Source organism: Ciconia boyciana, chromosome 10 (assembly GCF_034638445.1).
Source record: "Ciconia boyciana chromosome 10, ASM3463844v1, whole genome shotgun sequence".
Lineage (NCBI taxonomy): Eukaryota > Metazoa > Chordata > Aves > Ciconiiformes > Ciconiidae > Ciconia > Ciconia boyciana.
The window spans coordinates 11,612,664-11,674,922 of NC_132943.1; the positions used below are offsets into that span (position 1 = coordinate 11,612,664).

The following is a 62,259-nucleotide window of genomic DNA, read 5'->3' on the forward strand; positions in this document are numbered from 1 at the left end:
GGTCTCACACGAGCTGCCTTAGGAGCCCGCTTTCGGGAGCTGTAACCTCTGCGTTGCGAGATCCCGCTTTGAGTAGGCAGATAAGGATATAGAGGGGAAATTAGCTGTTAATAGGAGCAGGGTTGGAGATAAGCATGGGGAAAGAAACCACAGAGCTCTGCAAGCCCAGCTGGTGGTTTTGGGTAAGGTCGGGTTTGGCAAACACAGGCTCAGCGGGTGGAAGAGTTGGTTTATAAATTTGGCTTCGAGGACTGACTTTCACATGAACCTGCCGTGGTTAGGAGATGGCCCTGCTCGGGACCTGAGTTGGGGTTACCTTTTCCATCCAAGGAGCGACACGTGGGATGCAAAAGCCCCGGCCCGAAGCGACAGAGCTGGGAGTTGGCACCTCAGGTGAGAGTGGCCTGTGCGGGGTGAGAAGGCATGTTTTGGTGTCCTGGGCAGACTGAGCTGCCTGAGTGGGTAGACACAGTTGTTGGTTCAAAAGTGGTTCCTACCATCTTTGCCAGCGGATGCCCCTTCCCCTCCTCTCTTGCTACCTACCTTTCTGCCTTCCATCGGTGTTAATGCTTTGGCATGTGAGTCTTTCCACCAGGTGTTGGTAACACCGCGGTGCCAAGTCTGTGCCTGCAAATGTGTTGTAACAGTTGATTTTGTGTGTTACCCGCTCTGTGGCACTGCTGTGCAGGCAAGTGGCCTGTTTCCTTCATCACTTTTGTTCCGAATGTCCTGGCTCAATGGCTGCTCCCCTTCATCCTTCCTTCATGCTACTTCAATCCCTTCCAAGTTGTTTAGTCTGCCTGAGCCTGCTGCTCAGAACATTGGGGTGGCTCCTACCGATACGGTGGCCATCCACAGTACACAGCCTCCCCTCCCGCTGGAAGAATGTGCCACAAAACCTTCATCTCTCACTTTACAATGCGATTGCATCCCTGATTTCTTTCTGTTCTTCCTATCCATTGATTAAGGATGGGAAGGGTCTCAAGAAATGTTGCTGAGAGATCTGCTTCTTCGTGTCATGCAGAGTCCTCTAAAGTCCTCACCCACACACCCAGTCTCCCGGGGTGTACGTCGGCATGGATGGCACTGCTTCTTTACAGGGGTCTGTAACCAACCATAACCAGCTGTCCCTGGAAATTTAAGCTTAATTACATTTTATGTATTGGCTCTAGAGAGGCAGGAACTGCGTCCCTTGAAGGATGTTCTTCTGTTATCCAGAAAGAAGTGGTTTTATGCAGTGATTGAAGAGCTCTCTGGGCAGCATGGATTGCCTTTCAGGTTAGGTTGAGCAGCCACGTTCAGCAATGCTTCTCCTCTCACCTTTTGTCTTCTGCCCTTTCCTCTTCTGTCTCCAGCCAACAGTGCTTTGTCCTTTTGTCTCATGTTTAAAAACTGCAGAGACTCCTGCTTAGCTTTGATATGAACCACGTCCCTAGCAGACACTTTTCTTTTTTCCCCATCTCCCTTACAGAGTGAGTAGCAACTCCTCTCCAGCTCGGTTGTCCAAGAGTTCTCCAACTGCTGTGTCAATGTTTGCCTTCCAAACCCCTGATTTTCTTGTAGCACGGTGACCAGCATTCACTCCTCAGAAACGTCTCCCGCCGCAGGTGGGAGATGTCGCCTGCTGCAGCAGGCAAGAGGTGCCCTTCCCCGACTGCCCGTAGGAGCGTGTCACGTTCTGTTTATGCCTCAGCAGCTGTCCCTCAACAAAGGATATTTCTGGATCCAATGAATGGAAAAGCGAACTGTTGTGTGGCTGTATGGGAACTCTAAATCCAGTTATTAGATTGCCATAATCTGGGGAAAGAAAGGAAAATAAAGCACAAACTGTGAAATTGCCTCCTCTCGCTGACTGATCTTGCCATTGCTGCTAGTCCCTTGGGTCAACATACACCGAAGATGTTCCTTCACCTCCAAGAGTTTGAAGAGGCTAATATTTGGAAGGACAAGCTGCTCTTCCAAGTGTAAAGGTGCAGTCTGACTCACACGTCGCAGAAGACGGGATCTGGAGTTATTTCTGTGTAGCATCCCTGGGTGCTGGGTGTGAGAGGGAGTCAGTCACATCCCAAGGTAGGTGTTCAAGGCAGGTTGAAGAAATTGCTCCCTGGAGAGCTCGCTCGCCCTGCCTCGACTGCACAGGGAGTTGCAGAGAGATAATTAGATTTCAGATGTAGTCTACCCTAAATAAGGAACAGAAGCTGTAGTGGATTGCTGTGCATTTGCTTTTGAAGACTTTGGACTCTTTTGAAGATTTTTTTTGTCTGTAAAAATTAGAAACTGGGAATTTTACAGAGCCTTCTTGGATTTGGTTCAGAAACACCAGCTTTGCTGTTCTCTAGGAAAGGGAACCCCTGTCTTATAGATGTTTCTTTCTCTCTTCCTCAAAAATTAAAAAAGAAAAATAATTTGCAGGTCAGGGTGCCTCTGGCACGTGGGTTTATGTGCTTGAAGCACAGGACACTGATCCCAGAAGAACCAGACGCTGGCTGGAGAGCTGGGTGCTGTTGCTGTAGCGGTGTTTGGCCTAGCAGGACGGCTGCAGGCTGGCAGAGAAGAGTTAACTGGTGGTATCTAGACTCGGTGTGCGCAGAGCAGCCGCTAATCTGCAGATGAATGTGTTCCAACAGGAAAAATAAATCTTGTCTGTACCTGTGCTCATTTGCTCCTGCCGGAGCCAAATTGCAGCACTGCCTGTCAGCCTGGCCCAGGGCCGGCTCGCGGGCTCCCGGCACCGGCAGCACCGGCTGCATTTCTTGCCTGGCTCCAAGTCAACGTTGCTCCTTGGGTTGGAGGATCTTGTGCAAGCGGAGTGCAGCCGGGGGGGTCAGTGCGTGTGTGTGAAGGCACCAGGATAAAGTGACAGCCCATACGCCGTTTTGCAATGTGATCTCTCCCTGCTCGCGCACTTGCCAGCGCTCGCTTACCTGCCCCATCGTGTCCGCAGCGCTATTTGCTAATCGCTGCTCTCCAGCTGTCCTTGCAATCACGTCATTCGCAGCCACATCGTCGTTCGTTTGTCTCCCAGGTGTTTGCAAGCGTACTTGTGAATTCTGTCAAATCTCAGCATTTTAGCACAAACACTTATTGATGCCACCGTCACACACCCGTGCCGCCCCCGCGGTGGGTGAGCCCCCAGCACGGCTTTGGTGAGGATGCACGTGGCACGGCGAGGGAGCGCGCGAAGCAAACCCACGCCGCGTGCCTTGTTCAAACAAGTGCCTTTTGATCCAGCAGGCTTCAGCAGAGAAATCCAAAACTAGACTAAACAAAGCCAAAAAAAAAAAAAAGGAGAAAGATTTAAGGCATGCTTTTCACAAGGTGAATGGTTGTTTCTGGGTTTCTTCTTCTTTGGCTTTCTTAGCTAGCCCTTAGCTTTTCTCTGAAAATCAGACTACTCGTCATGAATTTTGGGAATTGAAATAAGAAATAAATCCGGAGACCTTTGCCCGCTGCGCGGCAGTCGCCATTATGGGATAAGCATTTGCAAATGGCAGCTGTTCTGTTGCAATCAGTGTGGTGGGGAACGCAGGGGAGGAGAAGCCACCTCTGCCACTCGCCAGCCCTCACAGGGAAGTGATGCTTGCTAGACAGACTGGCTTGTGAAAGAAATGTAAAACAACAACAACAACAAACCCCCCCAAAAGTAATCTAAAAAAATAGAAAGTCATCTAAAATCCAAGAAAAGTCATCTAATACACACTCACTGTTGGCCTTGCCTTGCAAGCTGATATATTGTCTTTGCTATAACCATGAAAACAGAATCCTTCAGCTCAAGTTTTTCCTACTGGACAGTGTCTGTGAGAGAAACCATTTCCATTTCTGGGCCCGGAGAGTTAAAATGAGAGAAATAACTTCTTTGCTTACGGCTAACCTGTCAGAGGAGAGGCAGATCTTGGCCAACACGCTTCCACCCCCATCCAAACTTCCTCAACGTTTGGAGCAGACAGATTTGAGCTTTGCTGTCGTACATGGCTCCAGATGCAAAGCTTTGTTCCAGCTGCTCTGAGAGGCTTTTTGGATCTCCCTCTTGGCTGGGGACCATCTCCGACAGGAACTTCAGGAGCAGAGCCTGGACTTGTACCTTCTGTTTAGAAAAAAACAAACAAAACACCCCAGGGCGGAGAGTGTGCAGTCAAGGTGCTCCTCTCTCCTGCAGCCCTCTTCGGTGCTGACTTCTTCCAGCCTAGTGGGAGATGCTTCTTCCTCTCCTCTTCTTGTGTAACGTCAGCTACCGTCAAGCGGTCATTTTCTTTGCTTTTGTATCTTTTTTCCTCCAATTATTTGATAACTCATCTCCTTGTTCCTTGTGACATGCTCTTTGCCGCATCCTTACTATTTCTGCCATTTTTCAGAGCAGCTAAAGGAGGTAAGCTGCGGGTGAGTCTGTGCCACCCTGGCCATGGCACTGGTGGTATGGATGCAGCCATAAATCCTGAGATTCAGAAGGAGCTCCTCTAGCAACAGCCATGCACCTGTGGGTCTGCTCGATGCAAATAATTTGTGATATATCGCTAGGCTGGGCTGCCAAGATGCAGGTTAGGGGCAGGTGAGTCGGAAATCGCTGCAGAAAGACGAGGATGTGCCAGTTAGCCACCTCCATCCTCCACTTTGGGTGTCTATAGCACAAAGCAGGAAAAGGAGAGAGATGGATTCAGTTGCCAGCACTTCACTTAATGGAATGCTGGAGGGGCTGCGGCAAAGGCTGTCCCCGGTTTCTGGGGATCTCTGTGCTCAGGGGCGAGGCAGATGGGCACGAGCGGTACCGATCACGGCTGTGCTGCCTGTGGAGCTGCACGGCCACGCTGCTCCCACGTGTACCCAGGGCTGCGTCTGCTCTGCCCATCCCCTGGACGGGACACCGGCAGCCTCCACGGTCTTTTGATCGTATCTAAGTAATTTGTGGTTGCAAGTTGGTGCCAATATGAGATGCACTGGGACTTGTTGGTGTCCTTTAACGCTATTTTAAGAGGGGCTCAGACTTGTGTCCCACTGTGCTGTGAACAAAATTGACTTTTTCGAAGTTTTCCACCCCTTGGGGAGAGTCCTTCTCCACAGTGTAAGGACTGTCCCCAAAGGCTGGGGTGGCTGCTCCTTGGGCATCTTTCAGTGGGAGATGCACTGGAGCATCCCTCGGGGCCAGGGAGGTGCAAACCTGCCCGTCCCTGCTGGGTGGCTGCAGAAGTTATGGGAGGAGGAAGAGGACATGGAGAGACGAGCCGCCCGGTGCCATGGCCGCCACAGCCTCCCCGCTTTAGGAAATAAGCTGAAGGCAAGTTCCCTCTTCGTACCATGGTCCCCTAAACTTGCATTTCATGCCAGCTTAGCGCCTGGTGCCTGATGCTGTGAATCTGGAGGGAAAAACCTGCCATGGGATGCTACTTTAGGTTGTGCAACGAAGCGTGTGACTAACTTGCAATTAATGAGATGGCAGGTAAGGCTTTTCTGGGCTGAGATCACCCATATTTTGTTCTCTGTGTGGATTGCCCTGCTCTGTGACTGCCTCGGTGCAGATGGCAGCTACTCATAACCTCTTCCTCCCAGCGCCTTCCAGCAGTTTAACCAGTGCTCTCCAGCAGCAGATATGGTAATTCCCAGAGTAAGTGCGTGACTGATCAGAAAACACGCCAGCTGCCACGGGAGCCTCCTTTCCTGTGAGCGTGGCCCAGCACAGCCCACAGCCCCGGGGGCTTCTCCTTCCCCCGCCATCCATTGCTCTCCCGCTGCTTGCCGTGGCTCTCCTGAGCTGCTGGGGAGCGGGGACTGTCACCGTCCCTGGCTGGGAGGATGCTGTGCCTGGCTGGGGCTGGAGGGTAGCTGCTTGATGGAGGTAGGACATCTCCAAAAAGGTGCTTCTTAGCTGGCTCCTGCTTTGCTCTCCTTCGGTTCCTCTGCTTTTCTTAATGCCGCTTCTTGTTCCCTGCAAAATCATGCATGCTTTGCTCCTCCAGATACAGCTCCTGGCTGCAGCCTCCTCTTCATCACCTTCAGAAATCCTTTGTTTTGTGCCACAAAGGGGGTGCTGCAGCCCGTGTAGCCCTGTGTCCCTGGTGCCATGTTTGCTGTACCCTGACTATTTGTATTCTTTGGTAATCGCAAAGGCAGGGAATCTTATAAGGGGTCTAGAATAAAACCCAGCTACAAGTTAGCGTGCTTAGTGGTGTGATACTGGGCAGTACCTTATCCCACCTTTCCCAGGTTGGAAAAGGTCCGTAGGGAATGAATCTGGGTCGCTGGTAGCTTCTGGTGGGCTGTGATGTGGCCTGAAATGGCCCTGCGGCAGGAAGCAGTTTAAAGAGCAATTTAAGGGCTTCAAGGTGTTGAGGGGGAGGCCGGGGACAGGTGGGACCCACGGCCATCTGCACAAGGGAGTGCCCGTCTGCGTGGAGGCTACAGGGAAGCGATGCATTGTAGGAGACCAGTTCCCGTCTGGTGGGACCGCTGGTGATCCGTGGGTGCGGGGACAACGTGACACTGGGGGTGCAGGACCTGGGCACGGCACAGGCAGCAGCGTACAGGGGATCACAGCCCCTGTGGCGTTTTGAAGCTGGCTCCAGTGGTACCGCTCCTCAAACAGGGCTTGTGCGTGCGTTTCTCAGGCGAGGCTGCTGCGTCAGTGGCTCTGGGATCAAATGGGGGCATGTTGTGTAGTTTGAGTATTTTGAGAACAATTAAACTGCAATTTGTGCCAGCATGACTGCTCTTACTCAAAATGTGATGACAATTAAATGAAGTGCAATGTTTAATGACCAGTATCTCATTTTGTAGAGGGCGATTGAGACTTCTTTTTCACACTCTGATGCAAATTTCTTTAAACTTAAGGCCTACTAAGAGGAAAAGGGAACGATTCATCTAAGACAAACCACAAAAACTTGCTAATTCATTTAGGTGTGTGCCCTGTGTTGCTGCTGTTTTGCTACTGCAGGCTTTACTATAGGTCTGAAAAAACTTCCACCGTGCAAAGAAGGGGTTTTTTCTGGACACCGAAGCCATGACCCTCCCTAGAAACTATGCAAACACAAAGGGGCAGCCTGACCGTGCAAGGTGGTGCTTTTACTAGCAGCTGCTGGTTGGGGTCAGGCACATCACAGGGGAGGATCACAGCAGTTCCCTGCTCTCCCTTTCTCCTCCCCAGATTCCCTAGCTGCGGTGGATGATTTAAGGTTAACATTCCTTCATTTGTTAATTTAGTTGTAGCTATAAAAACCAGACATCTTACAGGCAATGGTAAAAGGATGTGCAAATCTAGCAACGAGAGATCGAGAACACTATATTCCTGTTGGTGGTTGTGTCTTTACATATTATAACAGACTTGAGGACGGACAGACATCTCTCTTTTGACGGTTATGTCCAGCACAAGCAGGTCTTCAGTTCCAGCAGGACCTCTTAGGTGGTACCACAATACCAACGAGTTAGGAATGATTTGATGTATTAAAAGATTTGATAAGTTGAGACTATTAACAATTTCCAATAGTAAACAGCATCTGTGGTTTTTTTGCTCTGTGTTTTAAAGGGCTGTGCCACCCTGAGCCGCTACCTTGTAGAAATTTTGGTCTGACGTAACTGTGAGCGGCTGGTGTTCGTCGTTGGCTTCAGGATACTGCTCCTGCAAGGGCAAGTGAAATTATTGTACCTTTGCCTTTGTCTGTTTTAGCTTCAAAGGACATGTTCCTATAGCTCCAAATTATTACGAAAATCATCTTTCACTACACTAAACTTTGAACCATTTTATATGCCTATGATCGGCGTTTCTGTGGTGAAGACACAGGAACACCCTCTTTCTGTTTTGACGCAGCTGATTTGCTATTTTTGCATTTAATATTTTAATGCTGTCTCACCCTATGCTACATCATACTCTTCTAGTTCTTTTCTTTATTTGATTCAGATAACCTTTGTATTACCAACATAACTTACTTCCATAACACATTCTATTTAAGAGAAAAATGATGTTTTGAACTTGCTTTGTGGTTTTTTTCACCATCTCTCCTAAATGATTTTATTTCTCTACTTTGGCACTAAATAAAACCTAGTTTTCTTCCTTTTTAAGGACACTGACTTACTGATTTCTACATGAAAAGTTCACCAGCATTAAGACTACTCATTAGTATGCACAGCTATAGCACAGGATGTTTTATTTTTTGACAGCTCCAGCTTTGTAAACTTCTCTGTAAACCGTGGGGGAAAAGCAGCCATTTTAGTACATAAGTGGGCTGTACTACAGACAGACACATTTCCCAAGCAGGAACCAATCTGCAAAATGTTGCCACTTTGCATGCAATTAGGAATGAGATTGACTATCATATCTTTAATTAAATATGCTAAGTGAGTTGATCAAAAATGGCCAAGCTGACAAAATGAAAGTATCCTTGATCTACATCTAAATAGACATTTCTCAAAGGAAGTCGTAGCTTTTTATCATGCCTTCATACTCCAATAGCTGGCATTGATTTCAGCCTGTCAGCTTGCATCTACTAGTGTTGATAAGGAGCCTTTGATAATATGTTGATTGTTTATTTTAATAAAGCTATTTTTTTTCCCCCGGAGATGTATGGATTTTGGGTCACCTTGTTGGGTTTGCCCTTTTGTATTCAATGAGTGGCCTAGAATCTCCTGCCCCTATTTACTTATTGCCACTTTGGCAAGGTTATCGGCTAGATATTTTATCAGGGTCTACTTCCTCCGTGCCTCTGGCTTCTGAAAATTGAGATTTAACTTTGTCTAGCAGTTAGGACCAACTGCACAACTGCCAGCAGCTCTGCAACACTTGTGAGCCCACCGGAGGGGCTGCGGGAAAGGGAAGCTGCCTCTTGTCTTGGGACGATGCTCTTCCCCACAGCTTTGACCCAGAAAAAAAGCCAGTGCATTACTGCGCAGCCTACTGTCACCATCTGTCCTCTCCAGTTATGTCCTCTCCCCTCACCAGCTCCTTTTCCACCTGCCCTTTGAAGCACTGATGGGATATTTTTTCCACCATTTACTGTGGCTCCTCTCAGGCTGGGCAAGAGTCTCTCCTTCCACCCAGGGACCGGTTTTTCTTCATGTGCTTGTCTGGTTTGGTGTGCACGCATCCAGCCAGCAAACAAGGGCAGCTTACTTTACAAAGAAACTTGGTTTTATTTATTACAAACCATTTTGAACCATTTATTTGACTTTTAAATTATCCTCAGCATTGAACTCTCATCTCCTTTGCAGATGGAAGGCAGCACTTACTAAACAGCCTTTATTGTCTGGGGTATCCCCAGCCCACAGTCAAACCGTTCTGATGGTCTTCTGACCACTTTCATTTTACGTTGTCCCTAAGGCTCAGCCAAGGTCCCTGGATTTCCCAAGCAGGCAGTAATTGCTATTCTGGAGGCTTCCTGAGCTGGCGTTATATGGGCCAGCCTCCTGACCGACCTCCCAGGCTTTCTGAATCTGCCTGGGCATGAAATGTGAGGGTGTGCTGTCCTCCTTCAGGGTCTCACCTGCAGGACACAGTTGGTCCTCCTTATTCCTCGCTGAAGCCTTCTGGAGGCTTATGTCAGTGTGAAAGGGACTTCACAAATGCTATGCCAGGTGTGATGCTCTAGAGCCTGTAAGCTCTTGGAGATCAGGAGAGATGGTGCTCTTCCATCAAGCTAGTTGGAAGTCCTGTACAATTTGAAAACGGCATCGGTGCTGTTAGCTGAAAATTGTCTGGTGTTGCTACATCACTAGCTCTAATGTTAAAAAACAACTGCTGCCACTAATTAAGTCATCTATGGAGAGACCATATCATGTGCAGCATCCCTTCCTTACCAAAGTGGACCCATGGAGAGAAGCTGAGGAGGGACCTCTCTCTCGTGTAAAATACTGCGATGTATCACCATTACGGAGGTCACATTTTTCTTAATGCCCACACGCAGCACCACGTTCCTTCCCAGAAACTGGTCTCTTGATGTTTGTTTTGTGTTTTAAACAAATTTCTGGTATGTCTCTGAGATGTGCCCTTAAACTGATCCGCCTTCAAGTTCAGTTCTTCATAGGCACTAGCTGAAATGTATAAATAACTGAAAATTTAATGGCTGGAGTTATTCAGTAATAAATAGGTTTGTTAAGCTAACTTTGGGTAAGACTTTGCAATGAAGAGCTTTGTCCTTCTGTTTATAGATACTGTCAATGCTGTCATCTGGGCTGGAGATCCTTTGCTACTGTTTGTTCATTATTGGATAAACTAGAAACACAGAAACAGCTAGATACACCTCCTTGTTAAACACGCTCGGTTTTCTTAGGATGATAACAAGGCCACGATTTTACAAAGTCTGTTCAAGTTACTGCTTTGGGGCAAAGCAGTGTTTTTGGCTCAGGACACGTTATATATCTAAGACAGAAAGTGCATGGATCAGACCTGTCCTCTGTTCTTTTGGCGATGTGCAAGTACGACCAGCCAGTCCCCAGCCTACCGGGATGAATAGCGTCCTCTTAAAAACAAGCAGTCCTTCTTTTTGGCCCCTTTGCTGTCTTTTAAAAAAGCAATATCTGAAACTTAGGCATTTTGGCTGCTTTCCCCCATTGCATGCCTGTCCTGCGACTGCAAGCAGCTAGCCGGGTTTGCGGTGTGACTTCCCTGTAGTTTAGGGGGCTGCCGGCCAGGATGGGTTTGGTGGCTCTTGCCTCCGTCCGGACACTGGCAGGAGCACTGCAGCTGGTGGCAGAAGGCCATGCGTCCTTCCTTCAGTGACTCGTGTTGTTTCAGTAAGGAACAGCTCTAAAGGGATGGAGCGCAGCCGTAAAGGGCCCATGGGGGACAGCAGAGTGAGGTGCAAAGGGCTGACGTCGGCAAGCTGAAGCAGACTTTTCTTCATAGGCTTTAAGGTGTCTCATGTACCTATGCTGGTAAGCCATTTTCTTTCTGAATCCTTTTGTTTTTAGCATCAATGCTTTGGATGTACCATAGCAGAGAAGTTCCCGGTTTTAATGTCTTGTTGTGTACTTCCTTTGATTTTTCTTAGTTTTTTTTTTTTTTTTAGTTTTAAATATCCCACCTTTAGTTTGATAGTTCAGAGAAGGTCCCTTTATTCTACAGTATGAGACAGGGAGAAGTGAAGTTCCTGATCAGTCTGTACTAGACATTACTTCATGTACTTTTATTCTGTCTCCCTTGTTTTTCTCTGAAGATAATAATCCCAATCTTTTAAATCTTTCGTGAATTGCCATGCCCTTGATCCTCCTTGTTGCTCTTCTTTGAATCCTCTGAAGTTCCCAGTCTCTTTGAGATGGCTGGACCACAGCAGTCTGCTTGAGGTTGTACGACAGATCTATGTCAAGATAGTCTATCTTTTTATTGTTCTTCATCCTATTTTATCTGCTTGCTTATTTTATATGCACACTGAAAGGATGGAGTTGTTGAGCTTTCTGTTGCACAACAGCAAACAATGCTGGGTAGCACCTGGGGGCAAAGGCAATGATCTAGGTTACTTCCTAAAGCATTCCTTGTATATTTGCCCAATCTGTTCCTAAAGACCTTTGGTGACTCCACAGCCCTATAGGCCATCCTAGTGTTTTGTGACCTTTGTTACTAGAAAGACAGAAAAATACCTAACCTAAAGCTTCCCTGCTGCAATTTACATCTTATATACCTCCTATGGGCAAGGAAAACAGCTTCTTCCACTTGCCCGTGCAATGGCCTCTTACTATTTGAAGGCTCTCGTCATGTTTCCCCTTTAGCATTCTCCTTGGGAACAAGTGCAGTTCATTTAGGCCTTTGGTCATGTTTTCTAGATCTCTTATCATTCTTACTGTCCTTTCTAACTGAGCCATGTCTTTCCTGAGCTTCATGCCCCAAACCAGACATAATATTTCTAGCTGAAATCTTAACAACGCTGTGTAGACTGAATGGAAATGATTTCTTTGTGTCTTACAAGGTATAAGCCAGTGCGTACCTAACAGCATGATGTGCACATCAGTTCCTGTCCAGCTTGTGAACAACTGTACTGCCCTACTAAACCATCTTCTGAAATATTGCTGTCCTGTAGCTCAGACATAGATTCAGTGCAGGTCCTTCCTGAGCTAAGCTCCATCTTCTCCAGCTTACTCCTAGACTATTAAGAGGAGGCTGAACCTGAACCTGGACTCCAGCCATTCTTGCAGCCATCTCCAGCTTGGTACAATCTGAAAATGTAGCAGTCTTCATCCTCCAGCTGAAGCACTGAATAGTCTGGTACAAGTCCTGAGCAATTCCATTCAATGCATCCTTATACTTTGAAAGAAAATCAGTCATAACTACTTTCAAGAAAGGTTTACTAATTAGCTTTGCATTGGCCTTAAAGAAATTTCATCTACTCCACTTCACATACTATGAGAAAAGCACGTGACAAAATTACTTATCAACAGCTTTACCTTCTTGCCTTTCCCTGCCAAGAAGAACCCCCCACCTGAAGCTGTACCTTAGCCATTTTTCATCTGTAAGGTATATTAGCAGTTTGCCTTTTCTCCTAAATGCATAACTTCATGCAGATACAATGAACTTCCTTGGCCATTATGTTGTCCATTCATCTAGCTTTTTTGAAGGTCTCTGAAGTTTTCTTTAGTCCTCTCTGGGGCCTGCTTAACTTAATAAATTCATACCTATGTTTTCTATTTACATCCATCACATCCCAGTTTAGCATTCATCTTTTCCTGATCTGTACTATAACAAACAACATGAAATGGATTTAGGATGGAAGGCTGAGGCCTTTTCTGTTAACCTGATGCCCTGATGAAAAGTGACCACCTAACCCTCCTCTCTGCTTTCTGTCTCCTGGACAAATTCTGACATCATAAATTGTCAAATATATTTTGGAAGACAAAGTAAACTTATGTTTTTCCTTATTTCTTACCTTACCGATACAACCAATAATTCTAAGAGATTAGTGAGATCTGATTTTCATTTACGAAACGTTACTTGCCATAACATGATCTTCCAAATATTTTGAAAGACCATTTTGATCGCAGGTAAAGGAGGATGTGTGGCTGTACTTTTGCTGTCAGCCCAGCTATTTCAGCTTCCGACAGTCATGGATATGCTCTGTGTGATTTGGAAAATGGCTAATAGTCTGTCTTGTTCCAACATTTCCTTATTATTTTGATGCAATTTTTGGGAGTACTACCGGAGGAGACCAGTAAAGGGAGGGCAACTCTATGCTGGTTTTGATTATGAGACTGCAAAACCCTCGACCCCTCCTTTTTTTTTTTGCTTTGTCAAGCAATTAACTTGTAGAGTTCCAATTCCAACCTTCGAAGGCTTTTTTACTTCTTACTTCAAGAATCTCTCCCCGTTTGGTCTACAAGGTCCATTTGTGCCCTTCTCATTTTCCCCTTATTCACTGCCAACTGAAGTTTGAGATTTTCCTTTTTACTGGCTTTCACAGATGCAGATTTCTATACTCTGTCGACTTTCCTATTGGCTCAAATAATGTATGGAAACTTCCCATTTAGCATAATGGCTTGATCCTTGTCACCCTGGGAATGTGCATCCTCTTGGGCTTCATTGTTTTTAGCAGCACCCATGTCATCTCCAAAAGGTTTTCTTTTTTTTTAAGTTTTCCTGTTTTAACTGTTCAAACTAGTTCCTGTTTGAACTTTTGGTTAACAAATATCAAACTCCCATCCATATCCCTGCCTCACAGTTTGGTACGCTACCTGCTCTTCGAATCTTTTGAGTATCGCTTTTAATCAGGTAAATATTAGATTCGTGAAGAGATGTGAATCTGAATTTAAAATACAGTAGTTACTTTAGATGAACTCTCAGTGCGTATTAGGTGGTGTGATGCAGCCTACAGCACTTTAATGTAAACTAAGAATATTGACACAAAGTAGATATGAAGTAGCTGGACTCTGCACCGAGTAACCTCCCCATACAGACAAGCCTTTAGCTAATGGTTCAGCTAATGCTATCTTTTGAATTAGATCCACTGTAATACTTCAAACTAACGAACTCAGTTGCAGTGGGACACTTGGGAAAGATTAAGATGAATTAAGTAAAGGTGTGACATTAAATTGCAGTAGTTAAAGCCCACCAAATCCCTGTGTGGATGCTCTCTCTTTTACAGATTAAATATCCCTAGTTTCCTTTACATTTAATTCTGAAAGGCTTAATTCTAAAATGTTCACACTGGGGTTTAAGGCCCTCTTACTTTCCCATCTTCAGTTAATTCAACTTAAATGTCTTAGGTAGACAGCCAATCTAAGTTAAGAGTGAATGGTTTTCTGCTCTGCTTATAACTTGTGTTTTAAGGCAGAAATTGGTTCTCTAAATTCTGCCTCATTGTGTCATTTGACAATTTATGTTAGGCAGAGTACTACATTATCATCATTTTTGTTGCTTTTTCTGCCTATTAGGCATCTCAGCATGGGACATTAAATATCCTCTTTTCTTTTAATCTGGAGATTTATAATGCTAATTTTATAGGAATGCCATGTGGGACCAAGTGAAACATACTACAGATATCTGAATGTCTTGTGTCTACACAAAACCATCTTGACTGATGCTGACTTGCTATCTTTTTTTTTTCAGACAGGTATATCTCTCATCAAACCATTACTTTTCATTTTCTCTGGGATTTTTGCGATGTCTTCAGCTCAAGTTTTAAAGCACTTCAAGCTGCTTATTATTGTAAAATAAATGAATGAGTCAAGTCAGGCATGTTTGTGGCATGAGAAACTAATCTGATATGAAGACTTCTTCAAGGCTTAGGTGGAAGCGGAACAGTGTTCTCCTCTAGATAGATTTGGGAACAGAAAAGATTTCAGGAATGAGGAAAAAAGCCAGGTGACTTGCATGCACCCTCTCCTTCTGACCAATATTTTCCATAATTAATTATTTTTGTTTACAAGCATCAGATACACAGGTATTTTGAGACATACCATATCATCACATTTCTCTGCATTAGTTAATGTTAGGACAAGCATACTGCACAACTATGTGACTGATAGCATGATGATTGATTCCTGATCCGCTAGCAGTACACGGCAATGCAGACTCAATTGAGTTGGGCTTACATGGGATAATGAATTGAAAGCCTGCTATTAAAAAAATAATTAAAACACAAATTCAGTCAGGGATGCTGAAATGAAGAGGAGTGACTTACAGACATGAGTGGATGCTCAGACAATGGACTCATTTAATTTTCTGCACTGAATATTTGTGTTAGTTCAAGCCCTGGTGAAATATCTGAATTGAAAAAAATGGATGGAAGGAGATTTTCTAGCTTTCAATAGCAAGTGTTCCCTGATTATATCCACTGTTGAAATGTCAGGCATTCATCTAGGCATTTCTGAAGCATCATTCATTGTATCACTGGCACAAACTAGGATTAACCAGGGCTACAGCAGCCTTAGTGGTCCAAGGAAGAAGGGGAGGAGAGAAACTGAAGAAGGTATTTAGTTTTCTTTCTGATTCAGTATCTGATATCTCCATTTAATTCAATGGGATATTTCCATGTTTGAAGCTACATATGTGCTTTGCTTTGTTGCTGAACAGGGAATGAGACATTAACCTGCGATGAGGACTAACCAGTGTTTATCTCCACTTCCGTGGAGACAAGCCATTTACAGTAAGCCACTTTATATTTACTTCTTTCTATCTGTCCTGGGTTTAGTCCCAATGATGATTACTGTTCCTTTATGCAGTCGTGATTTGGTACTCATTTTTGTCAAAGGGGTTTCCAGGCAAAATTGCAGGTGATGTCCAGCATGTAGACTGGTGAGATAGACAGACACTAAAGCTTAAACTAACTTTTGCATTAAAAGAATAACTCAAGTGGGTGGGGGAGAACACATCTGTTATCTCTGAAAGTCAAGTTAATCTCACCCTGCACCAAAGTTGTTAACTTCAATTGTTTGATGATTGCACAAGCACAGAAAAGGCTGGTTTAGCATTGTTTGGGAAGATGAATTGTGTATTTCCACACCTTAACACCCCGTGCTTTCTCTTGGATGTACCTTCCTTTTGAACTTTCTGTTTGCAAGTACCTTTTTTGGAGAAGACAGAGATTTTTCAGGCAGTGTTCCCTATCTATAAATTACTGACATAAACTCTTCACTGATTAAAGTCTCTGAGATTTAGCCTAGTTATAAAATACTCAGTAAAAATACTGATACTTGACATGCAGATTGCTTTTCACACTTCCTTTGGCCTGATCCTGTAACCACATACAGACATGAATAGTTCAACAGATTTTTTTTTTAACTCTAGAAAAGCCAATTGTGTGTGTTTGAAGGAATAAGACTATTAAGCTCAGGCGAGATGAATTCAGATGATAAACACAAAAACATAACTTTAAGAGGCTAAGTGGCCATCTTGAAAACCCACCTAACCGGTGGACTTCTCTCTCAAATTCCCAGACTGGATCTTTCCAGATCAGCTGCTGCTTCGCTAGAAGTTACTGGCTCGATGCAGAAATTCCTGAATGAAATCCCTGTTTGTCTTGTAGGAGTTCAAATGAGATGGTTCTGCTTGTTCTACAGTTACTTCTGAAGCTACTTCCTGTTTAAGACCTTTTAAAACACATATATATTCTCTAACAATTCCCAAAAGCCACTCTTCCTAATACATAGCCTACTCGTGCTTCCTATTTTTCTTGGTTTCTAGATTTATACAGAAAAGGGAAGAAAAAAAAGGGCCTTTTACTTTCCATTATTTAGCCCTCCTAAAAAAAGGAAACTGAAACGTACTCTGCTCCACGCTGTGAACACATTGCCTTTTAGAGGGTTTCTCATGGGTGGGCAACTTCTGGAATTCAGAAGGGAGAGGGAAGACTATATTAAAGACTATTGAATTTTTCCCTAGGGAAAAGCAGAGTTTGTCTGCTATTTACAGAGAGGCATGAGGAAAAAAAAAAAATAGGTCAAAATGCAAGTGCTCCTTTAAGCTTCTCAAGCTACTGACTCTACATATTCTTTTTCTATTTTGTTATGTCAAAACACTAATATTAATAAACAAACACCGCAGCATTAAATGTGTGTCAAAACACTAATATGAACAACGTCAAGTGCTGTAGCTGTGTGACTTGGTGAGGAACTACCATCATTTGAAAATATGGGTGGCAAAGAGGCAAAGGTCCAAGGTCTGACGTGTCCCTTTACTACCCCTGCCTTGGCGGAGGGGGACTTCCAGATGAACAAAGCACTGTAAGATTCTCACTGAACTTGACAATTTGTAGGTCCTCAGTTCCTCTTAAAACAACAGAAAACTCCACCCTAACCCAAACTGACATTTGAAAACTGGAGCATGTCTTGATTAAGGTCATAGAAAAATGGTAGGAGAGTAATGAACAGAACCCAAATATGCTGAGTCTTACTTCTTTGCATTAAATACAAGACAGTCTTTCTTCTTCATATTACTCTGTTAATTACCAAACAAAATTTTTTGAAAAGCAGGTTCCAATTGATGTGTCCTTGGAGAAAGACTTGTGCTCACCCTGCAGAAAGCTTTAATTCCTCAGTGTATTTTAACATAAGGTTTTAGCGCTGAGCTTCCTGACTCAGACTTAATGAAATTCAAAAGATCTTTTTTTTGACAGGTAAAAATGAATAGAGTCACCAAATTAATTGTCTTTGAAGGAAAAAAAAAATCAAAGCTGCATAAATGTACATCTTCCCTCAGTTTCTAAAACTCTATTTTTGGAAAATAAAAGTTTCCCATTTTATTCAGCAAGCAGGTTAATGACACTTCTTGTATTTATGTAAAACCATAGATGACTGCATGAAATGTAGCCACATTTTATTAACTCCTTCCTCTGTTCGTACAGATTGAGTACTCAGTCCAATTATTTTGAAACATATGCGTTGCATAAAGTCAGGGCAGACCTTCAAACTGGGTCTTAATGTCATTAATATTTTCTTCTTAATGCAATTTATTACACCGTAACTGGATGGCACAATCTATGACCTGCATAAGGACGCAGAACCTTATTAATGCATCTCGTTAAAGGACCTAGAAACCCTACACAAAGCTGACTCACCAGGCAGATGCATCTTACTTCTAACAGGACCTGAACGAAGGGCATAAGCCTTGTCATGGAGACAGGGTGATCCTGTAGGACAACCTGGGAATAACTAAGCTTGTAGCAAAAAGCTTTGGGCTCCTGCCGATTGAATGACTCACAAAGCTAAGCCCAAAGAAGCTGGTAAATTTTACCCAACAGAGCTTATGCAGATTTTGGCTTCAATCCAGCAGAGCACTTAAGTACATGCTTAATTATAAGCAAGTGACATAAAGCAATTTAGTTAAGCACGTGTTTAAGTGCGTTGCTGGGCTAAAGAACTTTATTTTGAAAAATGTGGAAAAGTTGGTAACCCTTAAAAGAGATGAAGTTGAGAGATGCAAGAGAGACCAAGACACAGCCGAAGTTGTAAAGGTGCAGACAGTTTGGGCGGAGAGCTATTCCAAGGAACGTGCAGGCTTTAAGAAGATTTGGCCTCTAGCAATTCTCCAAGTTGTTTACTGTGTGGGGTCATGGAGGACATCACGATCATGGAGACTACAGCGCACAAAACTCATCTCAGGACTTCTTGATGGAGCTGGAGGCCCCGGGCGTCCCACGGCCACTACCTCCGTACACACACCAGTGCTCTGGGGTCTCCCGCGGCCCCAGAAGGCCCCGGCCTCACCCGAGAGAAGTCGGGTGCACCGGGAGAGGGGAACCGGTCTCTGGAGGGATCGGGGTTTACTTCAGCCGCCCCCCTGGCACCGACCGCGGCCGTGCCGGCCCCCTCTCCTCCGAGAGCCCGGACTGGAAATGAAGCCGTCGGAACGACACCGGGGGGGACACCCCCTGCACGCCCCCCCGGCAGCGCCATCCCCTCCGCCCGAGGCCTGGCCACCCCGCACGGCCGAGGGGCCCTTCCCGCCCCACCTCCCCTCAGGGCCGGCACGGGACCGCGCTCGGCCGGGCCCGACCGGCGGGGCTTCCCACGGCCGCGCCAACCTCCTGACCCGCGCGTAACCCGGGCCGCCGGCACCGCCGGCCCCAGCGGGAGGCCCGGCCCGGCGCCCCGCGCCCCTCTCCGCCTCGCTTCGCCGCGCCGCCGGCCCGCCGCGCCCGGGCGCCCGCCGGTCCTCCGGGCGTGTTTCCCATGCTGCACCGCGGCGCGGCGGCGCTCTGGCCGGGCTGTCGCTGTCACCGCCAGGAGGAGGCTGAGGGAAGGCGCCGCTCGCCCCGCCGGAGCAGGAAGAAGCCGCCGCCGCCAACTTCCCCTCGGCCTCCCCTCCCCCGCCGCCGCCTCCCCTCCCCCGCGCCCCGCCGCCGCCCCGCCATGCCCGGGGCCGCGGCACGGGCACTCTGAGCCGCCGCCGCGCCCCGGCCCGGCCCGCCTTCTCTTCGCAGCTCTGCGGCCGGTAAGTGCCGGCGGGCGGGAGCGGGAGCGGGAGCTGGCTGGGTCCGGCCGGGCCCGCCCGCCCGCCCGCCACTGCCGCCGCGGCGGCGGGAGGTGCGCGGAGGGAGGGAGGGAGGGAGGAGGAGGAGGAGAGGGAAAGGAAGGGATGGGAAGGGAAGGGAAGGGAGAGGAGAGCCGAGCCGCGGCGCGGCCCGGCGCGTCCCGCCCGCATGGGCCGCGCTTGGCCCCGCCGGCGGAGAGGCCGGCGAGCGGGGGATGAGGAGCGAGGCGGCGGGCGCCCTCCTCCCCCGCTCCCCGCCGCGCGGGGGGGCGCCGGGAGCTCCCTTCCGCTCCCCCCCGCTCCCCCCGGCCGGCGGCGGGGCTTCCCCGGCGGAGCCGGCCCCCCGCGCGGCGGGCCGGGAGCCGCGGGGCCAAGCAGGCCTCGCCGGGGAGGTGGGGATGGGGCCGGCGCTGCCAGCGGGGCCGACTGACAGACGGACAGACAAAGAGCTGGGGGAGCTGCAGACGGACGGACGGACGGACAGGCGGGCAGGCAGCGTGTCCCCCCGGCCCCGTCCTACCGGGCGGTCGTATCCTCCCGCTGCCCGCGTCTCCATTGTTCCTGGTGTAAGATAGGTGAAGTGTGCCGACTTGTGAAAATTTATTTCATTTAATTTTATTTTTTGAATATCCTTCTCCGAGTCTCCTCTCAGCTGCTCGGAGGAAGCTTTTGCAAGGGACCTCTCTCCAGCGTCGGGAGCTGCTAACAAGTGCCAGGCTGGAAGTGGTTGGGAGGGCAGGGGGGACCAGTAGGAGTTGAGGAGAAATTAGTTGGGCTTTAAACACTTTCACTCTTCATCGTCTTTCCCCCCCCCCCAGTTCCTGCCAAACCTCAGCTGGGATGAGTGCAGCAATGTCTGTATTAAGCTGGCTCATAAAAAGGGAAGACATTTATGTTGCAAACGTAAATCATCTCTCTGATCACTTCGTTTTTGTAAACTGTTTAGAGCAGCTGTGAGGGCTTTTGCACAATGATAAAAAAAGTAGATATGTAGAATCCAGTGATCACAGCTTTAGTCTTGCTTTGAAAGTCTACCTGGAGCATGACCTACCTCTCTGTCTGCATACATGTGACATTCCGGTCCAAGAAGTTTTAGATGGGAGACATGTCTTATTTCTGATGAGCAGCATCTTTGCCGTTGGTACAAGACATATGACAGAGGACTATAGTTCTTCTCTTGAATAGGGTCTCAGTTGCTTTGTTTATTTGCTGTACTTATTCACAGATTTCAGTAATACTTTACAAGCTTGCTAGGAATATGTTCCTGGGCCTGTCATGCTTAAACATTTTGGAGTGCCCATATCGGATTTCGTCCTTGTGAGTGATACAACTTTTGCAGTCATTCTCCATGAGTTTGGTGATGCATGCCTCGTGAAGGAAAGAGGTGGAAAAAATAGTGCTAACCTGTATCAGTTTTTGAAGGCATCTTACACTGTACTCACAATCAGACTAGATAAACTGATGGGCCGATCTAGACTTAAAATCTATCCTGCTATGTAAAAAGTTTGCATACCTTTGGGCAGCATTAGTTTTTCAGTGTTCCACTTCCAGTGTTTGGGATTCATGCACGCGTCCAGTGACAGCTGTCATCTGCAGAAGCTTTGGCTGTGCTGGGAAGCTCCAGAGCTCACGAGGCCTGCTTTCCTGTCGATCTCATGGGATCTGCACACTCCTGGTACAGGGTAAAGTCAGATTCATAGCAGAGGCAGGCAAACCCCGCTCTTGTTGTGGTGATTAAGGAAAACTTTACAAAATTAGTTTTTTTCAGTTGCATGATTTCCTGAAAACAATTGTCATGGCCTTTCTTGATGTATACTCAGCTGAATGTACATGTGTATTCAGTTTCCAAAAGTATTTTCTTCGTAGTTGTTTCTGGATGTCCACATGCCCCTCTTCCCCAGATATCCATGTAGTTAGTCAGTGAGCTCATATAACTGAATAAAGGTAAAAAAGATGAGGCTGACCTCTTGTATTTAGCTGCCATGTGCACATGTACTTTCCTGTCTTCGCTCCTCAGGCTAAGGCCTGAGAGAACAGATGTATATGTAATCTATGTTTATTATTGTTCTTCTTGTCCATATGCGTTTAATTTCTTCAGTATTGCAAACATATTCTATTTATGGAAAATCCCTAATATAATGGATTACGAAATCAAATCATAAGTAGGTAAGTAGCTACGTGAAGAACCACAATGGTTAAAAAAACATTGGAAGAAAAATTACTCGGAATGTGAAAAGTTATATTGCAGGCTAAATTATTCACCTGAAGGAATACATACTTCTGTAATATTATTATGTAGCTTCTCAAAAGATGATTTTCCTGCTCAGTTTGGTGTATACAAGTTTATTGGTATTAGGATTTAAAGCTCTGTGGAGCGTGCATGTATTCTAGAGAGAGTTGGTGGTGTAAAACCACTGAGGTTGGAGGTTCTTACTTCCAGCTGAGAACTTCTGTGGATCAGTAATGTTAGAGTTGAACTACGAGAATACTAAGAATATTTTACTCTAGTGAAATATGGTGACAGTACATCTGAAAGAGTTTAGCTCACTTGTAGATGGGTTCTTTGCACCACAGGTTCACTAATGTAAATTTGCAAATAGTGAAGTTCACGGTATTGGTTGTTAGTGTATGGATTTAGGTAAAACATTTTAAAATTTACTAGTGGGGAGGAAGGGTTTGTTGTATTCTAGTATTTTGGGGAAAAGCAGAGTGGGATTGTCTTCTGTATCTGCTGCTAGAAATTTGTGATGTTTTTTGTGACTAGGATCTCTGTAGAGTCTTCCTCTGGTTTGGACCACTATGTGGGCTGTTGTCCCGTTGTAAATATTGCAAATGGAGAGCTGTCTGTATGGAGCAGCTTGATAGAGTGGGTCTTAATCTATGAAAACCACTTTAATTATTTAGCGTAATTTGGGATGAAGTTTGGTTTAATTTTGGCTCTAATATAAAATACATTTCTCTGTGCGAAGTAACAAAAGTTAAATGAGAAATAGTAATGTTGGTATAATGTCTTTGATAGATAAACATACTGCTATTGTTCTGGAGACCCTAAACACGAAACCGAGGGGTCCAACTTTCTTGTCCAAACTTAACAATGTATTTTATATTATATTAATGGGACAAGGAATGAAAAGTAAATGCCATTGGAAATATTTTTTACTTTGAAGGCTCTTAAGTGGATCTAACAGAGAAATAGATGTTTTATTTAAAATAAGTACTTTTTGTGCCTTTGCCTGGCGTTTTAATGATAGCTGCCTTTCAAACCAGCATCATTTATGATGAAATAGATTCAAGCCTTCAGCTTGCAGTCTGAGCTGCATAACTGAATGTTTAAAGCCAAATGAAGTCCCACAAAGTCTCCATGGATGTAAGTAGACATGGGTGTCTGCTTCTGTCAGGTTGCAGGGCTTATGTGAAGGATCAGTACTGTGATTAACTTGCACTTTAATTTGTTTGTTTTTTTGACAGAAATACTTTTGGGAAAATAGTATTTCCTGGAGCACTGAGATTCATGAATTTTTTTTTTTTCTTTTTTTCTTTTCACTTCTGTGTAGTGGACTCTATGCAGAAACCCTTGAACTAGTATTGAGTTTACACATTTAACTTACTGGTTTTTAAGAGCTGAGATGTAGCTATTGACAGGACATGTCAGCAAAACACAGCCATTGGCTATAATATATAGCTGTATGCCAAGCACAAACTTACGTCTAACAAAAGAAAATCCATTCAGGTTTTCATGAGATTTATTTTCATTTACACAAATGCTGTTAGTTACTTTATTTCAGTACTCTCCTGTGAAGTTAAAAACACAACTCCATCTGTTTAGCTCATTAGTACTCTATATACATTTTAAATATACAGTATTTTTTGTCATCTACATAGAACAGAATATTTTATATATCAGCAATAATGCTGTAAACTACGCAAGTGACATAGGTTTAACCTATTTAAATCACAAGTTATCGTACAAATTAAAATACAATAACGTATCTGAGTATTTCAATATTATAAGTGATTAAATTTTCTTCCCTTGGCTGCACATAGAGATATTTTTCATGTATCATTCAGATATTCAGCATGTTGGAAAAAATTGCTGGAAAAATCCATAATACATTCTCATAGAACTTGATTATAAGTGTGTCCTAAGGGGAAATTCAGTGTCTTTTAGAAAGACTGTGGAAAGCACAACATGCAGAAGGGTTAGAATCTCCTGATAACTTCTTCCATACTGTCAGAATTTTATTTTGGGAGATAATGTAGAGACTGATACTGCTTTTGCTCAGAAATAATTTTTAGTGTACTCTTACAATATTATCAGTGTGTTAATGTATTCAGGGCTATGATATCAAGAGGTAACAGTGCAAATACTGTAATATAGTTAATGTATTACTAATTTATATTACTTCATGATTTCATTGCACTTTGGAAAACAGCAAGACATAGCTCTTTAACGAGGTGTATATATACTGGCCTGATCCTGCAATTAGTATACTCTACTGGCATATTAGTATTACAATATCTGCATCTTGTCACAGTTAGTGCAGAAAACTTTAAGACAGTACTGTCCAATTCTTTCCTTATGACTAGGATGACATTTTTATAAGTGCAGAATTAAACAGTCTGATGATAAAATGAAATCTGTGTGGGAAGAAGTTCCAACCTGCAAACAGCAGTAGGGTATAATTTATGAACAGCCTATCAAATATAAACTGTCTAGGTCTCTTGCACTGGAAAGGAAAAAAACAAACCAAAAATCAAGGTGCCTGTAAAATGTCTGTAAAACAAAATAATTTCTTGATATAATAATTTATATTACTAATGCGTAAAGCTGTTGTGATATCTGTGTAAGTGAACTCAGGTATGAGGCTGATAAGTCTTCTGCTCTAAAATTGTTTCAAATGGCAGCTACATTCATAAGGTAAAAAGATGTCCATTCATAAAATTTTCGACAAATATCTTAATGTTTTTGTAATAATTTCCCATAAAGTCTGTATTAACTTTTACTACTTATATACGCCAAAACGCATATAGAAGACATCATTCAAAGGATTTACTATGCCAGTAACATCATGACCAGGTCATGTTACCTTAGTGTGAGAGGTGAAGTGAGAAATATTGATGCTGGGCAGATTTGACACTCATATGTTCACTAGCAGTGTTTAAGAAAGGGGAAACAAACATCTTTTTACACTCTCTGAATTTTAACCTCTACGTGATTGCCCTCAAAATTTGTCAGATTTCTTTTCTCCTTTTGTTGGGATTAGATTTGAAACCAGAAAGTGGTGATACACTCCTAAAAAGTATGTGTGCATATGTATGTATATGTAAAACACTTGTAGCAGGTATTTATGATGAAGTCTGGCCTAAAGCTCTAGTCATCGAGTATGAGAAATGTTCAGCATAAAGTGAAGTTTGTTTTGCCAAACACCAAGCAGCATGTTATGTGAGTTAGCTGCCTGGGATGTAGTTGTGTTTTGCAGTTTACTGGGAAGGGGCAAAGCAAGTAAGCAACTTCTAAATTCACTGGCTTTCTGCAGGCTTCCTCTAGTAGTGAAAACTATTTAGTCTTGCTTTCAACAAGCGAATCTGTAGTACTGCATTGAAACGTTCTTCAGTTTTGTAAAAGGAGGGGAGAGAGAGCAAAATTAATATTAAAGCCAAGAAATGAGTACATTTCACGGGACCCATGGATGATTTTTTAGTCTGTAAGCATTATAACAGTCAGTATTTCCAGATGCAGTGGATGATTTCAGAGTTTTTCAAATAGGATTACTCTAAAGCAAATTATAATCTCTGTTGCTGACCTCCTGAAGTATGATTCTCCCCTGCTTTTGACCACATACACAGTGGTTCCTAACATAGGTCATTGTTATATGTGAGTCCTTGTCAGACGAAATATATGTGAGATGGATGACAGTTGTCACTCCTTTAAGTTGGGTCATTTATAGCGCTGAGCATTTCTAGGTACAACAGTAACTATATAAATAAATTTAAGACATCTTCTCATTTTGTGTCCTTAAAGTTTCTTTTAACAAAGGAGTTTTTCATGAAAGATTGTTAAACTCTACCAACTCCCTTTTTGCTAAAGTAATCTTACACTTCTTTACCTTGAAGAAGATTTTTGTAATGACCACAGTAGGTCAAGTGTAGAGGGAGGTGGTCAGGGTACCCAGTTGTGGTACAGTTATTTTAGACCACAATCACTTGCAGGTTTTCTAGAAGTGTCCATGGAATATTGGTTTTCAACTTATGTTTTGACGTTATAACAATTTTTTTTTTTTGTAAAATCTAGTGTGAAGGTGCCCTGTGTGAATATTGCTTTAACAATATCAAACAAAAATGAATCATTCATATGGGAGAAAGACTGCCGTCATCCCTCAAGGAGGAAAGCTTTATTAGGCTGCTGTTCTCAGGAGCTTCCTCTGTCACTGGTGAACCTGACAGTTATACTCTGTGATGAATTTTAATCTGAGTCAGCAAAAAGATGTGAAAGTTATGTGATTGTCTTCTGGGGATTGGGAAAGCTTGTATTGTTAGGGGGTGTAAGGAAGTCAGGGAAAGCTGTTTGCCTTTAATGTTGCTTTTTCCTTATAGAGATTATGAAGTTTTCTTTTTAAATGACTTGTAGAAAAGAATTTTTATGTATTTAAAATGTGGTTTTTATGATCACAAATTATTTATCCCAACATGAAATTAAGGGATTAGGAGGGGGAATAAAACAGAGTTTATAGGAAAGAAGCATGCAGAGGATGATCATCCAGTTGTCATAGTTTATTGCTTGAATATGTAGAATAGGTGGCAATTTGCAGACAAAACCAGTGGGCTTGTTGTCTTAATCTGACAGTTAAAAGTAGATCATGCAAACAAGGCATGTTTAGGCTTTTCTGGTGCCTGTTAGGAACCTATACTCCATGTTATATACACTGTATTGGATCAAATATAAGGCAGCTTTAAATGTGAGTTTACTGTCACTTTTCAAGGAATAACAATGTAAAAGGACAAACTGACAGAAAACCTAATCTCTATTCTTTGCATGACCTTGCAGTTTACTATCTAGTGAGCCTTTGTGTCATCCCTGGCTTACATTCCTTATAGGTCACAGGACAGGCGTGGGGCTTTCCACAGTTGTGGTGGTGATGAGAGTGTGGCTGCATATCCAGAAATCATGGGATCTGTTGTAGTTACATGTTACCTATGCCTAAAATTTGCTGTAAAAGTGGGAAACTCTTCATTTCCTATCTTTGGTTGGGCACAAGTTCAGCAAAGTGGTCTCAGCTCTGGTGCTTGCATCTTGGGTGCCTGAAATTGTTGCCCTGTTACCTGTGGGACGCATCTGAGCATTGAGGGAACCTGGATGAGTGCTGCTGCATCAGTGGGTTGAGGGCTTGAGGACTTGAGACTCTTAACATGGTTGGATGAGGAAATAATATCTGGAAAGCAGTCTATAAACACAGGACATGCAGGGTTTTTCTTTTACCAGAATCCTGTAAGAATATTTTCTTATTTTACAGATTGGTTTCCTGCTTGCTTAGTAGTATGGATTGTACTGAATGTATTTCACTAAGGTGTGGCTTCAACATGAAGTTATTTGGCTATGGGTTCTCCAAAATTTCAGACCTGTTTGGGATGGTAGCTCTTAATTGTTGGCCTGTGAGTTAATGGCATCAAGAACCTTCAAGATTTTTGTTCCTAATAATTACAGGAGTTATTATAAACATGAATCATATCTTTTGATCAATCTGAATTTCTGTTTTAGTGTATTCTAGCACTTAATTAGCGAGAATTAGCTGCAGGGTACCAAAGTCATTGAGGTAGAATCCAATTTCCACAACCTTTTTATTCAAGAGGGCACAATCCTGAGAAGTCTGAGTTTTATTTTTTGGATTATTTTCAATGTTAGTTAATGGGCCAGGGTATCTATGTTATTATTGCTCTTATAAAATGGCTTCTCGACATCTCATGTTTTGGCTTGCCTTGAGCTGAAAATGGTCTTAAGTGCTTTAAAATTGTTTGAGAAATGTAAAACTTTAATGAGGAGTAATCACCTTGGGGTATGTGATAGAAGTCAGCGGGATTCCTTGTTCATACTGTTTTTGGAGTATCAGTGTGAAGAGTTACCTGGAACTTCTTGACGGGGTTGTGGATAGTCTTTTGAAGTGGATATGCTGCAGAAGCATACTGGATTTAGTAGTTACTTGATTTGACTTTTTTTTTTTCCTTTGGAGTGAGGATCAGCCAGATTAAAAGAGGCTAATTTACAATTCTGGAATTTCATGTAAGCGGGATAGGAATAGTTCTTAGTTGATTTAATCTGACCACAAATGTTGCTTATCAGTAGGGAGGTGGTGGATTTGTTGCAACAATGTGGAAAAAAAATCCTAACTGTACAGAAGTGTACTCTTAAAAAAATTCTTTGCTGTCTTGGCAAATTTACATGGTCTGTAACATGCTTGTATTCCAAGGGGGTTTTGAGAAAGTGACCTAGTTGCTCGCTTCCATGAATTTAGAGTTTATTTCTACTTCTTCCTCTGGCTGATTTCGTACTGTCTTTAAATACTAACATGTGTCCGTTTATGTGCTGACTCTTCTGCTTATTCTTGATGAAGATGCTTGATACTGTTCTGATGCTGTTGTAACAGAGTGCTGGTTAGGCCACAACAATCCCTGATTCCACTGACAAAAATTGCTCCTTGGTGCTCAGTTCATAACTGGTTGAATATGTTGAAGAACAGCAATAGATTTTTTTGTTGTTGTTGTTCACTGTTGGTCAGTGGTCTCCCTGATGGAGCATTGCAAGATCCTCTGCTCCTTGTTTTTTGTCAGGCATTAAAGCAAAGAAAGGGCTACCACCAGAACGTACTGTCCGAGATGCTGCTTCTAACGATACCTAAATCATAGTCACTTCACTGTTTTTATATTCTTATATAGCTGCCATCTCTGAAGGGTCCAAACACCTTATGGAAATGTCTTGTGCATTATGATTAGTAACTGTCACCTGTGATTCTTTTTCTTTCCCCAGGGGATTATTATATGGGCTTATTTTTTCCATCCACTGTGTTATGTGTGTGTGGCCTTGTGTTTATGTTAGCAAAGTAAAGTAGATAATTAAGTGCTTGAAGTAGTTTATTTTCTATGTTTCATGTTTAGTTTTGTAGTTTTTAGTTGCTAGGTGTATTAGTCTTGTGGAATAGGTCCCTGAAAGGCCTTTAGTTTTATTGTAGGTAGGGTAGACCTATGGCATTTGAGGAGTGGAGCCAAGCAGTCAACTGAGATCTATGGCTTTGAGCTTTAGGAAGGGCTCTTTCAGATCTTCTGGCCCAGACTACTGGTGGCTTTGAAAGACAGCCACTGAAGGTGATACTGTGGTGTTTGAAAAACAATATAGAAAGCATAGGATTTGCTTGGTCTGCCTGCAGTGAATCTTTTACTCCAGAGGTATTCATTCTATCATGGTTTCAGAGTAATTGGATTTTTTGAGGTTACTGTTCCATTGTGTAGGTGAAGGGTATGTTTGAAACACAGCAGAAATGCAATAAATATACATTAAAAATGAAGTTACGCTGGGATATGACACTGCCTCCTCAGCAGGTTTAAATGGGAAAATGTTCCTTGCTAGTACCACTATGTGAAAAGTTAGTCTACAGAGAACAAGGATATTTCTCAGAACTTGTTTCTGGATTTTACACAGAATGTAATTTTACCCTGAATAAGTTTACCATAATGAAATTAGGGGAAAAAACCATGTATTTAGTGCATGCCGATGTCCTAAAACTGAAATTGCAATTTAGGAGAATGGTTCCTGTATTCTGAAACACTTGCATTGCCCTCACAGCTCAAGAGTCCATCTTGAAACAATGCTTTCAAATACTGAAGTAAGATCTAGAAATATTGCCTGTGCTCTGTTAAGATCTGTTTTGTATCCGTTATCCATGTTCTTCTCACCTATGGTTTAGATTACTGTTGGTATTTTCCTGAAAGTGTTCCTTATGCTGTCATGTATGTAAATGAGGGATGTCTTCCAGAATCTCTTTAGACCACTTTCGCTGCTAACTTCAAATCTTTTGGATCAAAACCTTCTTGATTATACTTCTGTTAGCTTATTGTCCAATGTTATTTAGTCTACATGGACATATTAAGTAATTGGCTTGAATTTTTCTGTAATTACTATTTTTCTTTACTGCATGTACATGGCCTTTTACAAAACAATGAAGCTGAAGTAAAGATTTACAGGCAAGAAAAGCATGCTTTCAAAAGGTGTAAGTAAAGCAGGCAAATGTTGAAATTGCAGCATTGAGCTTTACCTATGCCATCTTAATTTTGCCATCCTAAGTGTAAGTACAGGACTATATTACTAATATATTGTACCTTAATATTATATTGTAGTCTTTCGTGATACGTGAACACAATATTCTCCCCCCAGAAGCCCCTACCTTTTTCAATGTTCGGGATGCATGCTGCTTGTTGAATAAGCAGCTGCTCTGTAATTTGCTTTCTTCTCGTTGCATAACGTGTGTTCTCTTACTGTGCTCCCGCTCTGAAGGCGGAATGAATATATTCCTTTGTGAAATTTCTGTGACGGTTATCAGTAGGTTTGTGAGGCCCTACTGCTCTCTTCACACCTAAATGACCTAGGTGGGTCATTGCCCCTGTTTTGGAGACAAGGAAGTGGAAATACAGGGCGGGGAATGATTTGCCAAGATAACAATTTGCCCAACAGCAGTGGCAGAGCTGAGAAAAGAAGCCAAATCTCTTACAGTTCTGTTGCAACATCATGGTGGTAACCGTTGTTTCTCTCTTCAGTCTTACTGTTGTGCTTACCTTTTCTTGATGACAGTCCTACATCTGTGTGCCCCCATTCCTCTAGTGATTTCTCCACTGAAGTGGCTACTCTGTTAGTTGGAAACCTACTGGTTGTGCTTTCTGATCAGTGATTAGGTCCCAGGAGAGGCCAGACTCCTCTCGCCCACCTTCTCATAGTAGTTACCTAAGTAACTGATGTGGGCTTACCTTTCCGTCTTACGTGTGCCACCTTGGCCCCTCAGGAGCTGTGCTGGCCGCAGGAACAAGAGCACTGTAAACTGAGTAGTTCACCCTTGTGACCGATATTGAACGTTGCTTATTCTTACAAATATTTCACTATGCCTCAGGGAAAGGAAATGGATATTTCTTATTTTATGGTTGGAGAATTGATGCCTGGGAGTAAGATGAAAATTTGTGTTTGGTGTGGATGTCCACTGAGCTCTTTAAGAGCTTTTTGTAAAAAAAATAATATATGGCATTGCATCCCTCTTTATATTTTCAAAGTATTGCTATCATTGATTTAATTGCAGCCTTGCGTACTCAGCATTTAGGGTAAATCTGACCCAAATGTGTCAGGATAAGCACCCAGAAACTGAGAAAAGTATAATTATTGGTCACCTATTTAAAAAAAAGAAAAAAGGTTTGGTAGAAATGGCTTGTGTAGAATTGTGTAAGATCACTGGCAGGATCAAGGATAGGATCCTATTTTGCAGGATAGCATTCAACTGCTTAAATGGTCATGACTTTCTTTTCCTGCTGTCCGTGTCTTGTTTATACATATTTCAGCCCTTGCAACAAATGGAGCAAGGATATTATGAAATATCTCACTAGTATCACCTATTTCTATGGAGCAGATCCATCCAGTGTGCTAAAGGAAATGATGCTTTGTAGAAAAAGATAGATAGATATATATATATCTGTCTCATACATATCATATATATAACCTTTTAATTAAAAAAAATTATCACAGTGCCAATAGGCTAGAGAGGCAAATTATGATGAGACAAGGTACCTTAATCGTGGTATCCCTGACTTCTGTATGTTTGTATGTGACCTCTTGTATTCTCCCAGGGCTTTTTGTGTATAATGTTTTACAGATTTTAAAAAAGCAATCTGGAAAGAAAAAACAGAAATTCTATTATACATACATCTATACAGACCTATGTCAATTGGGCCAGTAGGGTAACTGATAGCAACAGCAGGTTGTCATCTTCTGTAAAACAACACTAGCATAGTGCTAGTGATGAGAAGAGATGCTCCACAAATACTTGCAGATAGTAGAGGAGCGGTGACACCCAAGGAATTTAAGGGCTTGTAAAAAAAAAAAAAATCACAGTTTTTAAAAAGCAACATATTTTTCTTTTCTGTTTATTTTCAAGGTTAAATTATATGAGATGGGCTGAGGCAGTTAGGCTATGAATGCTGAACAGGGAAGGGCCCCACTCCTGCACCCTGGTTTGAGCTGCTTCTGACACACTGTTTTTGTGGTAAATCCAGTCAGTGAGTTAATCTGGCAGAAAATTAATAACTTAAAAAAAAAAAAAAATGTTTTTGCCAGGCCAGTGGACTGCATAAACCAGTATGTATTTATATGAGCACCAGAGTAAGCACAAAAGATAGGGTGGACTCTCACAGTTAGGAGGAGGGAGCAGGATTGCCCCTTTCAATGACAGTTAGCTGTTAGGTTGGCTTAGCTATGTCATATAACTGCACTGTTAACAAAATCAAATGAAAAAACATTTGATAGATTATCTGAAATATTTTTAAAAAGATTCAGCTTGAGGCATGCATGTGATACATGAAAATTCACAAAATATTAACCAGTTGGACTGAAGTTATAAACTACTAAAAGTACTTAGAAGATGCTGATTAGCCTTAGTTATGTGTAGTGCTTTCTTTCCTGCATATAAATTTCATCTGAAGTGTCCACAGTGAGCACTTTCGAGTGCCTGAGTTTCATAGTGTAAGGGCAGAAATTTTGCATTGTTCCTTTGGGGTTAACTGTACAGTGGTAGAAATTCCCACATAAATTCTCAAAATAACTATTTTCTAGTAGTTTATAATTTAGTGCCACAAAATCAGTGGGCTTTTTTTTTCCAGATAAAAAATAACATTGCATATGATTTTTTAAATATTTAAAGTATGTTGCTACACTGGTGATATCCCTGTGGATTTTGACATGTAACTGGCTTTGTTAATGTAGTATTGAAAGCTTTCCGATAACGCACATTTGATATTAGATTATGGTTATGCTGGTGATGATCCAATACTGATTTTAGGATAAGCAAGGTGGCAAAGATTTTCACACATGGATAATTTTGTGCATGATAAGTAGATTTTCTGTGAGTAATCCTGTTGATTGTAATAGGCCTATTCGCAGCTCAGTATGAGTGTAAATCTTTGTAGGATCAGGCACTGTACTGGCATGTGTTCAGCAACATGGAGCATTTAGAAATAACTGTGCAACAAGTCTTAAGAGTGTTTGTGTCATATGTTACATTTTAGAATGTGTTAATTTTATGATCTGTGAACCTTTTCACAATGATTTCTGTTTGATTATTTTTGCACGTCAACACATTTTAATTAATTCTTACAAATGCTTGTGTGTTAATTTCAATATCTTTCTTTTGGCTATGTCTTATTTTTCTGAGTGGGCAGAAGAGATAATTTTATTTAATGTTCTTTATTTAGAACCATTAAGTAGGGTATTATTTTTTACTTTCCAGGCTTCTGCAGTATGTTAAAAACTGAACTTTCACTATTGTGAAGGCCAGCTGTGTTTCCTTTTATATTGGACTATGTCCAGATTTTAATAGTGCAAATAAATATCTTTTCTGATGTGAAAATACTCAACATGTTTCATGGTCTGATAGGGCTTTTAAGTGGACATAGGAACCTGTGAACTTCTAATTTTTTCTTGTGTTTGGAGAGCATTGCATTGATGGCAGTTTTATTCATGGTAATGCTTAAACATAACATGAATTATGCACTTGTAGTTTTAAATATGCTATTAGGTCATGTTGCTATCTCTTTTTTCATTAGCATTAGGAATTGCAGAATTATTTGTGACTTTTATACTTCCTCTTAGGAAGAAAGCTTTGAGAATGTAGATACACATTTTCCCCCAATCTAAATTTAGCATAGCTTTTAGGTATGTCTGCATGGCAGCTGTAACTCCTTCATTTGTGTGTGCACATTGCATTTGCGGAGCAGTTTCACAATATGCTTTAATCTAATCTAACCGCTGACTGCTGCTGAGAGAAGTGGTCCTTTTCCCTCCTCTCTGCCTCGTCACTTGTCCATCTCCCCTACACCCTGCCTGCACAGTCCCTCTGATCCAAAGGAAAGCTAATGGCTTGTCTGGTGGGTACTTTTTTGTACAACTCCCTTCCTAGTTGCACAGTGCGTACTCGACCCAGTGAAGGCAACAAGAAGGTCTGACTGGGGGAGAGGTGCGGGGCACTACTCCTTTGGGCTGGTAGCCCATGTATCAGATTGTTTCTTGCAGCTATATCATTGAGAGTTGGGTTGACTTCTTCTAAATCAGAAAACACACAACATGTCTCATTGGAATGGCCTTTTGGTTGTTTGTTTCCCTATCTGAATTTCATAATGGATTTATTTTAATCTTCATTTTCTCATAGAAGAATGTGAACCTCTCTTGGCTTTGTAGCAGACTAGTGGGGTCTCAGTTGTAGTTGCTTTTTATAGGAGTTTGTCTACTTAGAAAGGTTTTATTAGCAGTGCCAGTAAAACGGCTCTGATTATATAATGATTGGCTTTTTTTGTTTAGCTTAAATCTTTCCAAAGTGAATTACACTAAATAGGGAAGGAAAAACCCCAATTCTGTAGTAGAATAAGAATGGTTACTTAGGGAGTTTTGTAGATTTATATACGTTACATTCATTTAAGTTTACAGTTTAGCACAAATCATTGTAGTATGACCATAGAGGTGAGCCATAAGAAGCAATAATATGGTTAGGGGTTTCCATAGATTGCCTTTAAGTTTCTTGTATGTACATTGTACAGTTTGTTGTTCAGTCCCAGCATGCACTTATTCTTCCAAAGGCTGTTGCGGAAGCAAGGATGTGGTAGGAATGTACTTGGGTACATCTGTAGCTTCAGGTGTTTGTTCATTAGGAAGTTTGCCTTGTCTTACCTCAAATGAAAACACGCTTCCCAAAATGTGGAACTAAAATAATGTCATTGGGCTACTGCCAGTGTAAGGTTACCCTGAAACCATTTAATACCTTGAATTGAGCGCAGTCTCAGCTTTTGTGAGGGGAACCTTGGAGGTAGATGTTTTCATCAGAACAGTATCGAGTTGCTAAAGGCATGTTAGAATTGCTCGTGCATCCTGGCTCTTGTGTTTGTGTTGTTGAATCTTAGAAAACATGGTTAAAGGGAGTTTATGGCTACATATGGAAGTAATATTTCTATCTCAAGTCATTGTTAGAATCCTTCAGAAGGAGGTAAGGTTTAACCCAGGGAAATAATTAAATTTTAACAAACTTTATTTTCCTGTCTTCCTCAACCTTCCTTCTTTCTATGTTGCCTTGCAAAAACAGGGAGAAGTTAATATAGGAAAGAGGTGGAGTGGGATATGAGTATAGAAAGTAGCAAATCCTGCTTTTTAATGCTAAAAAAAAAGTAGGGGTCTTAAAACAACAAAGACTTTTGCAGGAAATTGTTTACAAATAGAAAACGTTCATTTTACTTTAAAAAACAGAGCAAAAACATTAATCAGTTCTGTTCTACAAATAGATATTAAAATGCAGGTGATTTTCATATTTTGTCTATCTGTTATTAATCCTTAAGCATATTTTCTTTTTTCATCTCTCATAAATAATCTTTTAAATCCTAACTACAGAAACTCAACCCAGTACTGCACGTATGAATTTTGTTTTTAAAGTGAACCCAATTAGTATCTCTGGGTACTTGCTTATTGTTAAATAATGCTTTACTACTTGCTTAAGAAAAGAAGGGAGAAGACAGAATAATCCTTACCCACCATCAGTTGAAGTGGAGAAAAAGAGCTGGACCTTGTGTTGTACTCTGGTAGCTAATAGGTTTTGCCACTTTCCTTCATGGTCTCTGTTCAGCTTTACTTCATAGCAGCCACCATCCAAGCTGACTTTCTAAAATCCATTAATGTTTTCTTTTGATTGTATTTTAATTTTTGATTCTGAATTGGAAAGGTCATCACACTTTTAATTTAGTATGTTTTTGTTTAAATGGCTGTTTCTTTAATTAGGAATATTGTCTTTACCACTTAGCTCTCCAACTTACTGCACCAGTAATCTTTGGAAAAAACTGATGTCAGGGTTACTGAAACGAATAGCTCTGAAGTACTGCCGTAGGGTTTGGCATAGCAGCAGTTTTTGAAATGAAGCAACATGGTTCAATGGCTGTGGATGTTCTGCAAGCAGCTGTGGAGCACTGTGTGAAAAGAGAAGGTGCTGGGATGTCCTGGGAGACTTTTCCTGTGCAGTCCCTCCCCTTCCCCTTTCTCCTCCCCCAAAATGTGTGCACACCCAGGACGCTCTGCCTGTAGATGTCTCCTGGGAAACGCTTTGCCTAGAGTAAAGGTTTGGAGAACCTCTACCAAGCAAAATGGATACTTTAAAGATTTTGTTGACAGCTTTTTTTCCTCTCGGTGTATAGGGAAACTATATATTCAAAGAAAAAATCATATGATTATTTAGTGAAGCTTAATAAAAGTTCTGAAATTCCATGGAAAACATCTCTACAATAATGATAGCAATGTTTTATGCCAGTTATTCCCTCAAGATCATCTCAAAATAAGTTGATCTTTGTTTCACGGATGCACCTTGCACTTAAAATATTTATTTAATCTTTGCAGGCTTGGTAAAATGAGCTTGTTTGAATGCTTTTAACTTACATTTTCTTTATCACACTTTATCATTCTTCCAAGAACACTTCTCCTCATCTTCAGTTTAAATGATAGGATTGCTTTTATGTGAGCCAAAAGGTGTCAGTTGACAAATTACACGTGTTTTACTGAATTGATTGCAATTGGGATACTTCTTGTTTGGATTAATAGCTTATTTTTGTTGGTGAGAGTAGCAGGCTCTTCTGTGCTCTTAAACACTCTGTCTCTCTATTTGCATTTGCCTGCCTACCTTCCTGCCAGGAAATAGCTTTAAATCCAGGATTTCTGCAATTCATACCTAATTTCAGAGTGATATGGCAGTATCCTCCATGTGGAACAACCTTCTGTGCTGTTTTCGTCAGTGGCTTGAGCAGACAGATTAGGGCCACTGCGTTCTCACACTTGATGGTGTTTGTTCTTCCTTTAATGTGTTTGAGCATCTTGAGGAGTTGTATTCTAGTACCTGTCCACGTCATTCCTCTAAAGAATCTGCAGTGAGCTTATGCTGTCACATTTCTGTAGTGTGGAACAAAAGCATAGTGAATGACGATCTGTGTAAGATGTACCCTGAGTATGGATTAACTTGGGATAAAGGCTGAAATGAATAAATATACCTGCTTGTTTTCCTTGGAGTCTGTCTTTCATGCTACATATTTAAAATGCCCTACCTAAGAAACCAGTCTCAACCTTAGATCTTTTGCACCATCTCTTATCAATTAATGGCTCCATGGGAGACAAATTCTTAAGAACTTCAGTTCCTTCTCACATTTCTTACTTGGCACAGGATAATCCACACTGATAAGATGATAAATTCACCCTCTTTTTCTTCTTTTAGGAGCACTAAGGTCTGTTGTTGCAAGATCTCTCTGGGAGATGTGCATTGGTGGAAAAAATACAGTCTTAGTGCAGTGTCAGGCTTGTTTTTTGTTTGTTTGTTTTTGTTATGGCTGAGAAACTATCAGTATGGTTTCCCAGTTACCTCCAAAAAATACTTCATGGATTATATGTCTGCAGGTGGCTGTGTGGCATACCGGACGTGCATTTTCCCTTGAAGACATGTGAAATCTCATTCTCTTACTATAAAGTGGATTAACTTGGGAATAAACTTGTCACCTAGCACTACCTGAGCTCGCTTAAGGCATTAAGGAATTGTCCATATTTGAAGACAGATGCTGTGAAAATCAAGAGTAAGATTTCAAACTTCTTTACGTTAGAATTGCAGAAGAGCAAAAAAAGGACAAATTGCAAGCATAAATATTCTGAACAGACATTTTCCCCGTGTTCTCCTGCTGTCACAGGCTTTTTTGGTCCCTAGAATGTGCTTTTTACATAGGAAGGAAGAATATTAAAAATTTTGATGACATTGTCATATATAAACATGTTTAGCTTGGTGACTTGGTCCTCTTGACTTCCAGCAGAGGAAGGCTTACTAAAAAAAAAATCTAATTGACTGAAAAGCTTCTTTCTTTGGCGTGCCTCTTAAATATTTGAAACTCGGAGATGTCAGACCATCCTGTCTGTCAGGCTTTTTATGATATATTCAGAAATTTAGAACCTCTCACAATAGAGCATAGGGACAAATGTTCTTTCACTTTCGAGTTATACGACATGAGTTGCTACCAGAAGGTGTTAATGGGCACTTTTTTTTATTTCTTGGGGTGTGTGGGCGGTTGGTTTGTTTCTTTGTTTGTTTGTTTTTTTAAGAAATTGAGTGAATTTTACTTTCAGAAGGTTAAGAACTAATAGTAGTGTTTGAAACAAAGTATAATGTAGCAAAACTTTGAGATCTTTTTCAGCTGTTTCTGCTGGTGGTTTGCATTCCTACCAAGTACTCTAGGATCTCACCTGAAGAAAGACCACTATTTATTTTGTAAACTCAGTGTAGTTTGGTATAAACAAATCTTCACAAATGTTTAAGATACATCAAGAATTTTCAAAAGATTTTCCTGGTGAAGAAAAATTATTTGGAAAGTGATCAAATGGATCAAACTGAAAATGGCAATTTAAACATTTCATGTACATTCGTTTGATCCAGTCTTTTTGCACATTGGCAGGCTGTTAAACTGGCAGGGGGTTATAGTGGTGCAGTTCTGCAGGGTGATGGCCCTGCCAATTCTAGGCAGAGACACTTGATTTCTTTGGTTTGAGTTGTCATCGACAGCTGCAGGGAAAGATGCATAACCTCTGATTTAAAACTGAAATGGAGATGGAGCCTTTCACCATACTGCATTCTTAGGGGGGCAGAATTTGAAGCTGATGACTAGCAATATACCAACATCACAGTTATGTCGTATTTCTGAATGCATCAAAATCAAAGGTGCTGATGCTGTCGTAATACTCCCCAAGTCTTGTGCTCTGGCTAGGCCTGCTCTATGTTGTTCAGCTCCGCCGTGCCTCTGCTCCCATCCCTGTGTCTGCTGTAGCCTTTGTATAGCCTTTGCCCTTCAGCCGTGGGGAGACAGAGGGGTGGAGGAAGGATGTCTGTCTGTCTGAAGGAGTAGACCAGAGCACTGTGGAATGGGTAGAAGTTACGGGCCTGGGGAATAGGGTGAAGGAGGCTGACTGCTGTGACTGGACATGCAGTATGCCAAGGAGAAGAAGAATCTTAGGACTGCCTTGCATGTATAATAATAAGTAGAATAAGTAGATGCTGCCACTTTCAGTTTCACAAAAGCCTGCTGCCCTATTTTAAAAAACAATTAATAATGCTATGACACTTGTTGGAATATTATGATTTTATTATCTATCTGTATATCATGTGAATGTAATGGTATTGCTATTCATGACAGGAATTCATATTTCCTGACTAATGCTCCTGCTTAGTGGGTGTGAAAGCGAATGCCTTTTTAATAAACAGATTTGACCTCTCTATAGTCCTTCTTTGACATATACCTTTAGCCAGAAAGTTGCCTTTTCTCTCTTGTGGATATTAAGATGTTCCAGTGGCTACAGTATGCCCTGAGGTAGTAGTAGTGAAAGGGCACTTAAAGGACAAGGAAGTAGGGAGAACAGGACCAATATGAAAGAGGCATTTGTAAAAATGGAAAAAGGGAACAGAATAAAAAGGGCACACAGGAAAAAAAGGTTTTCTAAGGAATGAGAAGGAGGAATTAGCTATCATTTAATTACCAGAATTTTGCCAGTAATCAGAAGGCACTTTGATTTGAAACTTTTTATCTGAAAGTGTTCATTTGTGTACACATACATGTGTGTGAAAGGAGAATCTTTTCATGTTGAACCAAGATAGCCAACTTTTTGCTTTTATTTGGATATCAATTTTAGGAATGCATGTGTATATGTTGAATACTGACTGAGTTCTTATAAAATGTTTTTAAGTAAAAATTTAAAGCAAGAGCACCAATTGTAGATGTTTACTATTAAAACTTTCTTTGTAGGTTATTGCACTTAAGAATGAACATTGAAGACAAGCTGGGAGGATTATTTCTTAAATGTGGTGGCATAGACCAAATGCAGTCATCCAGGGCTATGGTAGGGATGGGTGCAGTACCTGACCAGTCTGGAGTATCGGGAGAACGGCAAGAGGCAGTGCTTCAAGATCGGACTATGGCGCACCAAGAAATTCTTGCAACAGATGAAGTGTTACAGGAAAGTGAACTTCGACAGCAAGAGATGATTTCACATGATGAACTCATGGTCCATGAGGAGACGGTAAAAAATGATGATGACATGGATACGCAAGATAGACTTCCTCAAGGGCTGCAGTATGCTGTTAATGTCCCTGTAAGCAATTTCTTTGTGAAATATTGGAGAAATTACTAGGAAGCTTGATCTGGTAGTCTAATCCTACTCTGGCAAGAATCTATTAATTGCTTGTTTGATTTTGATTATCAAAATATTTATGAATGGATGCTATTTATGAAAATGTCATTTGCCTCTGGCTGTGGATAAATTTTGCCAATTAAGTATAATCTTTAAGTGTCTGTTTTATAAATATTTTATAAGCAGGCTGTTACCATAGAATTAATGCGTTAAAATGTGCTCTTTTAAATATATTTAATGTTCAAGGGTAACTACAAACCAGAATAAATAGTGTTATTAAAAGGTGCATACTGTTTATGCTGTTCATAGTACTATCTAGTTCCTTTTGCTATAGGAAGCATCTTGTATGTTTTCAAAGTATGCGGACGCTTAGCAATTGCATTCACACTGCAGGTTGGACTGTGACACTTCATACATGACCATAAATATGCCCCTCCTTGATATCTCATAGAAGGTGTACTTCAGCTTTCCCAGAGAGAATATAGATGACTTCCTTTTTGAAAACAGAGCATCTGTCTGTTAATGCAGCACATCATCACTGTTACCCTTCAAACATAAAGGATAATTACCAGGACTTTAAAAGTAGATAGCCTTGTATACGAAGAATAATCTTTAGAAAGGTAGCATTGTTAAAACACTACTCTGTTAGCTGTAGATCAGGTGATTCAGGCATTAGAAAAATGTAAGAGTATCATGCTCTTTATTAAAGTTTACATTAGATTATTTTTTGGAAAAAACTTCATTAGCACTATTCTTGTTTTCTTAAAAAATACTTCTGTCTTAAATATATACTAAACTATTCCGTTAAATCTTGCATTGACAACACATGGACTAAAGTAAAATAGGTATGAAAACTGAATGGTTTTACAGATGGAAGTGATTTTAATACAAGAACTGATCTCAAAATCACCACAGGTCAGAAGGAAAAAAGACTTTGGGAGATGAATGAAAGGATACATCAAAATGTCTCTGTAGAAATTAACTATGCCCTTTTTATTTAAGATACTTATTATTCCTTTCACTTAAATTTCTGAAAGAATGAAGCCACAAGACAATTCCCTTAGAAAAAGGTTTTCTGTTTCAGCAGTTTGTCATCTTCTAAAATTGAAAAATTGCTTTTCTGTAGTGAGAACCTTACCTGAAACTGGCACTTGGTATCTTAACAGATCAGTGTAAAGCAAGAAATTACCTTTACTGATGCATCTGAACAACAGAAACGAGACAAAAAACAAATACGAGAGCCAGTAGATTTGCAGAAAAAGAAGAAAAGAAAACAGCGTTCACCAGCAAAAGTAAGACATTGATTTGGCAAAACCAAGATTAAAAGAACCTGAAGATTTGGTTGACTATGACTAATTTCATTAGCATTTGAAGTAGTTAGGCTGGAAATTGTTTGTTTGCTCAGTAAAGATGCAGTTCTGAAGTTCACCAGAGACCCAAAACAAAACCTGATATAACAGTGTTTTTCTTTGAACTCCTTTTAGCAACATGAACCCTTGACATATTTTAACATCGGTCTCTCCAGGCAGTTCTCTCTCCAAATATTTTTTTTTAAATTATGAGTCAGTAGCTTTGTAGACAATTTATAAATCATTACTCTGTATCTATCTAATAATAGTTGTGCTTTCTGTGAGCCTGATAATTTAATATGCTTTATGCATAGTAGTGAAAAGTTTTTAAAAAGAAGTCTAAAATGGTAGTTTTGAAAATTCTAAAAAGTTTACTAATATATATAAAAAAATTTACCAGTAGGGAATATTCCTGTGGTCATAATCATCTTCATATATGTATTTATTTATATCAAAAGATTCTTAACCATAGCTGCTGGTTTGTTACTTCAAAATTTGTTTTGTAGATCCATTCATGAAGAGTATGTATCCCTGTATGTCTGAAAACAATTTTCTTCTATTGAGACGCACTTCAGATAAAACCAGAATCATTTCACCTCATGAGGTAGCACTGTTATATCTTCTAGTAATTCCCCAAATCAGTATTAATCTTCAGACTTAAAATAGAACATATACAGGCTGCTCTGATAGGCAAAAATCAGTTATATATGGTCACACAGCAGCATTAAAATAAGCCTACTCTGAAATCAACCCAGACTGTGTATACATTGAAGGAAAACTGACCTTAACACCAAGAAAAGCTCCAAAACCTCCTTTTTGTTGCCCTGGGAGTGGGACCCCTCAGTCCTCCTCAAAGCACTGTCAAATTAGGTTGCACCTGTAGTATTCTTGGAAAGTCGAGAAATTGTTTCAGATTGGGTGTGGAAGCAAGTTCCAAATCCTGTGCATCAAGATACTTCTCGCTTTGACAGAAAAAGGAGATATAGGTTGAGTACCTCCACAGATCACTTCCATGGAAACATGGCAAGGTAGGAGAGGCATGTGTCCCTCTGTCTACAGACATACACTTGCATGCTTCCTTTTTATCTCCCAATCTGTCAGCGTTAGTCTTCTGAGATGACAAAAGATTGAAAAATGATCAGGAGAATTGTTAAACAGGTTCTTTTTCAGTCTCTCTTCCCCTTTTTTCAAACTTGTCAGTGTAGAAAGGCAGAAAGAAGGTGAAGGACTGACATAGGTGAGAGCCTACTGCAGTTTAAGTTAGTATTCCCAGAGTAATGGAGTTGGTTTTCCATCCAAACAGCAGCTGGGACTTTTACAAATGGAAGTCAATTAACATACTGAAACATTTTAAATTTTATTTTATGTTAACGTAGTCATCCTATAAATAAAAAGTCAATAGCTTTTATGAATCCTGTCTACTTTTCCCTCTTCCATGCACACAAACACATGTACACACGCATACACACACGCACTCTCACACACACATGCGCAAGCTTTTTTGTTGCTTTTATTAGGAAAACTGCACTGACAAAGTTAACTTTCTTCCTTTAAGAGGTGGTATAATGAATGGATGCAGTAGAAGAGCCCAGGTTTAGGATAACCGTGAAATTAAGTGTATTTTCTGCACAATTATTTTAAAATTTCAATATACTATATGAAAAACATTTCATAACATGTATTTAAATTTATTTTAAATAACCAGTCAGTGTTTCATTAGCTGTATGTTGTTACAGAACAGAGTTTTTATAATTGTCTGTATCTGTGACTTACTGGAGCTGTAACATACCAATCTTACAAACGTATGAATGTGCTTGTCCTTCAGAGTGAATGCACAAGAATTTGTTAGCTTGAGACCTTCACTCTTGCTGAGTTTTGATGCAGCAGAATTAAAAATTGTTTAAGTAGATCTTACAGTATTTGCTGCTATTGCATAGATACGATTTCAGTTATTGACTCTCTCTTTCTCATCACTGTCATTACCATAAAACCTGAAACAGTGTAGCTAATCAAATTGCAGATGTGTTTCCCCAGCAGACTTTTATTTTTTGTTAATAACAAGGGACTAAACTGTTTTACTTAAGGTTACTTAAGCTCTTCTTTATAGTTGTGTTTCCAGTTAAGTAAGACTTTTGGAAATGTAATTTGTTTACTGGTTTTCTTATTCTCTTGCCAGAGATAGTAGAGAGTTTGGGGTTTGTTTTTTTTGTTTTTGACAAATTAGAGAAAACCTGTGATAAGCTTTATTGAATAAGGTAGACATGGTGCAATTTTTTTTCATTTAAGTTTTTTCAACTTTATATGAAAATAGCAGCTTTGTTTGACAGCAAAGCAATTGAGTGTGGCAAGTTGAATTCGTCAAAGAGATGCTCTAATGTGGATATTGAGTGAGCAATATTTTATTGAGTGAAAAACTTGAAAGGGGAGAAGAATAATACTATTTTCTTGGTTGTTTGGCTTTGAGGTTTTGGTTTTTAAAATATAATTTTGTCTCCGAGACTATTGGTATTATGTAGGTATAGATAATTTATATGACTATCCTGGATAAGTTTTAATGCCTTTTAGCAAACATTAACAATCGCGATTTGAAAAAAGAATGTAACTTTTCACTTTTGCTTTAAAATATGATTATCCATGGTTCAGTGCCCAGAGGTGGTTTGGTTATTTTGCATCCTTTCCAACAGACGGACAAAGTAAACAGTAGCATATAAAGTGACTCAGCTGTGAATAGGGGAGCTCTAAGCTGATTTTCCATGAGCTGCTTTTGTCTCCGTCCTGTTGAAATGTCTCTTAATACACGAGACACAAGTTGGATTGGACTGCAATTGGAAATGTATACTAAAAGCCTAACACATAGCTTTGTAGCAATTAGCATTGTTTTACCTGAAATATTTAAATTTTCTGCATCGAAAAAATTAATGGTTTTTTTTTTTTTGTAGTTAATAAGACATCTTTAGAGGGTAGTGTGAGAACAAATTTTACTCTTTTTAAAATAGATCCTTACAATAAATGAGGATGGATCACTTGGTCTGAAAACCCACAAATCTCATGTTTGTGAGCATTGCAATGCTGCCTTTAGAACCAACTACCATTTACAGAGACATGTCTTCATTCATACAGGTACTGCTTGACTTCAAATTTGTCTTTTCTACTATATAAAGAGTTGTTTACTTATGTTAAAAATGTTTTCAGCTCTATGCGAATTTCAGTTTTAAGAGTGTAGCTAACTTGGCATCTAAGCTTAGAGATTCCATGCACCAAAGTGTCAAAAGAATACCAGAAAAAAAAAATCAACGTATGTTTAATAAACTGAAGACCTAGCTGTTTACAAGGTTTCTTTTCTTTCTTTATCAGAAAGTAATGGGTTGACTTGTAGCCTAAGTGCCAAAATTGACCCCTTTGTAAAATGTGCTCCGGCTGCTTATTTGCCTGATGAGGTATCTCTCTGGTTCGGAGAAGTGAAAAAGGTACTTACTATTATAATAGCTTGCCAGTATCCTGAATGCAGTCTTATGCCAGCATCGTGATTGATCTTGTTCGTGAGGAAATTACAGCCATTTCAGATCACTCTTCCGTGCTAGTCTTAATGTGACTCTTAGGATCATGGAAAGAATTCTGCAGTTCATATACTTAGTAAGGCTAATGTTTTTTGGTATTAGAGTATTTTTGGAATTCGCTCAGATGCTGGTTTTTTAATAGACATTTTAATATTCCTCAAAAGTAGTTATCCGAAACAACAGTGTGTAGTTATTAACTTATGGATGTGGAATTATATTGTTCAAGGTGAAAAACCATTTCAGTGCAGTCAGTGCGACATGCGTTTCATACAGAAGTACCTGCTACAGAGGCATGAGAAGATTCATACTGGTGAGTATAGTGCCTTGAGTATCTTTACTGGCGTGCTTAAAAACTGTTTCCCCACTCAGGCAAGGTTTCTGGTAATAAGTATTCAGCCTAAAACCCTGTTGTAGTTTGTTTTAACTTACCAGATGTTATAAAACTTTTAAAAATAAATTAGTTTTGTGCTTTCGACTTGCTCCACTTTTCTTTGGCTGTAAAGTGAGTATAAACTCTAGTAAGCAAATCTGAAAGTAGTATTCTATAAATAAACCCAGAGTAGCAAATCCTGAAGTTTGTGCATTCATAAAAGTCAAGGTTTGTTAAGCAGTTCTATCTTTAGTTGTATCAAGTTAATTCAGATAACGGGGATTTCCAAATTACATTTCAGTAGATTTATTTATTTATTTATTTATTTATTTTGGAATTTGATGGAAAAGTGCCAGGACTAAAATGGCCAAAATGCCTAACCCCAAAGGTATTAGTATCAGCTTTACTTTTCACTTTTTTTTTTTTTTTGAAAGGTTTAATTCAGAACTGTTCTAAAAATAAGAGCCTTAGTTTCAAAATATGCAATATAGGTCAAATAAGGCCCGAAGTTTTAAGCCAAAGAGAGTTAAAGTTTATACATGTTTATTTTTGTATCTTCTTGCACCGCACAAAACCACATTCTTTAACAGGTTTGGCTTCATCGGGTTTTTGGCATTTTGGTGCATGGCCTTTCAATCCCTCTTTAAATATTTTGTAATATGGTCCCTTTGGACTGGATGCCAATTTCTCAGCCTCTTTTTCAGAAAAGCAGAGCTGGTGAATGTGCACAGTGTTTCTTGGCTGTAGCATTTAAATGGATATGAAAGCTACTAACACGCAGTGCAGTGTGTGCATGTGTAAGAGTTGAGAGGGAGAAAAAACTCTGCAAAATGAATTTTCAGAGCAGTGTACAGGGAGTTACATGCACAAATGCCCTGTTGTTTATGGGATTTTTGTATCCTAGGTTGCCATGAGTCCAGACTAAGTAGGTTTCCTTCAGCCAGTCAGCCACAGAAGAGTCCTCCATTCTTCTGTCCAGTGTCTTTGTTCTGCTCCTAGTCTTTCCTCTGGCTCTGAATTGGTGAACCATGCTGCCTTCACTTTGTGTATATACTATTCTTGAAAAGAATGCTCATTCACTCTTCCGTCTTATCTGCCCACCACCAACCCCCCCCCCCAAAAAAAAAAAAAAGGGGGCAAAAATTTAAGTGCGGTCTTCACATTTTTCAGAAGATTTTTTTTTTTAAATGAGGATTATTCCCTGTATGTGGCTTTGAAAATGAGAGTCTGGGCAATATAGTTACTTAACGCTTGACTGCAAATATTTTATAAATGGATGTAATTATCTTTTTAAATTCAATTGCTAGCTCTAATGAGAATTCTGTGTTGATTGTAAGCTTTGGAGGGAGGGTGTGGTGGAGTTGCAGGTTTTTTTGCCAGCTCTTACATATACTAGTCTTTGTTTAGCAGAGAATAAGCTGCCATTTAACAAATTAACCATATTGTTATCTGACTTTTTAGATAACTATGTTTTCCTCCTTTCCTCAGCATCCTGAGGTACAGTTTGGTTGTTTCTCAGGAAATTGAAGATGGCGATTGTGTTTAAATTGTTGAATTATGAGTGTTTTCCTAGGTGACAAGTAGTAGCTGGTTAGGAGAAAACATGGAAGACCCAGCTTCCAGGAGTGGAAAAAGCTTTCTTGAATTCCATTTAGTTAGCAAGTATTTGACTACTGCTTAATTTTGATTTGGCCCAGTTATAGTACAGCTAATTGGCATTCTACATACCTGTCTGTGCTTTCACTTCTATATGACAATATTCACTACTGGGCCTTAGCTGTTTGTGTAGCATTACTCTGTTGTTCAGGACTGCATAATTGAACGCATCCAGAAAACCTGAATTTTCAGCTTGCTTCTCTCACCAGACAGTGAGCAGTGGGTCTGTGTTTCACTTTGATGGAAGTAAAGGAAAGCTCTCTTTGTAGTATTCATACTCTTTTAAGAAGTATTCCTTATAAATTCAATACTGTATTTTTTCTTTTTATTTTGCATTTTTATCTCTCTGAATGACCACTTTTAGCACCAGCTTTTGTACAGTATTCAAAACACTGATGAAGAACAAGATGTTTCTTACTCTTTTAAAGATGTTTATCAAATTTTCCAGTTTATTTTAAGCCAATTGAAGACAGTGGTAACACTTAGAAGCCCCATTTTATGCCTGTTACAAGCCCTGAATTTACAGGTGCTCCAGCTAGTTTCAGTGTGATTTGAGTTTGGTTCTGTGAACCACTCCTTCAAATGAAATGTTTTGAGGGAGTTACGAAGCAATCAATGAACAGCCTTATTCTGTGTAAATAATTAAATAGTTGCATCTAAAAGTAGACATTGCATTAATACAAAATTCACTTACTAGAAATAATTGTATGTAGAGGAGGGCAGCAGTGCTAGAACCCTGCTGCTAAACTTGTCACTAATGGTACAGAAAATCACCATTTCAGTTGTAAGAGAGGGAAGAGTCATTGGTGCACAAATATTTTCATATTTTGAGTTTACTAGGCTCATGAAGATGCTGAACGTTCCCCCCCGCCAAATACCTCTGCTTTCTTTTTGCTTAGAGATGTTTCTATACACCTTACCCACTCATGCATTCATGTGTCCTAATTCCGTAACCCACCCTACTTTCCCTTTTAAACACAACAAATGAGATTACATTTTTAAAAAATAAAGCAATATTTGGGCTAACAATTCAAGTGCCTTATTATTCAGTCATGCTGCTTTTTTATTGCCTTCTTTGGTATTTTATAATTTGTATTTTGTCTGTTTAGATTTTAAAATGCCTGGGGGTTTATAATTGTTACAGCCTTCATACACACAGTATTTGTACTACACTTTATAAATAGTTCTATTGCTCAGTTTTAATAGATTTCCAATGCAGACGCAAAACATAGGCTGTTTTCGTAAATAATGCATATAATTATTGTATTGTATTTTTAAATTTTGACTTTTTTTTTCTACATCTGATTCTTTCCCACTCACCAAGGCATTTCAGAAAAATATGTCCTGGATTCTCCCTACATTAGCAAGGTTATTATTAATGATTTCCTCCATTTGCAATAGCTCTTGTTTGAAAAGTACAACAAAATTTCAGAAGGCATCTGAAGTTTCAGACTTCTGCTAGGAAGAAATTATTATAGGAAGCATATCTTCATATTAATTTTTAATATTTTTCTAATATTATCTCCCTTATGAAGATTGAAGCAAGAATTAAGTATGGTATCAGTTTCACAAAGTGTTTCTTAATCTTACTTTCAGAGTGTTCTGGAATTCTACTGAAAAATATTATTTTCTGTGTTGTACTGAGTAATTCAAGGGCAGTGTCCCCAAACTTTTCTTCCTGTTGGAGCATGGCCAGCAGTGCCTTCCTATATACTCTCAAAGTCTCCAAAATAGCTGGTGGTGGTAGTGCTCTCCAACGAAAAACCTCAGAAGCCCTGTTTGGCCCTATTCAAGCCTTGAAAAGGGAATAGATAGCTGGGAGAGCCTGCTGCCAGTAAATAGCCAGCTCAAGTAGACAAATGTTAAGGAACTCTGTGACCATTCAGTTACAGGAACTGGTATAAGGCTGAAGGTAAGTCTGTCAATGAAGCGTTCTGCATTCGAGCCTTCCTGGGATAGCGGGATAGATCCTTAGAGGGCTGCTCAAAGCTAGAACAGGACTGAGCTGTCTTGCTTCTCTGACTTGGTTTGGCTTCTGTAAGGTCAGGATAGTTTTCATCCCAAACAGCTGCTCCTTTCTCTAAAAAAAGGTTAAGATATGAAAGCAAACTTCCAGACAATGTAAGGAGAGTTGCTCAAAGGGGCGACTTAAAAGAAACACAGAGTAGAATAGTGGAGCAAAGGGAAAGAAAACAGTAAGTAACAAGGATTAAGTAGTTGTCTTCAGGAATGGAAGGGTTCCCGTGTATTAAACTAGAACAACGAGACCTAAACCTCTTGCCTCATCTTCTTTAAAAGTGAAGATAGGGATTGGAATTTGATTCAGAAAGTCTCAACAGGCTTGGTGCAAGTAAAACACCGTAGTAGTAAGGGTGCCTAACGAATAAAGAGAACATAAAGAATGACACTGGAGTTTGAAAGTTAAGAAATAGGCCAGAGAGGAGGATTTGTTTATAGACAGTACTAGAGAGGATTATATGATAGGCGTTACAATTTATAAAGGGTGCTGAAAAAAAGCAAAATTTCATGGTGATTGTTAATAAGGAAGAAATGGTAAAAGTTAGTCTGACTAAATGTGAAAGAAGGGTTAGGATTCTGAGGTTGTGAGCCTGTAGAAAAAGAACTGATGGAAGCTGAGAGATCTTAGGAGAGGAGATAATTTGGTTTAGGAGAGAATAAATTGGAATAATTTAATCCAAGAAAGGGATTGGCTGAGAAGCCACATGGAGAGGTAAGAATTAATAATTGGAAATAGGGCATAGGCTTACAAAGAGAGAGATTTAGAAATTGCTTGGAATTAAGAAGGTTGAAACTCTGGGCATTAATGATCTGACTAGGAGCAAATGCGTGGGTGATATAGATATTTTCCATTCGAGTTTCTATAAATACTGGCATCATATTTTAAGGTACCGTATTTCCATTCGTAGAAGGCTAAATATCTCTATTCTAAATGGAAAATATGCACTCTAACAATATTTTAAATAATAAAATGTATTAACATTTTAATAATTAATTATTAGTAATAATTTAATAAAATTAGTTAATAAAATAATTTTAAAGAATAAAACTACCTCAGAAAAATAGAAATAGTCTGCATATTTCTGGAAACAGAAGATAGGTGGTTAATATCCCAAAAATCTGTGCAGTACAGTATCCAGAACAAAGAGGATGTTGACAGATGCTGCCAAGACAATCCCTGATCTCTCTGTCAATTCAAAAGATTTCATAGTAAATATTAAGGGGAAAGATTACTGTTGTTCAGGGTGAGTTCTATTAAATAATAGTGAACTTTTGTAAAAGCAAACCTAGCTTTTCAATGCACTTGGAATTTTTAGGTTTTGTCAGAGAAACCTAGAAAATAAAAATTATCAGAGGGAAGATGTAAGGCAAAAGTTAGAAGATATATAAAGCTAGAGTTACTACATGTTCTGAAAGGATCATTGCAGGGCTTCTTTGTGAGGAAAAATGAGGGGAGAACTGAAGATGAATTCAGGGCAATGAATATTGTCTGAACAAATGTTTCATGAAAGTAAAAACCAAAATAAACCAATAAAACAGCCAAACAGAAAAACCTGTGAGTTTGCCAGCATCAGTTCAGCTACAAAGGTTTCTTGTTTTCAGCTTAATTTTTAAAATAAAATATTTTTAATTAATTATTTTTTAAAAGCTAAAATAAAATAAATAAATTCGGGTTCTAACCAAAATTTTAGGATTTTTTTCAGAGCAGTTATTTAAATTCTAAATACATATAAGGGAAAAAAAATATGGAAAATAGAGTACCCTACAAAAATGTTAAATTAAAAGCTTGGAAATGCATAATTATCTTCTAGAAGGGATGAGCTTCAGTTAAATGAGTTGGTGAGAGAATTGAGGTATTTTTATACAATCTTCTGCCCTAAAAAAACCCCCCATGTAGCAGCAGTTTAGGAAGGCTATCTTTGTAGTTCTTCATTTGTTAGGTTTAAGATGGATATCTGCACCTACATTAGAAAGAGGGGGAGAGAATTAGTTTTAAAGGTTTTTAGTGTAAAAGCTTACAATAATTTTGAAGCATCAGCTACTGAGTCCTGTGAAAATAGTGATGTGAGCAAGCCCTATGTTATTTTTCAATAGTAAGAGACTAAGTCCTCTTCTTTATTACTTCTAATAGAGAATGTAGTATTTGACCTGGTAATTGTATGAAAGAACATTGATTTATTTTTTTAGATTAATATTGCTACGTGTTTTTTATCAGGTGAGAAGCCATTTCGTTGTGATGAATGTGGTATGAGGTTTATTCAGAAGTATCACATGGAAAGGCACAAAAGAACTCACAGTGGAGAGAAGCCTTACCAGTGTGAATATTGTTTGCAGGTAAGATGACTTAGTGAAATCTTTCGCAATTAAAAAACAAAACACCAGTCAATTCCCAAGTAGTACAGATAGGACTTTCTCCAGGTGTTGTAGTCATATGCATATAAATAAATGTATAAAGAATGTTTTTTCTGTTAAGGTGGGCAGTCTTGGTGCACAGGTGGAGCAGAGGCACAACTGTCTGCGCTTGATTTTATTCTTTACATACTGTTGGTTGACACTTCATTAGAAGTCAGTAAAGTGGATGAATTATCAAGTAAATTTGTTAGAATGAAAGGTTTATTTTCTTTCTGCTAATATATTTATTTTTCTATAATAATAATAATTTAAAAAAATATATCTTTTGCAGTATTTCTCCAGGACTGATCGTGTGCTGAAACATAAACGTATGTGCCATGAGAACCGCGACAAGAAACCGAACAGAAGTGCCACCAAAGTTGGCTTTTTGCCATCGGAGGAAGATTCTGGTTTCTCTACGCCTATGAAAGACAGCTCCTTGCCAAAGAAGAAAAGGCAGAAAACAGAGAAAACAAAATCTGGGGATAAGGAAAGTACAGATAAATCAGAACAGAAGAAGGACAAAAATGACTATTTGCCTTTGTACTCTTCTAGTACGAAAGTAAAAGATGAATATATGGTAGCGGAATATGCTGTTGAGATGCCACATTCTTCAGTCAGTGGGACGCACTTAGAAGAAGCAAATTCTGGAGAAATACACCCACCTAAGCTTGTTCTCAAAAAAGTTAACAGCAAGAGGAGTCTGAAACAGCCACTTGAGCAAAGTCAAACCATTTCACCTTTATCCACATATGAAGACAACAAGGTTTCAAAGTATGCCTTTGATCTTGTGGATAAACAAAGTTTACTGGACTCTGAAGGTAATGCTGACATTGATCAAGTTGACACATTACAGGAAGGGCCCAGTAAACCTGTACACAGCAGCACTAATTATGATGATGCAATGCAGTTTTTAAAGAAAAAGAGGTATCTACAAGCAGCTAGTAATAACAGTAGAGAATATGCCTTGAATGTAAGTACCATAGCATCTCAACCTTCAGTAACACAGGCAGCTGTGGCCAGTGTCATTGATGAAACTGCTACAGCCTCAATATTAGACACACAGGCACTCAATGTTGAAATTAAAGGTAACCATGACAAAAATGTCATTCCAGATGAGGTACTGCAAACTCTGTTAGATCATTATTCACACAAGGCTAATGGACAACATGAGATATCTTTCAGTGTGGCTGACACTGAGGTGACCTCCAGTATATCAATCAATTCTTCTGAAGTATCTGAGGTCACCCAATCTGAGACAGTTGGAACAAGCTCTCAAGCTTCCTCATCAGATAAAGCTAGTATGTTACAAGAATATTCAAAGTTTTTACAACAAGCTTTGGACAGAACTAGCCAAAATGATGCCTATTTGAACAACCCGAGCCTTAATTTTGTGACTGATAACCAGACTCTTACAACCCAGCCAGCATTTCCTTCCATGGAGAAGGTCTACACGTCTATACCCGTCAATAGCTTTCGATCGGGAATGAACTCTCCATTAAGAACAACTCCAGACAAGTCTCATTTTGGACTAATGGTTGGTGATTCGCAGCACCCTTTTCCCTTTTCAGGTGATGAGGCAAATCATTCTTCTTCCTCCTCTACACAGGACTTCTTGGATCAAGTAACTTCTCAGAAGAAAGCAGAGGCACAGCCTGTTCATCAAGCATATCAAATTGGCTCCTTTGAGCAGCCCTTTAGAGCTCAGTACCATGGGGCAAGAGCTGGAATATCATCTCAGTTTAGCACTGCCAATGGACAGGTGAACCTTCGGGGACCAGGGACAAGTGCTGATTTCCCAGAATTTCCCTTGGTGAATGTAAATGATAGCAGAGCTGGGATGACTTCTTCACCTGATGCCACAACGGGCCAGACTTTTGGCTAAGAAATCTTTGTAAATAATACTGGCACTTTAGAACACATTTGTCAAAAGAGGGTTGCTCTGTATAAGATGGAGTTCTGTACAGCTTTTAAGAGCGCTATGTTAAAACAAAAGTAAGCTGATACTAGCAAGACCAGTAACTGCTTCTTTCTTTCTTTTTTTTTTTCTTTTTTTTTTTTTTTTGGTTAGTCACCAGTCATTGAACTGCCTGATGTTGGTGCCCCTATCAAAGGCAGTTTATTATTCACTTGTTTGAATCCAGAAAATATTTTACCTTCTATGAAATTTAAAATAAACAAAATCCCCAGGTAAGACTTTCCCCCATGACGGTTTCCTTACCGGTTTCCTTGTATGCTTTGGGAGGACAGTTTATTGTCTGATACTATTCATATTGTCATTTCTAAGCTTGTCAGCATAGTCATTGCTCTTCAGCAGGGAATCAACATGTACTAAACACACAGAATAAACAATAAGTTTCAAAGTCAAGCAAATATGGCTTTAAAAGATGGCATTTTCTAGAAAAATAATATTTCTTCCATCTCTCTCAAAAATAATTTTAGACCATGTGCCCTTTATTTCTGCTTTGCATTACCTTGAGTTGTGTTTGGAGGAAAAAATGAATTCTGATAGACTAACTCTACTATTTAAAAGTCTAATTAATTTAAAATACTTTAAACACTTTTTTAAGCAAAATGCCTAACTGCTAAAGCCTTTACTTCATTCCTGAAATAACGTGTATTTCTTTGTACAGCTGAATCTAGATGTAACTTTTTAATGACTTTTTCATACACAGATATCAAGATTTTGAAGTTTTAGTTAAAATATTCTGTAGATGACATTCCCAATTGCATAATGCGTACACAAACTGTGTATTCCAAGATTTAAAAGCTTAATTGTACCTACCCTACATACTCATAATGATTAACATAGAGCACTTAGTCAACTTGATAGTTTTTGATTTCTCAAAAAATAAAACCATTTTTAGATTTTTAGGTTTGATACGGTTGCATCATTTTCATCTCGTACAGCTCCAATTATTCTTTTCAATATACATTGAGATTGGGTATTCTTAGCTTCTGTAAAAACTGTTTTAATTCTCTGTCTAGAATTTTGAAAATTCAGATCATTACATTTATTGAAGTATCCCCGAAAGCTGAAAAAGTGGGCATTCAAATTCCCTATCTTTTTAGCGTTTGCTTAGTGAAAGTCGTTACAATTTTACCAACCAAAACCGCTGAATAATGCTAGCGAACAGGATTTCTTTTTTCGGCATAGGCGAGTGATCAGAAGTTTTCGTTGCATTTCACAGTATAAATAAACTACAAAGATTATCCCTGTACCATGAATATGTTTTTTGAATAGTACTTTGTCTTGAAGTATGCAGTATGGTACGATAAGTAGTTCTGTGTGCATTTTTAAGGTGGTAAGGTTTGAGTAGCATAACTATTGTGTAGTTTAAGTTAACAAGTTACAGATTTTTGAACTGTATGTTCATTCTATTGCACCTTCCCTAAAGGGACACTGTCTGGTAGTTTAAGGCAGTTTAAGCCTAATGTAGGCTGACTAACCAGGGAAAAACACACACACATACACACACCCACATGTATATATAGGTATGTATGTATATGTTTTGTTTTGTTTTTTTAATAGGATTACATACATCCTTTTGCAGCACTATTGCTAGCTGGTATCTCTCAGATGAAGCCATCAGCTAGGAGAAGAGACTGTGTCTCAAGGGACTAAAATACATCCTGTCTTTTTTAAGACGGGACTTGAGTAGGACATACAACAGTTCCCACCTCTTTCCAAAGCAGTAGCAATATTTTTCTTAATTTTCATTACTAGGAAACTGATCCCACTCTGTCTCTTTTCCCTTACGGTATCACTATTACAGCACTAACTTCACTTGGTACAGTTGAGGGAGGAAGTGCATTTGTTATCCATAGCTTGCTTCTTATATTGACAAGAAATACAATTTACATAAACTTCTTTCTTGGTACTGTTGTATAAGGAAACAGGTTCTGTTTTGATTGTCTCTGTGTATAACATAGGAAGGTGTTTCAGTGTGCTATGACTTACCAGGAATTTTGTCTGAATATTTGGCCCTGAGTTAAGAAGAATGAGCATCAAGGGAGAATAGTAAATTCCTTATGGGTTATTAATGATACATGTAAACAAATTTCTTTGAAAGAATGTTTTTAAACTGATTCACGTCTCTGTTTTTCTTCCTTTATGGTCAGTTTGGTTTTCTGACTTTCTGTTCTAGTTTGCACAGACATAATACTTATGGCCCCTATATCCCAGGAAGCCACCTCTTGTAACGCATGTTTCATTTTCAGTGTTTCATTTCCACGACATCCTAGCTTGTGCTGCCTGAATAATACTGTGTTGGCATCTTTGTTCTAATGTCCTGTTATTGCACGTAGATGGCCATTAATAGTACTATTGGTTAAATGCAACAAGCAGCAAAAGCCAAAATAAAACAAAAGGGCTAGATTATTACTGCACTTCTCTGGCCCCATAGGGAGGTAAGAGGAATAAAGCCTGCTTCTCCTGAAGGAGATTGACTCAGCTTTATTTTAAAAAGTTACTGCATTGATACTCTGCTGTGAGAAAGTGACTGAGGAGTAGAAGGGAGTAGCTCTTGCTCCATGCCATCTTCACACTTAGGAATCTCTGCTTGGGTGCGTGAGTGAGCAAGCTATTGTACAGAGTGAAGGAACTTGCTCTTCCCCCGAGCAAAGTGGGAGTCGGATGAGGAACTGGTATTCCTTATGTTGCAGCTCATTCCCTAGCCTGCTGCTGAGCCATTACTGCTGTACTCTGTGCCTTAGGACAGGTTGTGAAGTCCCCGTCTAGCCCACGGGGACTATTCGTAGGGTTCTTCCACATGTACAACTAAAGCGGTGTGAGTAGTTGATCCACTGATGCTTGAAGCTTTCTGTACTGGAGGAGTTAACCAAATATACTGCTATGATTTCCTGAGTACATGCCCTTTTATTCTGGAATAAGTGTGTATGTAGTTCTGGGAGGTTTAACTATGTAAAAAGCTCTTGCTTGTTTAATAATTACATTATTTAATAACATTTTCCACTGCTCATGTTTTGCTGCTTTTAATCTGCTACAGATGCACACTCTTCATTTTGATCTGGTCAGTGTTCATTTTTGTTAGTTTTCTCTGTATGTCTGGAAAAAAGTGACTTTGGCTTTCTGTTCTGTTCTTGTACTGATACTGTTCAGTCGGTCAGCGTAAGGCTGGGGTGAGCATTTATATTCCACAGAGCTAACAACAGACGTTCTTACTTAAAGGTCATGCAAGCACTGAATGTGTGTGTGTGTGTAAGGTGGAATTTTTTGGGGATATCTCCTAGTGATAGAGCAATGATGATTTTAAAAAAAGAGGAAATTGATGACATTTATTACCAAACTATATATATATACACACAATATGTGTGTATATATATACGCACATATTAATAGGCCATATTTTGGTCCTAAATTACTTGACAGTGTCCCTTTTAGCATGAATCCTTTGATATGTTTTACCATTAATATAACAGACAATGAAGGAATCAGCTTGTAATGGTATACTAATAGGCATTTACATTTTCTTCATTTGATTTGAGAATGAATTAATCATAAATTACAAGGTTTGGGGAGAAGGATTAACCATGTGTATCACTGTATGTTGGTTTACGAATAACAACATAAACAATTTAAATTGGATGATAAAAGAACTATGTTTATGATCTTGTGTCTCCTAGTGTTGTCTTTAGGAAAATTGTGTTTCAAGAAAACAATAGAACAAGAAAGTATTCACGTGAAATAACACTTGTATTATTTTTATATTGTACTTGTCAATTTTTTGGATGATGGGAGCTTTCCATTGTTAATTGAGAAGTACAGTAAAATCTTGCTAATTCGCTGACCGCTAATCAGAGCATCCTATAGGTTTATACATCCCCGATGGTCTCTTCCCCGCCTCTCTGCAATGGTCTAAAAAGTACTGTAGCGAGGTCTCATATTAGTAATACTGTACTACTTCACCCAAGTATACTACAGAATCTATATTAGTATACTGGGAGGTAGAAGAAGTATTGAAAACTAAATTACAGTTGTCAAAATAAATGAAAAAAGTACATTTTGTGATGTGACATTCTTGCTTTTATTGCCTGCTTCTTCACTATTTTCAAAATTGTAATTTGTAAAGGGTTTCTAAGGTATTGCTGCGAATTATTGGGGTTCTACTGTAACTTTTGGAGTTTATTCTAAAGTATTCATGTTCTCCTATGAAAACTTTCCACCTGGACAGATACATTATATTCCATGCTTGTTCAGAATATTTTTATAGTATTTGTATCATACGTAGTAACTATTTGAAATGAACCAGAATATTTGGATGAATCCACTCTGAATTTTGCAGCATTGGATTACTTTATGTATGTATATTTGCTAACTAGATTTTCTTGGCTTTGAGATCTTTGATTTTTATTCTTCGTTGTTTGCTTGTTTTAATACCATTACAAATCGCAGGGGAAATCCTAGTACTCCTGGGAATCCGTTTGGAAATTTTAACAGGCAGAAATATGCTTATGCAGTCGGTACCAGTACACATGTGAACTTTCAAATTACATGGTTGGTACTGAAGCAAATGAATAATGTTACAGTTTCCTAGTGTTAAATGTTTTACTAAAATGAAGCCTTGTAACTTTGAAAGTTCATTCAACTTACGGTAATGCATGTTTGTTAGGCATGTAATGCATTTAGCTAAAACTCACTTTGCAAAGGACAAGTACTAAGAAAGTATTACTGCTAATGAAAAGACATGTCCTTAAGTTAAAATTTAAACTTTTGTTCAATTTTCATTTGCTTTGTGTCAGGGAAATAAATTTGTAGTTGCTTTTGCTCTACTCGGCATATAAAACCTTATGTTTCCTTTTTAAAATTACATCTTTTGGTAGGAAACACAAACTGAGGCAAGCAAACATTTCTAAGAGTTGTTTCTTGCTTTCCTTAATCCAATGGATGGAAAGGTAATATTGTGTAAACAACATTATTTTATTTTTTTATGCAATATCATGCTGTAAATATGATTTATCAAATAATGATGTACCTATGATTGAATCTCTGATTCTGCACAGCTAGAGTTTATATATAAATATAAATGTGTCTTGACAATCAAGGACTTATGTCAGTCTTCCTTTATGACGTTTCTTATTGTTATGCATTCCATTTGTTTGACTTGAGTATTTGTATTGTCTGTAAAGTATGTAATGTTTTTATAGCTTGTTTAAAAAACAAACAAAAAAGCCTGTAAATACATATGAACTGATCACAGTACCGCTCTGTTAGAAGGCATATGATGATGTACTGTTTGTAAGCAATAATACATGACAGTGCTAACTTTACAAGTAGCACACGGATAAGTTCCAAAAATACCTTTGGGAGTTAATAGCCTTGTTTGAGTTAATGAATATTCTTAATCATTTTTTTATAAATAAATTCAAATGTCCTCCTGCTGGAGTATATAACATTGTTTACACAGCACAATTTCAGTCACAGAGGGGACAGTCTTTAGATCTATGGCTTCATCTGTACACAGTTTGAGTAAGAAATGAATGGCTTGGCTGCACTTCTGCAAGATGAGGAAGACTGCAAAAGTTGAATAGCTGTGTCTCTAAAGGATGAGAGATACTATTCTGCTTCTGTGCTGATTCCTGACAATTCCTCTACTTAAATTTGGAGTCTTTAAGTCCTGATACTGAACTGATGAGACTTGGGCCTCCAGTAGAAAGGAGTAGTTCTCTTCTTATTTCATATGCAGATAAACAGTGAACTTACAAGTCACCTCTCCATTTGAGTTGCGTATTTTTCAAATTATGAGCTATGAGATGATGAGATGGGTTTATTCCGATAAATAAACTAGACGTCAAACTTATAGTTTGAATTGAATAGGTATTAGACTGTACAGAGCAGCATAACTATTTGAACAGTCATCACTGCTTTAGAACCCCCCACCCCCAATTTATAAATGTATATGACCTACATTTTATAGAAAAAAAATGTTTTTAAATGCTAGTCATTTATATAATATGTGCTTTGAAGGATTTGCTAGTCCACTTCTGTCACTTTTAGTACACTGGTATCTTTTATATGTAATGTATGCTTTTTATTATTATTATTATTATTATTATTATTATTATTATTATTATTATTGTAGTAAAGCATTTCAGTAGGAGGAATTTTGCAACAGTATGAGGGGTTGAAATTTTCATTGTCAGAAATGAATTATACTGGACTTCGTCTGTGTAGTCTTGTCTTTCTTTTAATGCTGTCTGGAAGGGAACTTGGTATTCAATAAAGCAAGTGACCTCCTTTTATTTTGAAGGCATACTATGTAGTGCTGAATTGGATCTGGAAATATGATTAATTTGAAGACAGAGAAATTAGTACAAAATATAGTGTACAGAAGAAATTGTGTTATGAAAAAACTGATGATATATATAGTGGAACACCGTTACAGTGCATTTTCTGATATAGTGTTATTTTCCTGAAGTCCGTATGCCTTCTTTGTATTTCAATTAATTAAAAAAAACCACAATCCATATAGATAAATTTAGGATAACAGGTTTATTTCAATGACTATACAGTATTTCTTTATCCCACAACATCTATTCCGTCCCTTTATTATCAGACAAAAGACCGTAACCTGAGTCCATCAGTAAAAGTATGTATATAGGTGAGAGATGGTTTTGTAGGAACCTGAAAAATATGAATTTGTATATTCCTTATGTTTCTGACAGAAATCAGTACGTGAGTCTGTCTTTATTCCTGTGAAATGAGGAATTTCCTGATATCAAGAGTGTGTGTGTGTGTGTGTGGGTATGTAGGTACATGAAAGATGTTTAGGTCTCCTGGCAAAAATGACACAAGTATAAAAGGATTTAATGTAGTTCAACACATCACTTACATTTAATATGTAAAAGAAACATTTAAATTTCATAATTCAAAAAAGACAAAAATAGTTTTGCAGGAAACAAAACTATTTGGATAGCAGGCTTGACCAAATGAATTTTTTTGGTTAAACTTGATATATTTTAAATTATTCTATTTCTGCCTTTATTTCTGCCCTAAAAGCAACTTAAAATATTTTGGGATTTACTCTTCCTGTTCATTTGACTGTGAGTGTAATTTATATCATGGTTTACAAAATGTGGCATGAAGGATTGGATTGTTTTATCTGTATAATACAATGAAAGATTGCTCTTTTTTTTTTTTACATAATCATGGTGAATGGTATTGTATTAGGATTGATTTATTCATTAAGTGATTTAATGAGTTTCATCACTTTTGACATTATTGTTTTCTTAATGGTTAACTTAGTCTTTTTGGGTTTATAATACCCTTCTATGTATTGTGATACTAAGGGAAGTTATGTTTTTGCTTTATTTTTAATTAAACTAATAGTTTGATAATTTATATTTGCAAATGATGCATTTTAAATGTGGTCACTTGCTGTTTGAAAAATAAAAATATAGAATACTGTTTTATGAATAGACTTAGTATTTTTCATGTTAGATAATTTCAAACAAAATCTGCTTTCTTAATGAGACAGATGAAGACATGTAAAGATACGTATCGTTGTGCAAGAACTGAAGAGGATACTTTCAACAATTAAATGGAATATTTAAATATTTCATTTGAGACATAAAAGACTTTTTTGGGTTTTCTTCCCCTTTGGATATCCTTCTTGCCTCCTTTGGTTATAGAAAACAGAATATCCGACCTTAATTTTAATCCTGGTCATTTTAGAAGATTGCACTGGAATCACTTTAATAGAAACACCTAGTATTAGACTAGCTTTCCTTTTGTGATTTTTGTTTGCAATAGAGGGAATTTACTCAGTGCCAGCAACTCTTCATGTAAATGAGAATCAGGACTTTGTTTTCATCTCAGTTGTAAGAAAGGTGAACTTGATTACTCAAGTTTTCGACTATTGGATAACAGTATGACTGTTGAGCACTACATAATTTTGTAGTGTGTGTAGTATACAGAATATTTGTTACGTATTTTTTTCTATAATTGAAGCAAATATTTAAAAAATATTGAAGATCATAGCGTTTATGCACTTACAAAACCAGAAATGTGCCCCATAGCATTATTTACCGATAATTTAGTTTTCTTGCCTTTATTTATTCGTGCATTAAAGGCATTGTTTTCCCTGAATCTTTTGGTAGGGTCCCTTCTGGTAAAGACTTGATTTTTGTGAAATGCGTGGCTCTGTTGATTTTACTTTGTGTAAGAACAAGTTTTGTGTAAGAAAATGTTAAAAGTAGCACAATACCTTTTAGAGAGAAAAACACCCGGTGAAGTTCTGTGTTAAGACTTGAGCCATGATCAGAGGTGCACTGCAGAAAGAGCTGTGTGGGTCTAGGATGTCAGTGGCTCCCCACCTGGCGGGTGCAGCCCCGGTCCTGGAGCCCACGGAGTCACTGCCTGGGTGTTCTCCGCCAGCCACCTCGGGGAACCCCCTCTGGGCAGCGGTGGCTGCACGAGAGGAGCTTTTCATCTGGCCTTAGCCTAAACCCCTTCTGAGGATGTTTAACCCAGTTGACTGAATTTGCATGGTAGCAGAGAAAGGATACTCGGGAGATTCGTGCTAGTCTCTTACCCAGGGGCCAGCAGCCCTAGCAGAGGTGGCTGCACACAGCCGCAAGGCAGTTACAGATTAAATGAGCACAGACGCTTCTGCAGGGACTGTCCGAAATTGGCCGTAGGAAGGCTGCCCTTCTGTCCCTCTTAGCTGTGGGTGGCCGTAGTCATTGCTGTCTTGTAGTGCCTTTACATACTTCTGAAGTATGGGGCGAATACAGAACATGACTTGATATGACTTTGTTTTGCTGTTATTCTAGTGTGCATGTTTTGGTCTTGTTTTTAAAATAGCCTATCAAGAACTTAACGTGGTATGTTAACATCCAGCCAGTATAGTAACTACTTCTAATGGTTTCATGTTTAATAGCTTTAACTTGTGGGTGCACACAGCAATATGCCTGAGTAAGTAGTGTCTGTGTACTCAGTCACCCTGCTTGTCTTTAGCTTTGTTGTGTTCACTTACATTAGTTATGCTGATTTTTATTTGTTTTTATTATGTGGTGGAAATAAGAAATCAAAGCTGATAGTTTCTGTTAAT

At 39.6% G+C, this 62,259-nt stretch overlaps 1 protein-coding gene across 4 annotated transcripts; it reads left to right on the forward strand.

The window, feature by feature from the left end:
• The first annotated feature begins 19,053 nt into the window (after positions 1 to 19,053).
• Positions 19,054 to 60,491, forward strand: ZNF148 (zinc finger protein 148). 4 transcript variants are annotated; one of them, XM_072874222.1, is made up of 7 exons: positions 19,057 to 19,333; positions 39,461 to 39,806; positions 41,012 to 41,137; positions 44,191 to 44,314; positions 44,978 to 45,061; positions 51,012 to 51,130; positions 51,480 to 60,491. In XM_072874222.1, exons 2-7 carry the CDS (start codon positions 39,477 to 39,479, stop codon positions 53,070 to 53,072), a joined length of 2,376 nt encoding a protein of 791 aa, XP_072730323.1. In that variant the 5' UTR covers positions 19,057 to 19,333; positions 39,461 to 39,476; the 3' UTR covers positions 53,073 to 60,491. The 4 variants fall into 4 exon arrangements, with proteins under 4 accessions (XP_072730325.1, XP_072730323.1, XP_072730324.1 ...); XM_072874223.1 differs by lacking the exon at positions 19,057 to 19,333 and adding an exon at positions 19,710 to 19,947; XM_072874224.1 differs by lacking the exon at positions 41,012 to 41,137 and having other exon boundaries at positions 19,054 to 19,333.
• The last annotated feature ends 1,768 nt before the right edge of the window (positions 60,492 to 62,259 follow it).

What these genes read in the sequence shown, in the direction of transcription:
- ZNF148 (XM_072874222.1), top strand. Translation starts at nt 39,477, where the DNA reads ATGAACATTGAAGACAAGCTGGGAGGATTATTTCTTAAATGTGGTGGC. An exon ending in ACATGTCTTCATTCATACAG is followed by an intron (nt 44,315 to 44,977) that starts GTACTGCTTGAC and finishes ATATTGTTCAAG; the next exon opens with GTGAAAAACCATTTCAGTGC. An exon ending in AGTGTGAATATTGTTTGCAG is followed by an intron (nt 51,131 to 51,479) that starts GTAAGATGACTT and finishes TATCTTTTGCAG; the next exon opens with TATTTCTCCAGGACTGATCG.